Source organism: Polyodon spathula, chromosome 8 (assembly GCF_017654505.1).
Source record: "Polyodon spathula isolate WHYD16114869_AA chromosome 8, ASM1765450v1, whole genome shotgun sequence".
Classification (NCBI taxonomy): Eukaryota; Metazoa; Chordata; class Actinopteri; order Acipenseriformes; family Polyodontidae; genus Polyodon; species Polyodon spathula.
In genome coordinates this window covers 7,177,733-7,232,661 of record NC_054541.1, presented here as the reverse complement: position 1 = coordinate 7,232,661, position 54,929 = coordinate 7,177,733, and the positions used below count along the sequence as shown (strand labels likewise).

General features: G+C 38.0%; 2 protein-coding genes and 1 long non-coding RNA gene across 6 annotated transcripts in view; 1 reads left to right on the top strand and 2 right to left on the bottom strand.

The window, feature by feature from the left end:
* Positions 1-3,699: 3,699 nt before the first annotated feature.
* rbbp8l (retinoblastoma binding protein 8-like) lies at positions 3,700-20,083 on the bottom strand. Of its 3 annotated transcripts, none has more exons than XM_041256524.1 (15): positions 19,898-20,083; positions 15,602-15,721; positions 15,203-15,245; positions 14,953-15,048; positions 14,638-14,750; positions 14,185-14,260; positions 13,434-13,609; positions 13,123-13,181; positions 12,695-12,739; positions 12,110-12,228; positions 11,149-11,893; positions 10,673-10,766; positions 10,281-10,339; positions 9,989-10,091; positions 3,700-4,661 (listed from the first exon to the last, which is right to left on the bottom strand). In XM_041256524.1, exons 2-15 carry the CDS (start codon positions 15,666-15,668, stop codon positions 4,651-4,653), a joined length of 1,806 nt encoding a protein of 601 aa, XP_041112458.1. In that variant the 5' UTR covers positions 15,669-15,721; positions 19,898-20,083; the 3' UTR covers positions 3,700-4,650. The 3 variants fall into 3 exon arrangements, with proteins under 3 accessions (XP_041112458.1, XP_041112456.1, XP_041112457.1); XM_041256522.1 differs by having other exon boundaries at positions 9,993-10,091; XM_041256523.1 differs by having other exon boundaries at positions 9,993-10,091; positions 13,129-13,181.
* Positions 20,084-29,507: 9,424 nt separating this feature from the next.
* Positions 29,508-48,371, top strand: LOC121320243. The gene is made up of 3 exons (XR_005950799.1): positions 29,508-30,381; positions 44,488-44,622; positions 47,511-48,371. It is a non-coding gene; the product is annotated as an uncharacterized LOC121320243 (long non-coding RNA).
* Positions 48,372-51,848: 3,477 nt separating this feature from the next.
* LOC121319269 (transcription factor GATA-5-like) overlaps positions 51,849-54,929 on the bottom strand; it is a 7,846-nt gene continuing 4,765 nt past the window's right edge. The window contains exons 3-7 of one of the 2 annotated variants that reach the window (XM_041256521.1): positions 54,855-54,929; positions 53,502-53,627; positions 53,277-53,364; positions 52,880-53,007; positions 51,849-52,619 (exon numbers count right to left, since the gene is read on the bottom strand). The exon at positions 54,855-54,929 is cut by the window's right edge and continues 95 nt beyond it. In XM_041256521.1, coding sequence (XP_041112455.1) covers positions 52,482-52,619; positions 52,880-53,007; positions 53,277-53,364; positions 53,502-53,627; positions 54,855-54,929 — 555 coding nt within the window. In that variant the 3' untranslated portion in view covers positions 51,849-52,481. Of the gene's footprint in view, positions 52,620-52,879; positions 53,008-53,276; positions 53,365-53,501; positions 53,631-54,854 lie in introns of both variants that reach the window. The other variant, XM_041256520.1, reaches the window with a different exon arrangement.

The window sequence follows — 54,929 nt, the reverse complement described above, 5'->3', positions numbered from 1 at the left end:
AAAGCACAATTTGTGAGGCACAAATTTAGCGAGGGGATTGCATGAAGATCGAAGATCTGGCCCTATGACTTAATTAAATGAGATGCTTGCTTCAACCAAGGTAACAGGCTTCCTCGCATGATGGTCTTTCATTTAAAGATAGGGAAAGCCCTACTTTTAAGTCTGACCCACTTCCAAGAGTTTATATGCACTCTAATAACAAAGGCACACAGACAAGCTTTTTTTTGTAACTGTGGCAAAGTGCCCACCCCTGTATGTATTTTGTGTTATATGTTGTATGTTAATGTTGGTGTATAGTCATTGGTACACGGGATATAAACGGGTCTGTGTTTAAAATGTATATTTGTATTAGGCACGAGGATTGCACAGCACTTCACCTGCAAGTAAAAAGTAATATATGAGCACGGGGAATTGCACTTTATTAATTCACGTGCAGTTGTACCGCGACTCCAATTGAATTATTGATTAGCAGTCGAGTCTCGGTACAGCTGCATAAAAGCAATATGTTTTCACCCACTCTGGGTTGTGTGTTTGGTGAGTGGAGAAGAGACAGAGGTAATAATAATAAGAAATAATAGTTAAAATATCTGCTCACCTTGTTTTGTTTAGTGTTAGTCCATTTTGTTTATTTTGGCTACCAGTGCCATGTCATGTGTTTTTGTTTGTTACAACCTTTTTTTATTTTCTGTTCTGTTAATTCATTAAATGCTGAGCGGTACCAATCACTCAGCTCCACCCAACTCCATCTCTCATTGTTTATTTCCTGGTTCGTGTTTCTGGTCTGACGTCCCCCACTCCGGCCATCTTTGTGACAGTAACATTAACATTTGTTCAGTTTTCTTAATTCAAATGTTGTTATCCTGCTCAGACTTTGCTTCAATAGTATTTCTACTGGTTGTATATTCTTTAAAACATACAGTTATTACAATATTGTGCCATTGTCGGTTAGTACTGAACTCTCAATTTTATTGGTATAACAGTTTAACGTTAAATGATTTTATAACATGTATTTCTAATTCAAATACTTCAATATAGCAGTCTCTTTTATAAATTGTAATTTTATTTTTCTCCATTGATATACACAGAAGGCAAGAGATTAATTTTAATTAGGCACCTGCTTGGCAGCAAATCAACACTGAACATTAAAACTTAGATTTGATATACTTTGATACAGACTAACATCCTCATGCATTTATTTAAGGTTATTATATTAGGTTTCTTATTTTTTAAATCTCACAGTTGTCTTATTTATTTAAATACCTTTATTTTTCTTACTATAATAGAACCACAAACTTATTTTAGTTCAATTGTTTCTGGCATATTAACTGTGCTCCACAGAGTTTGCCATTCTGTTCTCGTTGGATCGGAATGTTTGAGGTTCTGAGTCTGATTAAAAAAGATGCTTTTGTCTGATAAGGAAGGTTTGGAACTTTCAGCAGGTCAGCCTGACCTTTTGATACAAGGAGCTCTCTTTTCAGACTATACACATTCACTAATAATATTTTTCTACTGTTATACGAGAACAAACAGGAATATAGAATCCTACAATATTCTCACAGTCTAATACACAGTACATTATCACATATTTTCAGAATAGCCAATGTGTTTTAACAATTTGTTTAATATTTCTAACGACTTTATATTCTTTAAAATACATTACAGTCATTACAATATTTGTTGCAGTTTCACAAATGTTCAATTTGTATCACAAAGATCAGCTTGCTTTAAATAGATTTGACAGTCTTGGGTCAGTTTCTGCTCTCAGTGAGTCTGTCAAAGCCACTACAGTTTCTGCTCACAGGTGTGGGTGACAGTCTTTAAAAGCCTGATACCTGCAAAAAACTTAAATCTTGTCAGCTGGGCTCACATCTCTACATTCTCATTCCCATCATCAGTAGGAAAACTTCCAATAAATCAAGCTGTTTCTATCACAGAGCCATTCATCTCTGCCGCATACACCTTTCACTCAAAAAAGGTGCTTGGGAAGACAGTAGGGTATATATATATATATATATATATATATATATATATATATATATATATATATATATATATATATATATATATACAGTGCCTTGCAAAAGTATTCAGACCCCTGACCAATTCTTTCATATTACCGAATTACAAATGGTACATTGAAATTTCATTCTGTTTGATATTTTATTTTTAAACAATGAAACTCAGAATCAATTATTGTAAGGTGACATTGGTTTTATGTTGGGAAATATTTTTAAGAAAAATAAAAAACTGAAATATCTTGCTTGCATAAGTATTCAACCCCTGTGCTGTGGAAGCCCCCAGTTTGCACCGATGAAAGAAATTACCCTAACGAGGACACAACTACCTTACCATTGGCATCCATCTGTGAACCATTAAAGGTGGTGTCACATTTTCTGGATAAAAACCCCACTGTTGAAGGATCATTGGTAAGGCTTAGTGAATCTGAAGGAATATGAAGACCACAGAACATTCTACAGAGGTTAGAGATAAAGTAATACAAATTCATAGATTAGGGAAAGGGTACAAAATAATATCCAAGTGTTTGGATATCCCAGTGAGCACAGTTGGATCAATAATCAGGAAGTGGAAGCTGCATCACACCACCCAGGCACTGCCAAGAAAAGGCCGTTCCTCAAAACTCAGCGCTCAAACAAGAAGGAGACTTGTGAGAGAAGCCACAGAGAGACCAACAATCACTTTGAAGGAGCTACAGAGTTCAGTGGCTGGAAGTGGAGTAATGGTGCACCAGTCAACCATATCAAGAGCTCTGCATAACATTGGCCTGTATGGGAGGGTGGCAAGAAAGAATCCATTACTCAAAAAGTACCATCTGAAAGCACGTCTGGAGTTTGCCAGAAAGCATGAGAGTGACCCAGCTGCGATGTGGGAAAAGGTTTTGTGGTCAGATGAGACCAAGATAGAGCTTTATGGACAAAACTCAAAGCGCTATGTGTGGCGCAAACTTAACACTGCCCATGCCTCAAGACACACCATCCCTACAGTGAAGTATGGTGGTGGAAGTATCATGCTGTGGGGATGCTTCTCATCAGCAGGGACTGGGCATCGTGTTACAATTGAAGGAAGAATGGATGGAGCAAAATACAGGAAAATACTGCAAGAGAATCTGCTTCAGTCTGCTAAAAAACTGAAGCTTGGGATGAAATTCACCTTTCAGCAGGATAATGATCCCAAGCACAAGGCCAAAGCAACATTGGAGTGGCTCAAGAACCAAAATGTGAATGTCCTACAGTGGCCCAGTCAAAGTCCTGATCTCAATCCCATTGAGAATCTGTGGCACTATTTGAAAATTGCGGTCCACAAGCGTCGTCCAACCAACCTGAACAACCTGGATCAAATCTGCCAAGAAGAATGGGCCAAAATCACTCCGACACTGTGTGCAAAGCTGGTACATACTTACCCCAAAAGACTTAAAGTTGTTATTGTAGTGAAAGGTGGCTCTACCAAATATTAATGTGTGGGGGTTGAATACTTATGCAAGCAAGATATTTCAGTTTTTTCTTTTTCTTAAAAATATTTCCCAACACAAAACCAATGTCACCTTACAATAATTGATTCTGAGTTTCAGTGTTTTAAAATAAAATATCGAACAGAACGAAATTTCAATGTACCATTTGTAATTCAGTAATATGAGAAAATTGATCAGGGGTCTGAATACTTTTGCAAGGCACTATATATATATATATATATATATATATATCTGTTTATTTCATGTCTGTTCTTTTCTGTTCTCTAATGCATTGTATCTTTGACAGTACTTGTTATGCCAATAAAGTATTTGAACTTGAACATACTACGCTGTAGAGAGAGAGAGAGAGAGAGAGAGAGAGAGCTTAATTCCTGTTTAATTATGAATCAGGAGGTATTATGTTAAACAATAGAGGAGACCTGTGCTTTTGAAGAAGTTTTGTAAAACAACATGTGTTTGCATTTGGAAATGCAATATGAAGACTTTCTTTTTTTATTATTTACATATACAAATATCAGGCTCTATTCACAAAAGGATTATTTTAAGGAATTATATTTGAATAGTGTTTATGAACATGTTCTAAGGTTAAACAGTACTTTGGGAAAAGAGAATGGACTTCTAATCCTTTTTAAAGTTTCATGAATGAGACCCATTGTGTCTGCATTGAGTTTAGAGGAAACTCCTTTACATTTTCTAACATGACACACATTAGTTAACACGTCACCAGAGACTCTTCGGACAAAGATTTGATCAAACAACTTCCTGATAAGATTTTCATGCATGTAAAACACATTGATGTACATTTGAACTACATTAACTAATAAACTCATTTATGACACTTTTGAGGCAAGCAAATTCATTGCACCAATCGGTCTGGAGCCTGAATTTATGCTATGGCAGCCATACTGTGAGACTGGCTTTTGGCCCCTCAAGAACACATTCTGTTGTATCCATGGTGATCAAATTCCAATGGTTGCAAGTGCTTTCAGTGGGTGTGGCACTGGGAACAGATGATTCCTTATTCAGAGACAAACACAGGGGCTATCGGAAATGGATGTTCTGGAGTTAAAAATCTAAAAAGACTGTAGCTCTACAGGAAAGAATGAAGGCAGTTTTCATTTCCGATGGCAGACTTTCTTTACTGGCGTAGAGAATGTGTCTCCTCAGTCCAAAGCTGTAAAATATTAAGATATTGGATAATAATAACTGGAATACAACTTAATTCACCAAGGATACAAAATAGATAAATATAGCAATACAGCCCACAGTTATTGCATTTGTTGGTCATACAAAAAGTATGCCAGATTAAAATGTATGCAAGATTAAAAACCTACAAATGGAAAATATTTATAACAGCTTTCTCAAATGGAATTGTCTCAAAAGCATGCCTATTTTTAGTTGTACAGTATAGAATGTTTTTTTATCCTTCCCAAAAATAATGAAATGCATTAGACTAAAGAAATTTAGTCTAAAAGCTGCAATATTTAGCCAGTCCACCAGATGGTAGTGTTACAAAAGAAAAGCTTTGCCAATTCTTTCCAATAATACTCAGCTCAAGTCTGAGTTTAGGGTTAGAATTCACCTTGATTTAATCAACAAGGTAATAGAATAATTTGGATTATTTTGGGGTGGGGGGGTGGGGGGTGGGCTTAACAAATAAAGAATAAGCCTGTACTTGAAGTGTTCTACCTACAAGTGGACAAAAACAAATGAGGAAAGGGTTAAGATCCTAAGGGAAACCACAATATGATTATGATACGTAGCAACTTTTTTGTTTTCTATACATTACATCATTTACTAGTTTCCTCTCATTGCTCGTCGTGTCACCAAACCTGCCTTGATCGAATTCCAGCTTGATTAATACAGTTGGTTCAATTCCAGCTTGATTAATACGTCATTGCTTTATATAAGCGGTCGCAATGGATAGTATGAGACACCTGTCACATTGCACTGCAGAGAGCTGTTACAAGTATAACCAGATTTGCAAGTTTAGTGCTGATAATACTACAAGAGGGCGAAAAGTGGGACTGTACAGGGTTTAGGTTTCAGTTAACGTTCCTGAAATGACTATGCAAACACATTTAATTGAGTTACTTGTATTAGGAACCGGATTGGACAGGATTGGACAGGATTGGTGGCGACTGTCTTTTCCACCAACATGTTTGCAGCGCAGATTAGCACAAATAACTGGGGCTAGCTTTAATGGAACTAAAGTGGGAGATTTCTTTCACCTATCATGGTAACAGCAGATATCACTTTTTAATAAAATTGCATGTTTGCTATTGCTTCTTTCCAGAATGCACACGTGAGGCCTGCCCATAGACAATGGAAGTGTATGCCATGTTACAGAACACCCTGCAAAGTTTACAAGACACACATAACTTTACCTTTGCTGTGTTGTCTCTATCGCAGAGTTATACTTTTTAATATATTGCTACATTACATAGGAATGTATAGTTGTTTTCACATTTTTAATCTCACTTCATGGGACAATAAATCAACTGGGCAATACGTTTATCAACATTTCCTCTGGAACGTTCGCTAGATTTTTCTTCTAAACAGCCCAGTCTATCCTGTTGGTGCTTCCTCCTGCAACACTGCTGGTTTTGAACATACAAAATTATTTAATTAGCTTTAACCGTGCTTTTTTGCTTTAAAGCAGGACCAAGCTAAGAAGAAGAAAGAGAAAGTAGTCTTGTGTCTGTTGATACTTTGCCAGGTAACCTCAAACCTCTTCTGACAGTATCCTGTGATAACCTGGCAACTAGTGAGTCAGCACATGCTTTACCATTGGTTGAATTGCCTGGGGGGATGTTTCCCAGCATGCAGTTTTCTAACTCAGGGTTTCCCAAACCCCTGTGTCTGCTGGTTTTCATTTCAACTGAGTTCTCAATTACTTAATCAAACCCTTAATTGCTAATTTCAAGTTACTTATAAAATGGCATAGTTAACTTTAATTTTCCAGCTTTAAAAGCTGAAAACAATTAAAACCGGCCTCACAACCGCAGACCACATGTAACCACGCCAGCCCAGGACCTCCACATCCGGCTTCTTCACCAGTGGGACTATCTGAGACCTGCCACTCGGACAGCTGATGAAACTGTGGGTTTGCACAACCGAAGAATTTCTGCACAAACTGTCAGAAATCTTCTCAGGGAAGCTCATCTGCATGCTCGTCGTCCTCACCAGGGTCTTGACCTGACTGCAGTTCAGCGTCATAACTGACATCAGGTGGCAAATGCTCACCTTCGATGGCCACTGGCAAGCTGGAGAAGTGTGCTCTTCACGGATGAATCCCAGTGTACCGAGCAGATGGCAGACAGCATGTATGGTGTTGTGTGGGAGAGCGGTTTGCTGATGTCAACGTTGTGAACAGAGTGCCCCATGGTAGCGGTGAGGTTATGGCATGGGCAGGCATAAGCTACGGACAACGAACACAATTGCATTTTATCGATGGCAATTTGAATGCACAGAGATACCGTGACGAGATCCTGAGGCCCATTGTCATGCCCTATTCATCTGCCGCCATCACCTCATGTTTCAGCATGATAATGCACGGCCCCATGTCGCAAGGATCTGTACACAATTCCTGGAAGCTGAAAATGTCTCGGTTCTTCCATGGCCTGCATACTCACCAGACATGTCACCCATTGAGCATCTTTGAGATGCTCTGGATCGACGTGTACGACAGAGTGTTCCAGTTCCCGCCAATATCCAGCAACTTCGCACAGCCATTGAAGAGGAGTGGAACAACATTCCACAGGCCACAATCAACAGCCTGATCAGCTCTATGCGAAGGAAATGTGTCGCGCAACATGAGGCAAATGGTGGTCACACCAGATACTGACTGGTTTTCTGATCCACGCCCCTACCTTTTTTTTAAGGTATCTGTGACCAACAGATGCATATCTGTATTCCCAGTCATGTGAAATCTATAGATTAGGGCCTAATGAATTTATTTCAATTGACTGATTTCCTTATATGAACTGTAAAATCTTTGAAATTGTTGCAAGTTGCATTTAAATTTTTGTTCAGTGTAAATCAATCTATAGTACCATTAGTACTTTTTTCTTGGGGCTATGCCAGTAAGGGTTCTGAAGTTGTCAGGCCTTTTCTCCACTGGCACATCCGACCCCCGTGGGCTCGGTAAGGTACTGGTAGAGGTGGTTCTCCACTGTCTATTTGTGGAACCAAGGGTGAACCAAACCGCGAAACTCTGACCTCACACGACATCTAAATCCGGCTGTGAGCCGAGCCAGGGGCGGGGTTAAGGATTTTTATCATTTCGTTGTATCTGTCAAAGAAAACCAAAACATGGCAGGCAGCGAGTGTGATGAGCGAAAAGTACAGCCTTGAGACGCTGCGGAAGTTCAGGCTGTAGTTTCTCTGTGGGCATATAGACGTGTTCAAGAAGATCCGGATCGTGCGTCAGAAATGAGAAAATTTATGCCCGAATTTCTGACAATTTGAAGCAAGTCGACATAAACGATACACTTAACTCACACACACACACACACACACACACACACAAACAAAAATAAATAAAATACACGCGAAAATAAAACAATTCTAAACTTATTTACAAAAATAGTCAAACAAACTTCTGTACATGTGTACCATACATACAACTATGGATCTCGTTGCGCTGCGCTTTTTTTAAGCACCCAAACAAAAAACAACTAGAAAAAACAACAACTGTCCTTAAACGGGATATCTTTGGCAAATCATATTTTTAAAACCTTCTTTTTTCCTCTTCAACAGAACTAATTGAAGTTTACCAAGTCGATACAATCTGTAAACATGTGTGGATTATAAAGAAATTCGTAAATATATTTACAAAATATAGCGATACAAGATATAGCTGTACCGTTGGTCTATTAATTTGTACGTCCGTGGTGCAGCTCGGTTGTACAGTGAAAAAGAGGCAATATGAAGCAAAGATGGGCTTGGTCAGTACTTGGTCAAATATTGAGAGTTGCAGGAAGTGGTACTTGTAGCTCAGCAGTGGGCGCTCTTCATTGAGTCATCATTGATATGTAGCGTTGTATTTATGAGCTTGGCTACAGGTAATGTGATTACAGTGTTTGACTTGGCTCTAAGATGAACACAATGCTATTGGTGGGGTGTCACTGTCTTTCATATCAGGTTATTCCAATTGTGGAACCCATTCTTCACTTAGATTCTAGAACCCCAAGAACATTTGCTAAAGTATAGACAATTATATGAGGTAATTCCACAATGAGGACTGTGGGTGGAAATCTGAATATCTGGGAAAATGAGTGCTGACTAAAGGAGAGACGGGTGGCTTATAAGTGCTGCCTGTTATGTATCACATAAATAAGGTCACTGTGACCTACAGTCATAGTTTTAGGATGAACTTATCAGTGCCATTGCATGACTGAAACCTGGGAGGTTCTTAAGATAATAGCCTCCATTATCCCAACCAATCAGAGACCAGAAGCAGAAGCAGCCCAATGGTTCATTTGCCATATAGTGCCCTTGACAAAAAAAAAGGCCAATTGCCCTTCAGCAGCTTTTCTTTTAGTGAACAAATGTTATATCTGCATGAGAGAATGTGCGCACAAAGTACTTCAACAGTTGACCTTATCGGGACCGATTTGCAGTATTTTGTAACCTGTAGGAAATCCCTGTTCAGCAATCCAAACACGAATGTCAAACAATGTTTGAATGAAACTCAGCTCCCTATATCAGAAGCTTGCTATTCATAATGGGGGATAGGTTGTCAATCAGTGGTCAATATGATTGCCAGTGCAAGCATTCAGAGTGCTGTTATGTTTGACCAAACAGGTGTTAAAAATGCGTTTCTCCTGCACTAGGCCCTCACTCAGTGGAACAATTTCTGTTCTTCCCTGTTTTTTTTTTTAAATGACTTGTATTATCACAAGTTATCGAGATTCAACTGCATCACCTTAGGCAAACACCTGTGCTCTGTTTACACCACTTAGTGATGGCAAATACCCTTTCTGTTTGACAGGGGTTGTAATTCCTTCATTTGTATCGTGTCTTATGTTTTTAAATACCCATTAATTAAATAAATGGGACAGGTATGTTGGTGCACATATAGGACAAGGCATGTTTACACATGCCTGCATTGGTACAAAGCAAGCTGGGTCTTCCTTTAAGTATTTTTAAGTGAGCGGGTAAGCGATTGGGCATCATAGGGGCCAAAAGTGGATTTCAACATTCATTTAACTGGATACATGCTGTTGAAGAACGGAGCAACCAAACCAACTCATGTTGCAAACGTCATGAAGGTTGTCTGTTGTTACCTGGCCCCTTGATTTACAGGGGAAGACTGGCAATGTTGGTGTCTACAGTGACACTAAAATGTACTTCTGCTTCTACAGTTCATATGCTGGAATCAAAGCTGTGCCCAAGAGCTATAAGCATGCAAAAGTTCATAATATTATTATACAGGGTTTTTTTCTCCCTTGAAAATGAGGAGGAACAATCAGTGGTACTTTGTAACATCTTTCTTACCTACATTGTCCTGCCCCTCGCCTCTTTTCCTTTTCTTTCTTTCCTTCCCATTCTCGTTCCCTTCGGAGCAATTTGGCTCTTCAGACTCATCAGCAGCACCCCTCTGGTTATAGAAAGGAAATAGGGTTACACTTCATAACAGACATTATAAAAAAACATTTTTAAAAGATGTCTGAAGTTTATTTTTCATTTGGGTTTATATGAACCAGGCTTTAATTCAGCATAAATTCATTACTTTTGCCATTTCTTCATGTTGACAAGTAGAGATTGAGAGCAGCATTCTAATACCAACCTTGCTGTCCGATGACTCTGGAGGCTCTGTTTCTGTCTTCAGCACTGTCAAGGCTACGACTGAAAAGGACATTTCTCATGATCAGTAATCACCATCTTAATACCACTACTAATCCGCAGTGTCTTTTTCTTTTAATAATGGTACATTCATGCTTGTGTCAGACACATGCAGAGGTTTCATCTTTAGGATCTTTTTGTCTTGTATTGATTCAGATACGAGAAGGAACTCTAAGAAGGACAGTGACATTAGCCTTGAAATGGAGAGGATATAAGCACCAGTACCTGCATGGGCTGCAGAGAAAATGTGCATACTGTACCTGGGTAAATGAACTGTAACACTTAACCCATACTGTACCAGGGTAAATGAACTGTAACACTTAACCCATACTGTACCTGGGTAAAGTGCTTTTCCTAAACCCTGATTCATTTCTTCATTTTCCTTTCTTGACTGTTTTGAAATTCCGATGTCCTTTTCTTCATTTTGATCCTGAAAATACAATTTCAGGTTTAAGCCAGATTAAGCAAATCAAATTAAAAATAAAGTAACCCACGCTCACCAAAGAAGTAAATTAACTTGCGTAATATCCCCCTCTTTCACCTAGGTAAGTCCTCCACTTCTGTCTTATTAAAACCACAGATGTTATAAACAACAATGACAAGCATAAGCATTAAAAGCATTCTAGCCCTATAATTACTTTTTAACAAGATCCACAACTTTCCATTGGTAGTTTGTAAGAAAAGTAACACTCCAATAATCATTTATGAATAATAAATCTTTATTAAGATGTTATCAAATGGCATTACTTGATCCTTAATCCATGACCCCAATTTCTACTCAACAGGCCTTCACACCAAGAGGAGACACTTACTGAGCTGTCCTCGTTGTCTCCATCGTCTGCGTGATGGAAATGGTGACTGGCGACTAAGTGAGAAGACACTGGTGATTGGTCTGGGTCCACACTGGACGATGTGTCACTATGAGACCGCTTGACTGCTCTAAGATGGGACGAGTTGTTGGACTCAGCTCCCTGTAGTTCCCCTGACTCTAATGTGGATCTTGGGCTTTCTGCTCCAGCCTCGGCCTTCATGCTGGGAAGGCCCTGATCTTTGGATCTCCCGTAATCGGATAGATCTAAAGGTGCTTCGGCCGTTTCTGTCTTCTGATCACTTCCATTGAGATTTAAAGGCTTGCTTCTGTCTTCCAGTGTCAAAATGCCATCAGTTCTATTATTTTCACCCTTGTTGATTTTGCTTAGACCACTGGGAGCCGGCTGGTAAAACTTATTTTCATGCCAGTATTCTGGACTTGCGTTGTTGAATATTCCTTTCTTTGGGTCCACGTTGTTATGTAAGTGTTGTGGTACAGTCCACTCCTCAGTACGGCCCTTCATGTAGTAAACGCTTTCATAACAATCCACTGCAGGCTTGTGATCTACAAGCTTTTCTTCATGTCGTCTACTCCAGTCCAGCTTGAGTCGGAGTGCTTGTTCGCTGTGAGCACGGTATGCCAGTTGTGAGTTGAGGATGTGGGGTTTCTCTTCTTTTGGGATCCTGATTCTAACTGCTGGAGGGGAAACCACTTCATGTCTCTCAGGCGCCTCTGAACCCTTAACTCTGGGAAACAGAGAGAACGCCTCATTAAGCCACTTACAATTTCCATGGTCAAAAACTCAACAAAGCAGGCCTAATCTGAAGTAACAAGAGTCCCAAGCGATAAAACAGAAAGTAAATTACAGAACAGGTTGTCCTCATTTTTAGAAGAAAAGACAATTTGCAACACGAATCATCTTGCTGTTGGAATGTGAATAATAAAGGGCAGTAAAGACATACCCTGCCTTGCTTTCATTCCCATTCTCTTCCCCTGGGCTTGCTCTGGCACTTTCTGTTCTCATGCAAGATGCCATCATTGCAATGGTATGGTGGAGCTGATTCGAAACCAGCTGTGTGTTCTGAAGACAAAGAGCAGATGAGAGCAGCTGCATTACAGACTGTCTGCAGACATTCACAGGTAGAACATACTTAAAAGGACCATATTCACAAAGCATTCAGCCCACTGCAAACTTCAAATGCTTCTGAACTAGCAAATAACAACAAGGGTGCACATAGCAGCTCTTTAATGAACCTCCTGTCTGGGTGTAAAAAAAGATGCCATCAATTTAGCACAAGGGCAAATGCTTGTGATATGGCCCATAATGTAACGGGTTAAGAATTTGAAGTGCTGGACCATTGAGGTCAAGACATTTTATTATAAAGCTACAGGTTATGAGGCTTGTAGTGGACCCCCTTGACCCTCTTGTAAACGAAGGCCTTGGTCTCAATGGATAAATATCCTGGTTCAGTAAATAAATAGATGACAAGTGATACAAGTGCTGAAATCATTACCACCATATTTATGTATATATGTGTTTATTTTACCTTACTCTTAGTTTCTTGATCTGTTTTCTGATGCACGCTATCAACCTGAATGAAAAAAAAGTGTTTGAATCAAACAGAAATCTGAAAGATGTATCAGCTTGAGTGATTAAAAAAACAATAACCCAAAGGTTATGTTTTGTAAATTTTGTGCCCAGCAGGCATAAAGTGTTGAAATAAATGCAACAGGCCTTTACACATCCTAGCCACAGACTTATAATATTATAATACCGACAAAGCCATGCAATTCAGTAACTGACTACTTTTACTACATGGTCTGTATGTTTCCGCAGTTATCAAAATACACCAATGGCTGTAAGCTATATTGTGTTAATCTTACTTCAGACTGCATGACTATAATAATAATAATAATAATAATAATAATAATAATAATAATAATTTTGTATGCTGAAAACGAATACATTAATTACAGTTACTTGAGTTTCATGTCCGCTCCAACTTGTTGGCTTTCTATATCCAGACATCCCTCCTGAAAATCAAAAGACAGCCCAGTATGGAATCATTGTCCAAAGATTACGTTTACATCTTTACAGAACTGCATGTATCTTAAAAACCAATACCGTGCAGACATGTTCAGACCAGACACTGTATTCTGCAGAAGTCCTGAACTATCCTTTTAATTACGTTCTTGTATTTTTAAAAACCCCATTTCCCTTTTGACGAAGTAGAGTATGTCCCCATATCTATCCTGACCCAGAACCGCAACACATATAACCCATACCCTCTGATAGCTGTTGGTGGCATCTTATCTCAAGACTGTTGGGGAACTGTTGCCTCACAACCCTTTCCTCCAATGTCTCTTTGGTTTTGTGCGCTGTGGCAACTAGCACGAGAGCTGCGTCCGTCTGTGAGCTGCATCCTGGGACTGGTGCTTTGGGATGTCTGCCATTCATTTCACTGTGAGAAAAATAAGTTAAAAAGACAATGTACATGTTTAAAAAAAGTCACTGCAGGTGCTGAAAAAGTACGGCTCATGCTTCTTTTTGTGACAACCTTGTATTCTCTGATAGTCATACTGCTTCTATTTGAAAACTGTTTTAAGAAATGACTTGAATGTCTCTGTGGTGTAGTGATGTGTGGTCAAGGCTGGCCAGCAGCAGAAATAGCAAACCCAGACTCGGATAATGCAGTTTTCATGCTTCCTTGCCCACTTTTATTAACAACAAAACAAAATAAAACAGGAACAAACAAAATAATTTCAAGAAAAGTGTCTTTGCTGAACCATCTTCTTATAGGGTGTGTAGCTGACATCAATCAATCAATCAGTCTGGCCACATTCCACACTTTCTCAAAAACAAACAAACCAATTAAACCATTACTGTGCAAAGACAGCCATCTCGGCCCCAGGCTATTCCTCTGCTGTTACTTTTATTTAGGATCATGCTTTAAAGAAACTGCACAATGGTGTCACAAAAGTCTACCGGAAACGACGATATTAGTATGAATGCACTGGTTGACAGCACAGCACTTACTCCAACATGCTGCTGAGGTTATTGACCTCTTCCAGAAGCTTTTTATTTTCCTTTTTCAACACGTTAATCTCGTTGACTGTAGAAACAGCAAACAAACACGGAGCAGTGAATAAGTTAATATTTCACAGTTTATTACTGTAGATTACAGTTAGCAATAGAAACAGGTGCAGTGTAAACTCACTGAGTTCACAACCAATTCATGCATATCTGCCCAGCTTACAAGCGGTCAGCAAAATGTTAAAAAGTTAAAAAGAGGGTCTGTCTTAAGAGGCCCCTCACCAAATACAATCCTTTAACATGTGTCGAATAGGACTGACACTTATTCATTATGTTTAGCATTATAATAGAGTGACTAGGAAATACAAATTCAAGACATCCCTATTTCATATCTGGTGTACTAGGTTGGCATATGTATGTAGGGGCTAAATATAGTGATACTAAAGTCACGAATACCCAGAATGGTAATATGCTGGAGACTGTGTAGTTGAGAAGTCTCATAGTCCTGCTGCTTTTTCTTAGCCACATCTTGAGTGACAGTACACCTGTCGCACAGACCGGCTCGTAACCTGTCAGAAACACATCAGAGAACTCGGGTCATTTCTTTGTACTGCACTTGGTACTCTTGTGCTCCATCTTCATCAATGTAATACTGAACAAGAAGTGCTGTGTCATCAATGGGATCCACTCTTATGCTTACCGTTAGAGAGGTTTGTGTTGTTTAAAATTGGCATGACTGATACTTGCAGAAGAAAAGGGGAGAAAACTGACCTGTTTTCCAACAGTTTGACATTCTCATGAAGCATCTTCTGGTGTTCTCGTAGCTGCTGGTTTTTCTTGAATAAATCCTCTATTCTCTGTGAGTCACTGTTTAGTAAAATATATTATTATTATTATTATTATTATTATTATTATTATTATTATTATTATATATGTTTTGTCATTGGGTCAACCCCTGTTTCAAGAGCAGGATAAGCCATTAATGGTGTTTTGCAGATGTATAAAGAAGGTGTGCACTCACCAGCATTTTTCCATAGTCAGCTCTATAACCTTTGCTTGCAAACCTAGAGAGCAATGACCAAAATAAAAAAAGAAAACGTACGTTGGAATGTATGTTTCCAAAATAATAATAATGGGGAAGTTTGATATCCTAGTTTTTTTTTTTTTTAGAGGGATACATTTTAAATTCATTCTTTGCTCTGCTACCTCTTGTCCTCTCGTTGGAGGTAGTGTCACAGACCTACCCAGCCTCGCTTCTACACAAGAATTACTCTGGGACAAAGGGGTACCCCCACACTAAATGAAAACTGTGTTTGAACTGTGTTGTATGTACAGACTGTACTGTCTGCCACGTATTGCATGGTGCCTCCCATCTCTCTAGCGGAGCAAAGCAATATCAAATGAAATAAAAACAGCATACTGTGTATCTCCTTCTCGTGGAGCTCCCGGAGTTGGTTGTGCAGCTCCTGAAAGCTGCCCATAGGCATGGCAAAACCAAGGCTGCCTGTCACTGTACCAGAACACCAGAAATCCTGTATCCCTGAATCACAACAGCAAACACATACACAGATCTAATTAGAGACACGTTCAAAGCTATTTCAATCATGAACCCCCTCCTTAACAATGTGCTCACTAGCCAGTTTGCATCCAAGGGTGAATTCAGTTGATTTACATTAAATCTAAATATATGCAACATTTAAAAAACTTATTTTGTGTTTCCAATGTTATAAAAAGCAACATCTCTAACAGTAGAGGCGAGCCTTGACTTGACTTTAAAAATATGTTAAATGAACCTTTGAAGTATGTATTATTGAGGTCCCAGTTTCTATGTAACTGGCGATAAATGATCCATACCATAAATGGTCAATACCAAATGACTAGTAATAAATACAGTAAAAATAATAAAAGAAACAGAATTTAAGGATTGATCGTGCCCATGTTTGTAATGTAAAACCAAGGGCAAGATTTTGTTACTAAGAAAGACATACAGTACAGCACAGTTCGAATGAGATACGGATCCATTACTGTTCGTCGACCATCATTTTCCGTAAACTCTGAAATCATAACCCATGGTACCAATAAGTGTCTGTATATATATATATATATATATATATATATATATATATATATATATATATATATATATATATATATGTGTGTGTGTGTGTGTGTGTGTGTGTGTGTGTGTATATATATATATATATATATATATATATATATATATATATATATATATATATATATATATATATATATATAATACCATTCTTATGAAATGTTATGGAAACATGTATGTCAAAAGTATATTGTAATAGAGAGTTATTATTTAAAATCACAATCTGAAACTGGTAATAACAAGATAATAACATATTTTTAGATTGTATATTTTCCAATTTTAAATGTGACTACTTCACATGAACAGAATAGTAAATGAAGTTGAATTGACTGGACACAAAGCAGCTCTGTTTCTTTTTCTTGTCGACTCCTTCCTTCAAAACCATTCAACTTTGTAAGGTTAAAAGTGAGCACTTGCAAATGCAAAGTGACGGTAGAAAGAAGGCATTGTGTCTTTTAGGTTCGTACACAATACTGTTTGAACTAACACACATCTAACTGTGTAGTTGAATCACTGCTACCTTCATGCAACCACAAACATAGAAGAGAACAATAACACTCTTATCTTAACCAGCATCAGACACACTATATTTTTGTTTGTGCACATAAAGTATTTTGTTACACACTGTCTCTATCATTAGACAGGGTGTTTCTAAAGTCTCATACTCAAGAAGTCGAGTCATTTCATATAATGTACCGAACAACCTTCAAAGCTCTTTGAATAAACCAGAATGCTCACAGCTCACATTTTTGGTTCTTATGGTTAGAAGCCCAAGCCTTCCTTTTCGCTTCAGTCAAAAGGGAGTGGCTTAACCGTCTGCCTCTTGAGTAAAATGTTAGTAAAAATGTCAGCACTCAAGATGAGAGGACGATTCGCTTCCAATCAGCTTTTAAAACACAACATGGAAGTTAATTGCCATTGATTGGTACTCAGTTGTAAAGCTGAGGGAAGGACTGCTTTTCTTGTTTTGAAATCAATACTTTAATGAATGGATTTATTGAATGTCTGCCAATCAATACTTATTAAAGGCAATTATGAGTTTGAGTTTCTGCAAAGTCCTAAATCCCTTGTAACTTGTCATTATCCCTTTAAATACTTATTTAATGCAAAAGGGAGAATCCCGTTTTAATATAACCGGACTTGCATTGAGCAGAACAATGGATTAAACATATTCATACAGTTCCTAATTTGTATTATAAATCACATACAAGACATTAACAGCAATGAGCATGTCAGAAATCCAGACGTCATCGTGGGCATGGAACACAACAGAACAATTTGAAAGCTGAGCTTCGCTTTGTGGGTCTGTTGCCCTGTCAAAATAACTGAGATGACATTTACTGTACAAGAAGAGGAACATGCTGTACAAAACAAATAACATTCACAAATCTTTTTAACACTTGACTAAAATAACCATTTCTGATGATGTACTTAATTTTATATTAATACAGTCTATTTAGAAAAGAAGGAAAAATACTGTTAGTTTGAAAAAAGAAAGTGTTCGGTTAAGGACAACGTGATCTGTGGAGCAATGCAACATGGTTTGTGTTAAATGTAACATAAATCAGAGATTTAACACAATATGTGTGCTTTCCCTATTTCACAATCTGTATATTTTTGCATTGCCAATTTTAATATTTTGCTTGAAGGCAAAGTCTCTTTTTTTACCAGATCGAGCAGATATGGGTGTGGTCCCTGTATACAAGCCTCATTTCTATAGCTTTTTTTCCAAATTAGACTAAGATACCAAACATCTTACAAGTTAGGATACGTTAAATATTTTGATCAAAGACATAACAAGAATGTGCATGTTCTCCAATACATGTATGCACAGTAGTGGTTGTACTTTACGCACCATAGCTTATATAACAGTCTATAAGTAGCTGTGGAGCTGGAATGACAGAACTGCACACCCACAGAGCAGGGATAGCACAGGCAGTGACAATGAGTGAGCATCCCACATGGCACTTTATTTCATTGAAATAATGTTCAATATAGTCCCAGGAAAAGTTTGCCACAGTAATTTTGTAATGATTTCCCTATGGTTATACTATGTATTCACTATAGGTTCCCATCTATAATAGGAGACTCTCTATGAAATGTTAGGGTGGCTCAGTCTTGAGAACAGAAGGCTCTAATTTTTTAGGTTAGTCCATAAGGTATACCGGAAATGTTCCAAGTGATGTTACATCTCAGTTAGAGACATGTAACTACCTATGCACTAAGATCAAACGATGTGCCTGCTTTTAAAAAATCCTACATTTTGATCTAATATGGGCTAACATGCCTTTGTATATCAGGCATCTCAACTTTGGAATTCATTGGCTTCAAAGATAAAAGTGTCCTCTTCACAATACCTTTATAAATCACTCATAAATATTTATTGTAAATCTGACAAGGGTTGCATATCCTGTAAATATTGATGATGACCAGGATCATGTATAGAAATGGTTTGACTTTTTTATGTGTTTGTTTGTATTCATGTTTTTCTGATTATTTCAACTGTTTTGTCCCGTATGAATGATTTATAGAATTTATAATGCTATTTCTTGACAAGACCCCCTTGGAATGTCCTAGTGAATTCCTGCGTTACCTTCCATTGAGACCTTTCTGTACAGTGCATTATAGAATGCAAAAAAAAAATGCCATAGGCACCTAATTTGTCAAGGGGACTGTCACAAGGCTGGCAGAGTGGTGACGTCAGACCCGGAACAATAACACTCAGGACACAGACGTGGAGTTTTAGTGAAGCTGAGCGCTTACTTGCTCTCAGCATTTAATAAATGAACAACCAGAAAATAAAGACGCCGAACAAAATAGAACACGGCACTTGAGCCAAAATAAATAGCCAAACAAAATGAACAGACACTAACAAACAGGGCACGAACACTAGACAAACAAGTACCGTGCTGGTCCTCCAGCACAACATATCAATTGCTTCCTTTTTCTCTCCGTCTCTCTCCCGTTCTTTCGCCCTGAACACACAACCCAGAGTGAGTGAAAACATGCAGCTTTTATGCAGCTGTATCGAGACTTGATTGCTAATCAATCATTCAATTGGAGTCTCGGTACAACTGCACGTGAATTAATAAAGTGCAATTCCCTGTGCTTGCATATTATTACATTTTACTTGCACGTGAAGTGTTGTTTCATCCTTGTGCCTAAATACAAATATATATTTTAAACCCGCTTGTGTTACACAGACCCATTTATATCCCATGTACCAATGACTATACACCAACATTAACACACTACACGTAACATACAACACAAATAATTAGCCCAGAGGCGGGGCACTTTGCCACAGGGACACATTATAATATTTAAGCTCCTTGTGCTTTCCAAATATCGTTTGAAGCTTAATGTACAAATAGTTATATAACCCATCCAACTTCACTCTGCATCCCATTCCTAAAAACACAGCATATCTGTATGTCTTCTGACAGACACTGCAGGTTTGTATCCATGAGAGTTATTACTGAGTGTTTCATAAGAGCTACCATCACAGCTTAATGCAGCACATAGCTTCCTGGCTGCTGGCTAGCCACATTGATCACATATAATTGGAGAGATCGAAGTGGAAGCGAATGCAGTGCTTACCTTATACTTCTTTCTTCCTAGTTTCAAAGTTCACACTCCCGGTTCTGCATTCTTTAAGATGCTATGTGGAAAGAGAAATGCCCAGGAGAATTTCGCTAGAGCCTCGCACAAGAGTCCAACACACAGGGGAATGAGATTCAGGGAATCGCTCAGCTCCTGGGGAGAAACTTGCCCAAGCAGTTTACCTTTGTTAGACACAGATGCAGAGCCTGTTGGAAGTTGCAGAACTGGCTCTGCAGTAACCCTACAAACTGGTAGAACCAGATCGGTAGCATGAAATCTAAAGAAGTCATTTTTAACTTTAGCTGCTGCGCTGCTTCATTTTAACAAAAAGACAAAAAAAAACCCCAACAAATCAGCCATTCACCCATGGAGACTGGGGCTCGAATCCAGTTAGTGAGATCTATTGTTACAATTCTCAACTTGCTTTGACTTTAATGGACAGGATCATATCCACACATAACTAAACCACCATGCAGTTTGACACAATTGCAGGAGGTCTGAATTGGCTGGTTTTAATGAGCTCTGGACTGCTTCCTCAGCCCCCTTGAACTTGAGGTGTGCTCACAGGGGCACTGCTGTGATATGGTAACACTGGCACCATCATGAGAAATTCCAATTACTATTCAATTTGAACTCGTAAGGGTTTCAATATCTATATATATATATCTCAGTTCTTAACAAACAGGAGTTTGAGCAATTGTGATGTAACATACATGCTTTTGGTGTTGTATGTTTTTAGTTTTTAGTAGAAACAGCACCTAATTACAGGGTGGCAACCACGAGTCAACCGTCATTGCATTAGAATTGCTGCTTCTGAGATTTCGTGATTCTTAAACTCGAAAAGCAGGGTTCGAAACTACGTTGTTTGCACAAGTGCATTGTTGAACAATGCAACCGGGGAGGTGTCTTGTGTGTACAAAACTGAAATATTCCTACATGGCTATTAAACGTTACCTGCAGCTAATGTTGTCACATCTAGGGATTTGAAACAATAATAACAATAGTTTATTAACAACAGCATATGGGCGAGATGATGTTAGCCCATTTACATCACTTGGTACTAATTCACAGCCTTCAGGCCCCACTACATTTAGAAGGGCCTGTAAGCCTAGTTCCAAGTGATGTATATGGGCTATCGTCATCTCACCCATATGGTATTTGTATTATTATTTTTAAGCACCAATATGCTTGTGTATAGTGAGAGCTTGAGCTTGTTTCTGGACTGGTTTTAGAAATAAGGATTGCCCCCCCCCCCCCCAAACTTAACTTTCTAGTATGTTGACAATATCTGGTTAGATCATATTATCAGATATACTTGTCCCAATATTATTTTCATTATTCTATAAGCATATAATTCTGTTATACAAACAACTGAATTTTAACAAACATCCTCTGTTTTCAAATGCAACAGCAGCTTGAAATGCAATTCCAATAACAAATAAAATAAACTAAAACGTCTGTTATGAAAGTGTGATGTGTGTGTGCTTGACAACTGTGGAAACTTGTATAATGATAATGAATGACAGTTTTGTACTGAATAGTTTCAGGCACTGACAACTGGAACATCCAGTTCCACTGAATTACTACACTGCCATATGGTTGTCAAGGTCAAGTCAAGGGCACATCAGGGGCTGTAACTGTGGTTTCAGCTGTAGCAACCCCACTTCCTGCCCTAAACCATATTTCTATCCCTACTATGATCTCTATCCCTACCCCCTGCCCATATCTCCATATACCAGTTTGATACCATGCAACTTTGTGATCCAAAATTAGGTTATAGAGTAACAACCTTCTTAAGTATGTCACAAATGTACAGAAAACATACTGTATGGGGCGACACACCTCCAAGTCCTGATAAAGCAGGTTTTGAAAGGTCTTGAAAACATGTGACAAGGTGAAGTGAGAGGTAGGGAAATAAAGATACAATACTTGGCCAGGCTGTGGGCTGGGCTGCTCTGGACTGACCACAGTAAAACAGAAGTATCAATAAGCCAACCTAAAACAAGAAGGTAAACCACAGCTACCATCTGTAGCACATACTGGATTTAAAGCAGTGTATGAAAAACTGTAATGCAGACAGACACACTTATTTAACATTTAACATACTGTAACACTGCCACCACTGATGGTCCTCCTTTGCCCCTTTAAAAATGCACACAGAAATTGGAGGTTCTACAGTGCTGATACGCTATTTTTAATAAACAGGATAAACTAAATGAACCAAAACACCTAGCTCCGTTTTGGAGTGCTGACTACCCACATCAGGAACCTTTTCTAATGAGTCGGACAGCTAAGCTGTTTACCAGCTAAAAACAAAAGTTACTTTTAGTAATAAAAAAGAAAGCACCATCAACCAGGCCTTATACACAGCAGCAGCCCTGAGCAGACTGGCTGCTTCCTTTTAATACCCTGCACCTGGCTCTAATTTACAATGATAGCCAGGTGCAGGGGATAATTAACAATAAAACAATTAACAAATAATAATTATCCCTTTCCTATGAAAGATTCTGTCCGACATCATCAAAAAGGCGTAAAGCACAGGTCTCTTGTCGTTTGTCTCCTGAAAAAGCTGAGAAAACCTTTCAATGGCCGAGAGAGACCGATAGGAGCCGAATGAAGCCGAAAAAAGGGTGTATCTCATAGCCCCGTCCACTACAGAGATAACACGGACATAACAAAGGAGGCAGCTGCTTCTGCATCCAGCGCTCAAAGAATATCACAGACTTTTTAAGATGTTATAGTAATAAAATAATTACTTGGATTGCATTATTGAGGAGTTTGGTGATAAAACGAGTGATCAGGAGAGGATTTATCAGTATGCACGTCTATAAAGAGGTATGTGAAAAATACAGCGAACAAGGGGTGGGGCTTGGCTGGAGATACAGTACTGAGTGTCCTTTTACGATTCAATGCCTTTTAAACCTGTTTTACTCTGAAAAAAAATGTAAACAGTGCGTGCAAAATAAACAGCGTGTGTGAAAATAAATTGGACCTGATGTGCCTGAAAAATGCTGAATAAATGGACCTCTAAGGGTTAAATAAAAAGCCATTAGTTTGGCAGGGGGGCTTTCCACCCTGTTCCTGCCACAAAACAAACATTTTTACACTTGCGAGGCTCCTGTCTTCTCACAATACAGAAATAGACCTAAACCCACCATCTATAGGTGATCATTATTGCAAAATTAAAACTATTCATATTAATGTGCAGATAGTATAGTAATTTAAAAATATTTGATATAAGTTACAATAGTGGCCTTGTTTTGCATTAAGAAGTGTCCCTTTGTCTGCCTGGCAGAGCCTCTCCAGCTGTAATATGCAGCTTTGGATGTTTCCAGTCTCTGAAAGAGGGCTATTTCTCTCCTTTCCAATCTAAGAAGAATGTTAATATCTCTTCTTTAAATGGTGTTCAACAAAATTATACTCCTGTGTGCTTTCCTTTGCAGACATCAGAAATGTATTCCTGTCATTATCCAATAGAGGCAGGAAGTCCTGGGGCACATTTTGTTCTTTTCCCTTTGCGCTCCACTAGAGGAGGCTGTCCCATCAATCATACTGAATTTACTTCTCTATTATTATTATTATTATTATTATTATTATTATTATTATTATGATGATGTATTTGGTTTATCTCAGTCTTCTCTCAGATTGCATGGCTGCACCCTTTTTTGCTCTTCCTTCCCCTGTCCTGTTTGATTGTGATGTGTTATGCTGTGTCTGACAGCGCCAGAGACTTCCCAGATCTTAGCAGACTGGCGGATCAACAGTGGTTGTAGTAAGGTCTGAGGTACGCGTTTCTCCCCACAAAGTTGGCTTCCTGCATTTGTTCACAGCTTCCTAGTGGTATACCATGGGTATATTCAATTCAGGCCTCATGCCTGGACCTATAGGGATTCAACCTAGATCAAGTGGGAAGCATTATTGAGAACTCAGACAATACATTTGCATCATGATTGATTGATTACAATTTACACAAAGAGAGGGATTTATCATCTCAGTTCCAGGGAGTGATGTATTACTTACCTGAAGCTGTACTGAGACACATGCTTAAGTATAATGAAACCTGAGTGTGACGAGGCACAAGAGTTTAGCAGGTAAAAGCTGATTACAAAGGAACCGGAGAGTAAGGTGGCTGCCATTAAAGCAAAGTGCAAAACTCAAGAATAGCAAGAGCCAAAAGATTATACACCATGGGCATATCTGTGTACTGTACCGTACTACACAGTAAGTGTGAATGATACATGCATTGGACCTCCCTAATGAAGGGGGAGTTCATGACCACTTAGACATACTCTCCCTATCTCATTTCATTTTTGTCTTTTAACAGAATGGTCCATCAATAAATGACTATATGATCTTATTGTGCATCATACAAACAACCAATAGAGACAATTATATGCATTGAGATACATATTGTATCACAACCTACACATTCTGATATGCATCGTGAGATTAGAGTAGTGTTACACCCCTAGAGACTGCATTAAACTTTCTGTGGCTGTTACTTTGATTTGAAGCGCTTAGCCACTACAAAAGGGATCTCAGTCTAATAATTGTGTGATCTGCTGAAACAATAGAAGATGCATGCTGTCTTAATATTCCCTCTGTGCCTGTCTGCTAGTTCTGAATATAGAACTTGTAATGGCACAGCCCTAGTTTTTACAAAACTATAGAAACATGGCTTATGTCTGCTTACTTAAAAGCTCTGCATTAACCTAAAAAAGATAAGACTTCAAAGGGCAGCTAGATTTATAATTGACTGCAAAAAGCTTTTAAAATATCGCTGTATAAATGTTTATGTAATGTTATTGATGCAGATAGAAAAGAGAATGCAAGTCTGTTCTTCCACTGATTCCAATATCAGATGAATAGGTGACTTATGTACATAATAAGTGGCTCGTTAGAGCTCAAAAGAGATCATTTTTTTGTTTATTGCACCAAAGGTCTGAAGCTATAAATCATTTTTGTAAAACAAGTTGCCAGTCTACATCTTTGTTGGAACAGTTTAAGCCCTGATTAGCAATTTATAAACTTAATAAGTTATTATTAACCTGATATACTCAAAGCACTGGGTTTGATTTAAAGTCATTGTTTACTGACAGACAGTCAGGAACTGTTAGCTACTGTGTAGGAAACTAGACAATATACAGGACAATATATGTGATGTGATCTGAGCACAGACTATGTTGTTTTTTTATTTAGTAGTGGCCCATTGATTTTACCCCGTTTTTCTCCCAATTTGAAATGGCCAATTGTATTTTAGGCTCAGCTCACCGCTACCATGACTCGGGAGTGGCGAAGATGAACACAAGCCGTCACCGACTGCTTCTTTTCACTCTGTGGGCCCACCATGCAGCCAACCTAGAGCTACAGTGTCCGAGGATGCCACAGCTCTGGGTAGCTTACAGGCAAGCCCGGAGGTGCCTGACCACTCTACAGGGGTTGCTGGTACACGGTGAGCTGAGGACACACTGGCCGACCTAAGCCTCCCCACCCTGGCAGTGTTCGGCCAATTGTGCGCCACCCCCAGGGAACTCCCGTCCATGATTGGCAGCGGAATAGCCTGGCCTCGAACCAGCGACCTCCAGGCTATAGGACGCATCCTGCATTCAATGTGGAGCGCCTTTACCGGATGTGCCGCTTGGGAACCCCCAGACTTTATTCTTTTAATAAAAAAGCATATTATTTTAAAAGTATTAATATCTGTTTCTACTATGCTATTATATTATATCTATCACTATCAACCAGGACCTGAGATGGTTTGCATTTTTGCAAGGCCAAATCTTAGACCGAAGTGACTGACTCTCAGCAAATGGAACTGGCTGACCTTCTTCCATGTAGGTGAGCTGGGGAAGCTGCCCCTGCCAGAACACAATCAGCAGGCACATTCCACAAGATAATAATGTGGGTGATTACATCTGCATTTCAATTTGATGCTCCCAATTCCAAAAACCTCCTCCTCAAGGTCAAGCTGCTTGGACAGCTGCCTAGTGAAAACATGTTCAGTCAGTGAAGTAAAGAACTGCATGAAAAAAAAAAATACTAATCAATTGACCTTGAGGGGTGAGAGGGTGGAGGGAGCAGTTTTATGATACTCTATTCTTGCTCTTTGTGTTCATCCCCACAAATGAATTCATTCACGAAGTTCCCAGAAACTGTCAGTTGAACAATATCTATAATGCCACTTCAGTCATTGTCAGTACTGTAAACCACTTCCCTTTACATGTTGATATTATGATAAGATCACTTCAAGCGGGCATTGCTTTATACATAGTTGTGTTAGGGATACCATTTATTATTATACTGACCTAACCGTGTTTTAATTAGTCCACAGGTAATGTTTACATTCTGTTTGAGGCAGTGACAATGTGTTGCTTGAGGGAGCCATTAGCAGGCCCTCCCCTTATCTCCACAATGACAGGACAGTCCATCAGCTAAGACTCACTAGTGCAAATGAATAGGTAACAGGGAACTGTGGTCTCAAGCAAACAACAGAACTCAGAAGGGGGAAGAACGTCTTTAGGAATTCTGCTGCTAATTCTGTTGTTCCATGCCAGTTAATCAATACTGTTAATTTGCATCCCAGATAATCAACAAGTCTTTTGTTTTATTTAACCTGCAGTAGTAAACCCGCTGGGAAATAGCTTGTATTTAAAACGGAGGCTTGGCCAGGGGGGGCTTTTGGGGGCACTAAGCTGGCCCCAATATACAGATGTTCAAAGCCTACAATATACTTTCAATCCCAGTGGACAGAGCTCTTTCTAAGCTTTTTTACACCTTTGAAAGGCCCAGAACATTGCCTCCCCCTGCTGGTTGTAACTTTCATGACAACCAACCCCATTATTCTGTCCATCCATCCATTATCAATAACCGATTAATCCTTTACAGGGTCGCGGTGAGTCAGAGCCTACACCCTGGACGGGATGCCAGTCCATCGCAGGGCACCACACACACACAAACAAACAGAGGGCAATTTAGAGTGACCAATCAACCTGAACAGCATGTCTTAGGACTGATGGAGGAAACCGAAGTACCCAAAGAAAACCCACACGAACACGGGGAGAACATGCATACTCCGCACAGACAGACCCCCTAGGCCAAATTCGAACCCAGGACCCTGGCACTGTGAGGCAGCAGTGCTAACCACTATGCCACCGTGCTGCCCAACCCCATTATGTTGCAGAATAAAAACCAAAGAAACAATTGAAAATATGTACTGTATATAATATTAATGGTTTGCTGAGAACCCCCTTGAGTGAAATGTATAAGAAGTTAATGCAAGTATAAAAAGTAGTAAATATATGAATTAGGGCAGTCAATTAATCGTAGTTAACTTCTGTGATTAACGTGTTCATTTCTTTGTAGATTTTTTTTAATATGTGCATTTCAATCACATGTGCTTTAGAAACAAATATTTATTAAGAATGCAGGGGCTGACAACTCAGAATAACATTGATTATAAACATAATTTATTGGTATCAAACCTAATCTTGATTAGATAACGTGCGAATTGAATGATTGAAATTGGTGACGCAGTGATTGGTGATTGATCCTCCCCCCAGACTTTGGTTATTAACTTCATTAATCGCAACTCCTCTGTCATGATCCTCTTGGCATACCAATACCACTATATATATATATAGTAGCGATCTTGGTTCCTGCAGGCAATCCATACACAGGCGGAGAGCGGACACGAACCTGGGACCTCTCGCACTGAAGCATAGCACCGATACTGCTGTACAGAAGAGCCCTGCTGCTGCCTTCCCCTGTGCATGCTATATATATATATATATATATATATATATATATATATATATATATATATATATATATATATATATATATATATATATATATATATATATATATATATATATATATATATATATGATATATATATTACATATATTAAATCTAAGAAATTTTCGTAATAATGGTTCAAACGTTTAATTATGGTAATTCTCTGTATAATTGTTAACTAAAAACATTTGTTTGTTCAATAAACAATAATATCGATTTAACAGAAATAAGACCGGTTGTTATTTTTATGCTGGGTTGTTTTTTGAATAATAAATAATAATAATAATAATAATAATAATAATAGCATCAGTAATAAAACAAACTTGTATGAGATGGATGCAGTAATTGGATCAATTAAATGAGATTAAAACCAAGATTAACACAGATTAAAATTTGTATTTGCAACATTAATTGCGATTATTTTTTTTTATTCGCTTGACAGCCTTAGTAGGAATACTTATAATAGAAACTACTTAACATGTTGAAAGACATTAAATAAGATCTATTGTTGTAGTTTGTTTTAGTATTACTAAAGAGATCAATTGGATTGTTCTGATTTTTCAGATTTTAATTATATTCTGATTTTAGCTGAGAAAAAAAAGGCACATGACCACTTGTGGTGGTTAAAATGTTATTTAAAAGTAACACTAACAATAAAAAAGCCATAAAAACAAACTAGAATAAACCTGAGTACTCTTCAGTGCAACAACCACATGCACATTTGAATAATGAACTCTACAGCTAGGCATGCTCCAACAGACCACGAACTCACTGGAGAAAGTAGAGCCTTGCAGACCACCCTCAGCCCAAATAAGCGGTACTGTCAAAACACTGGCAAGCTGTGATTTATGCCACTTGGACAAGAACTCGGCTCTATAATGGCATTGCTACCATCAGTCATGTTGCACAGGGGAAACTGGAAGTGCTTAGCCTGCTCTATACAATAAGATGCTGGCAAGTCCAAGGGGGAGTGGAGATTTCTTTTTTTTTTTTCTATGCTCGACATTTTTCTTGTTGCATTTGTTTACCTAAAACCCAGTGTTTTAACCTTCAGGAGTTTATTTATACTCACATGTGCTTGAACAGCACAGTGACACCCTGAAAACACAACCTACGATTTTACTCCAAGGCCATTAAGACTAAGAGGTTTCCAAATATAAAAATAAGTGTATTCATCAAAACAGCACACTGTGTGCTGGTTGGAGATGTTAAAAAGGTTTTTGTTCTGCAAGCCTGTGTACAGACTGTACTAGGTACACGGCCTTGGTTTGAACAATTGTTTGCATTCTACTGTATTGTAATAATGACACGTTCATGTTCTAGCTCTAGATCAAATAATGGAATGTGAAATGTAAAGGTCATTGATTACTGAAAGCTACATTTTTTTTTTCTTTTTTGTATCACTATTTACCTAGTGATTTTTTTAAACTTGTTTTCTGTTCTGATCTGTATTTTGTGTATTGTTTTCATCCCATCTAGTTTGTTCCTGAACTAATGCTGTTGAGATTTGGAATGTAGTTACCATCACATTAAAACGTAATTTTCCTTTCCATGTTTAAAAAATGTAAGTTCTAACTAGGCTTTGTTTACCAATAAATAAATAAATAAATAAATAAGGCTGTCATACCACCAGTAGCTGAACAAAATAAATAAACTCAATGGCAAAACGTGTCTGTTCACTAAAAAACTCAAATAAAAATTGCAAAATGTCAAATTCTCATTTTCTGCACAAACAGTGGCACGTCATGGAAATATCAAAACCCAAGAACTGATGACCGGTTCAGGGAGCTGACCGTGATCTTTGTACACTTAAATTTTTTGTAAAGCTGGAATGACATCCTCTCTGAAAGAAAGCTTGAAACAACGCGATTCAAGAATGGATCGCACTGCTGACAAAAAGAAACACATTTAAAAAAAAAAAAAAAAAAAAAAAAAAAAAACATCACGACAAATCAAAGCCGAAAAAGGGACTTTTTAATTGGTATTAGAAGAACAGCGGGATAACCTTGTCAACTTCCCTGGCCTCATCCTGGCAACACTTCTCCGGATCCCGTGAGTTACAATCATGCTCATATAAATAACGCTGACATCAGTCGCGCACATGAAAGGCGGACTCGCCAATGAATTGCCGAAACAGTAAAGAGCACTGTATCCATCTTCATTTGCAATAATAGTTCTGGACTTGAGTTGGGCAGAAGCATTAGGGTAACATATATCACAGAAAATTTGTAGACAGGGATCAGGGAGGAAAAAAAAAAAAAACCTTCAAGATCCCCAGCCTTTAAGTGGGGCAGCTGCTAACTCCTCCCCATTCCCCTTCTCTTCTTGAGGAAGATTTAGTGGCCCGGAGCTAAAAGCTCTTTCACCCCGACTGTGACCTACTTTAAGTGAAGCATTTATAAACGATCATACACTTTGTGCTCTGGAGTCTAACTGTCCTGCATGAAGCAGAGGAGTAAACCAACTTCTTAAATCACACCCACAGATTATAGCTACTGATTTATAAGTAGCGTCTGAATCTAGCAACTGCAGTCAAGCACTGTTAGTAACTACCGTGCCGTTCACTTTCTCAGACGCACCGAAAACAACAGCAACAGGCCTCTTTGAAATAGTTTTTTTGGCCAAACTATACCTAATGCATAACAAAACAGACAGCTGGATTCCAATAAAGACACATTTAAAAAGTAAGTGGAATTGAATCTCCATTTGTTTTTTAATTTAAGCCAAAGATTTTTAAATTAACCACAGAATTAACTGAAGAATCAAGTTGCCAATGCTGCTGAACGGAGCACTCTCAGTGACATCTCTAAAAACTCAAGTGGGTCATTAGACTGCACTCACTTTGGTCAATAAATACTTGTTAGTATATTTTTAATGGATATTTTTTCTTTATTTAAAGCAAATGATCCAACTCACACTTTCACTCGTTGCTATCATGGTGTTTGAATCAAAAACGTGACTCAATGAAGACCAAATGGCCCAGGCTGTGATTAACTTAATTTCCAATAGAAAGTCTTGGCTGTTGGAGCTGCAGCTTCATCCCGGTGATTGTTCTACGGTTCCATGTACTACTATAGAACCACCAGCAGGTGGGGATAGAAACATTAAAAGTGTTTCATTGTGAGTGTGTGCCGGGAGGGAGAAGTCAAACTATGCTAACGCCTCTACAGCCACCTGTTGAGCACTAAACACATTACACCTAAAGACACATTACTATGATTGCATTCTGAATACTCAGCACATTACACCTGCATTCTGTAATACTGATCATCCTTTCACAGTTTTTTTTTTTTTTTTTTTTTTTTAATTAGTAAAAAAATTAGTAATTAGTATTAGTATTATTATAACGTCACTGTCTCTTTAACTTTGGGGTCGTCAGTAATTCCTATGGCAGTTACTGGAAACTTTATATCCTCTTCAGTTTGTTCAAACAAAGATGTCCGGCAGTTACCTCAAAACATTGCCAAAAAAAAGTGAATGCGAGCCTGTTTTCTTTCGTTTTTCTCTCTTTTTCGTTTGATTTACCAGACTAGACCGCACAAGGAGGGTTACGCAGAGGTTTAACTTAGAATCCAGAAGTAGGGGCTCAATTTATTAGCGGAGTAAAAGGAAGTCGTTTAGTTTTGCTTTTAAATTAAAAGAACATTGATGTAAACACTGAGGAGAGACGAAAGAGATGGCTTCCATCCCAGAAGAGCCCTCTGGTTATCATGTCATGCAGCCTCCGATGATCAGAGGGAATTAATAAGCCTCTTAGCAATGCCCGTTAGTGAGTGCATCTATTCTGGAGCAGGCTTAGATAGGAATGGATCATTTAGGAAGGGCGCACTGCACTGTAATGTAATGTTTACAGCTCAGAGTACTGTGATATTAAGCAGATTGTAAGAATGTAATGATGCAGCTGTATTTTAATGCATTACCAGTGCAGGCTGTGTTTTCTTACCCTCTACAAACAGATAAGAAAAATAAAACAGAAAATAGTGTACAGAAACTATATAATTGAAGAAAGTGAATTAAGTTCAAAGCAGCGTTCAGCAAAACCTTATGCAAAGGAACCTCTTCTTGCTCTTCCCAGGTCCTCAACATGTATTTTAAACCCGATTAGCATTTAAGGCACTGACCATAACCTTCAACAGTGTGTAGGAATTACACCGATTAAGCTGCGATAAATCAAGCTTTTTATTTTTAACCCTTTTCTTTTTTCTTCCTGACTAGTCCTGCGGCTGCAGGGTATCAGTTTGGTTGTTAACACCCAGGCGTGTCCCTCAAGGGTGCTTTCATTAGTGAAAGACCTAAACGATCACTGCAGCTCGGGGCCTGATTCCTTTCTCTCTCCGTTCTGGATGTGCGGCACAGGCAGCTCACTGCCCTTGTCCGCAGCCCACATTCACCTCTCTGCTCCGGTGTAATGCCTTAACTTCTCATCTCCATGATTATGACTACAACCAATCCTAGACCACCCACATGCATGTCCCTTGTGGCAAACCGAAATTACCCCTAATAAGAAGCCAAATTAGCACAGACCCCTCCCAGATATGACTATTTCCAAGCTGACTATTTTCCCACTCCGGCTGATCATATCTTATAGTGCATTCGGAAGAACTAGTGTCAGAATACAAGGACGAGCACTACCTAACAAGGCATCATCAGGGGACTGTACCCCCCCCCCCCCCCCCCCCCCCAGTCTTCACATTTTTTGGGCACAATATATTGTATTGGAATTGTCATGGGTTACATTTGAGAAATTGCGTCAAGGGTGCAATGAGCTTGGTGCATATTAATTACAAAAGCAACATTTGTCACAATTGTAATTTTTGGCTCAAGAGAGTGGCCATGGTGGCTGTTGAGGAATGGTCTAATGGCATTTACCTGCTGCACAGTGCTTGGCTATAAACATGCCACCATTCTAGTTCTTTTCTTTTGTCTTTTACGATTTTCAGTTCTGGATCATTTAGCACTGTTGATGATCAAGAATAACTGACTTGAATTGCTGACTGGCCTTCTGAAAATACTTCGTATTAACTAGACTGATAGATTCCTAAATGGCAATAAGACAGGAACAGCGAATGGAATTTACTGACCCCCCCCCCCCCCCCCCCCCCCCCCAAAAAAAAAAAAAAAAAACTCCCAGGGGACATACTCTGAAAATAGAGGCACAAAAATAAAATAAATAAACCCACTCAATTTCTCACCAGTAATGGAAAAGGAATATGCCTTTTTGGTATTATGACAAGGCAGATACTTTACAAATCAAGTTACTGTATAATCTGGTTGCCAATTAGAGCTAATTAAAGAGAATCCTGCCCCATCTCCCCTTTTTAATTAGTCTATGACTTAGGCCACAGGTTCAAAGAGCAGTCTCTTTTGTAGGTCATGCCAAACTGTCCATCAATCAAATTAATTCGACTAAACACCTTATAAATCAGTGTTGTAACTACAATAACGGAATCTGTGTGGTCCTTTTTTGTGTTAAATTTAATGTTAAGTTGCCAAACATGCACTCTTAAATAAACCGTGATAAAAAGCCATAAACATTTTCTTTTCTCGGCATTTTGAATGTTTGACATCAATTCCAGCTATTTCCAAACTAATAAACAATTGTCACTGAAACGAGGGAGACTAAGCAGAAGCCAGTTGGCTTTTAAGACTCATGAAAGACCGAGTAAATACCTTTTAGGTATCTTTTGTTCTTTAAAACATGAAGACTTTCAGACAGAGGAGCCACTGTGCTTCAGGGCTGGTGCACCACTGTGCAAGAAGCTGGTGATTGAAAATCCTATGAACCACTTCAAGACACCCTTAAGAAACTCCAGAGAAGTGTGTTGTACTAGCCAGTACAGTACCACTAAATGAAAAGCCACAAATACCAGTTGGCAATTGTCTTTAAACAATACAATGAGGCTGCTTTCGTGTGTGGTTGTAAGTCATCCCCACAATAAATTTGTTATAATCACTATTCTAATACTGTTAAGCATCTATAAAGTGTTTGTATTTGAGATCTTGTTTCCCACATGGAATTATATATTGCTGCAGACCAAAACAATGTTTGAACAAACATTGCTTTTTTTCTTTTGCAAGAGAGCCAGATGATAAGCTTTCAAATGACGTAAATACGAGGAAAAGAATCAGCTGAATTCCAGTGTTTTAATCACACCAGAAGACCTAGTGACCTGTGTAGTATATTTTGGATGCAGCTGGGTATCAGTGTCTATGTGTTGAGAGAAGTCCTGGATGTTAAACTAAAGGTCTATAGCTACAGTATTGTTTCCACAGGAGACTAGAGCAGTAATTATCTGAAACCTGATATGGTAAATAGTTATTAGTGTGGCCATGTACTGTGGACACAAATGCTGAATCAAAGACATAATACACGTTTAAAAGATGACTTGTCAGTCTGAAGTGAACCAACTGTGAAGAACATTGTACATCACACCCCCAGCTTGTTTCCTCCCCATCTTGATGTCTTTTTTCCGAAACACCCTTGTATCTTCTGCAGGGTGGCAACGATGTGCACCCAGATCCCTTTTTCTTTCTCCCCCTCTCTGTCTGCTGTCTGTAGCAGGAAAAAGCTGGTGGGCTGCAGAGGAGACAGCCTGACTGCGACAGGGCGAGCCAGTCACTGAAGAGGGGGAGGCAGGGGGAGGGGGGAGATAAGTGCGCTCTGAGCTCTGACATAAATTACCTCAGACCTTGACAGCAGGACACTGACCAGGGCCGCTGATAAGGGAAGGAGAAAACCTTGCATGTCTCCCTCCCTCTCTCTCATTCTCTCTCCCTCCTTCTCTCTCTCTTTCTCTCTCTCTGGCTAAGCTATTTCACAAAAAACACCACACTTACAAACAAAAATAGCCCCATTCGTTGTTCAAGACTTGTCACCTTGAAACAAGAAGGGATGTATTGTTCAAACTGGTAAACTCTTAAAGAGGCCAGCTGTTCACCTCAGTCTTTTTTTATTACCTCCTCTTGCAGTAGAGTCTATCCATTCCCATTTTATTGAACACAACAGTCAGTATTCAACTCTGGAATTGCATGGGCCTACTGTAAACAAATATCTTAGAATTATAGTATTAGTGTCTGCTCTAACTTCTAGAATACAACCACAGCATTCAAGTGCCACTCATTCCGAGGGTGATGCGCCAGGCAGGTAAATTGTTGCTAAAGGGTCTTTGTGTGTACCAAGGTTGTGGAAACACCTTACCGTCTAAATGAGTGTATTTCTGTATGCAGAGCAAGCGGATCTACCATTGATCATTAAAAAGGGGCTTTTGTATATTTATCCAAAATAATGTGAGACTCTTTATAAGGAACTGTGTATTTTTCCCATCTGTATCTGACAGAAAGAAGGTGGCTTTCCACATGAACAAACATATTGAACCTTTGCTGAGTTCCAGACAGGTGTGCACACTGCTCTCTGTAGGAGGGGTTTGTGAACTCATCTGAAAATGATTATGTAGTCATCTGGCCCTGCACGTAGAACGAACTGCTTGTTAAAAAAAAAAAAAAATCTTGGCTATTCATAATCTTTTTTTCATTTCATTTTGGATTTTAGAAAACTGTTCTGTTCCATATTTAAATGAGGCATGTCAGTTAACGCTTTGTTCTTTTTAGAAAAGGGGTTTGCTTCATTTTAAATTGCTTGTCAATAAGTATATTGATGCCCTTTCCTTCCTGCACTGGAGGTTCCCATGTAAAGTGTACATTGTCCATGCTGAGTAATGAGGGAAGCTTTCCTCACATTTTCTGCTGAATGAATTCTCAAAGTTCTGTATGGGATTTCAGATTCCACTAGAGGAAGTAAGCTTCAAAACTCATTTTCTACGGGTTTTTTTTTTATTTTCACGGTTCAATTCTGTTTTTATCAGTGGATCTCATTGCAGTTGAATATTGTGTCGTCTTTATTGGGCTTCTTTGACCATGCATGAGGTCAGGAGTGGCTCTTCAGATCTAGTTGCCTGTCATATACATATGTAATGTAGACTAGACCAGCCAGAGTGTCTTTATATTAGTAAGTGCCTGCACTTCATAAAACAAATGTCTTGTACTGTACACACATACAGTTAGATACTGTTTTATACAAAGACTTAAGGGGTAATTGAATCCTGAAAATGAGGGCAGGCTTACTTTTTGGATAAATACCAGAAAAAAAAGTCATGCTTTTGAGACAGGAGGAGAAGATTTACTGAGGTTTATAAAACCCAATTTTAGATTAATCTACAGTACTGGTATGCAACCTGCCCCTGGTTATGTTTCAAAAGTGGAAATAAACAACTCAGAATGTGTGCATCCAGTTTTTCCATACCAGTCCTGCTGAAGTATAGCAGCCTCACGTTGCACTGGTGTGAAAACTTAGTAAATGTGTCCCGAGTAAAGGGATTTCCAACTTATTCTGCCATCAGGATGGCACTGAATTGAAGTGAGATGCATTAGTTAGTTACAGTTTGGTGCATGTTGCTGGAACGGAGGGAGGGCTACAGAATGCAATTTTGTCCGGAGATAGTTCAGTGTGGATTTTGATATCCCTGATAGTTGTCTCGTTAGGGTCGGGGGATCCTATGGTTCACACCCGGCTGTGAAGTACCAGCTTGTAAATATGCAGGCTTGTAAATCACTTTTAAATGAGAGGTACAAAAAATCCAATAGATTCCAATTTGTGTGTTTTTTTGTTTTTTTTTGCATTGCATTTTAAAACCAGGGTAATAGATCAATGCATTTTCAAATACATTCCCTTTCAGAATATCCCTTTTTTTTTTAACTAAATGGTTCAGATGGCATGTTTAAGCATATTAGTTTACAGCTGGTGATATTTATAATCTTGTGCTCAATAATCCCTTAGCATTGGTTTAAATGATTTCTAACTGAGTACTCAAGGTATTTGTAAATAGAAAACCTGTATGCTGTATGTTGTTAGCATGTCATTGTATTGGACTGTAATTGTTATAGCTGTTATATGTTTAGATTCAGGGAAAATTTCATTAGTAACATTTTTCACCATTAACATGGTTTTGAGTGATAGAGTAAACACTGAATTTCCATGCTTAAATGTAATTTAGGGGAAAAACACATGTACAATCTCCTCTTACACATTTAAATGTGTTATATATATATATATATATATATATATATATATATATATATATATATATATATATATATATATATATATATATTTTTTTTTTAAATATGTAATTTACCAGGGTTCATCTCTGAATAATGAAGGTCTGGATTCCATACTCTACAAGAGAAGACTATCTCTGAGATAAATTAATTAAACCCAATAAGCCTTTAAAGATGTGACATGATGTTTGACCCTTTTCAAATTAAATGCCTCTTAGTCTGAGCAAACACTTGGAATTGCTTATCATTATCACCCATGGAGATCATTTAAACAAGACAGCCAAGCAGCATGAGGGAGGACCCAGCCGATCCCATGTGGGCAGATCAGCAGAACCAAACTAGGGGAAATCTATACAGATGTTACAAGCAGTCAGATTTTATTCCCTGGGCAATGAATTCATCTCTTTAAAGCGAATCTGGAAAACAGGCGGTGGATTAGGATTTTGACGCATTCTGTCCCAAAAAATAGCATAAACAAGGCAGTTTTACAAGTTTGCAATGTTAATGCAACAAGCAGAAGCTTAGTGGAAACAAGGCGTGAGACTGCGTCCAGGCCCCCAAGCGATCTATTTGCACTGTTGATTAATAGCGTTTATCTTCCATTACCTCGTTCCACCAACAGGGGTCTCTATTATCAGCAACAGAAGCGTGTGACGCTATGCTACGGAGCCTGTTAAATTTACACCTTTTTATCGGGAAATAAAAACTAACCGTTAATCATAGAAAATTAAGGAGCCTGTATGAGTTTCTCATTTTCAAATCTGAAATGTGTGTTTGTTTTGGGTGTTAGATGATCGCTTTTCAGTAGTTTTTTCAGAATTTTTTTCTTTTCGATACTGTTTATTTTTTATATTTTAGACCAGCTCAAGTATAACAAAATGGATACACAATTTTAGGACTACATAATCATCACAACTTGCTCCAAGGAAAAAGACATCCAATCTTTAGACAGCAGCAAGAGCACTATATATATATATATATATATATATATATATATATATATATATATATATATATATATATATACACACACACATACATTTCAGCTATTGGTTTTATTTTATAACAGTGTAATTTATTTCCAAAATATTTGGGTTTTGAACTTTTAAAAACCTAACAGTATCCACCGTGAAAAAACACAGCACCTATTTATACAACATGTTATATTGGTTCTGCTAGAGAATGAATTGCAGTTTGTAAACTGTTTGACAGTGTAACCTTTCTGTCACTGGATATTAAGTTTACTTGACTGCCTAAGTTAAATGTCTAATTTTCTACTTATTAATTACTGTACTGTATACACATACAGACCCACCCCTCCCCCCCAGGGTTACTTTAGTTCTCTCTTAAGGAATTATAGCATTGTGTAATTTTTCTTAGAGAAACTTACAAAGAGTTTTGGCTGCAGGCTTCCGTAGATTTGGATCATTTAAAGATGCTCAGTGTTAACTACATGGCTGAGTTTTTAACATGGCCAGTAATTACCAAAGTACTGTGACAATTGTTTCAGCTATATATTGCTGTCACTCTTTTAAAAGTTAATTAACGGTACACTGTTGTCCATTTAAGTGATCCGTGACCCCAAAGGTTTAAGAGAGCTACGTCTAGTTTTCAGATAACAGTCATGGGGCAGGAGAGTAGTTCTTAACCTGAACATGTTTGGATGTTTTTAACCTTTGCTTCTTCTAAATAACTGTTTCATTTGTGAAAGCACTTTATATGAGAATGACTGTTTATTGAACTAGCTGGACAAGGGAGATCTTTGGGAGATCTTTTGCAGGGTAGTGATTAAACTGAACAATTTTGGTGAATGTAAAGCTGTTCAAGTAACAAAGCTACATGTAATCGGTGTCCAGTATATAATAACAATGCAATGAATTCACAGATGCTGAGCAATAATGTGCACAAGATCCGCTTCTAGATAGATAGAGAAATAGATTTATTGTGTATAAAATATACACACTGTAACTTACACAGATTTGTTTAAGCTGTATTTCTCCACAGAAAAGTGTGTACAGGGAATATTGCTCTACACTACCCAGACAAAGACACATTCATTTATACGGTACACTTATCACTGATTCTGCTCAATGGAATGGACTGTACAAATGGAAACAGTTTGTGAAATCATGAAAGCAAATAAAGACTTGTTTTCTGGCTAGACACACAGTCTTTCTTTTGCAGATAGTGGCTACAGCTAATAGGACCATTAAGCAGACACCCCCCCCCCCCACACACACACACACACACACAATCCTTTTTTGCTGCCAATCAAAGAGCTGCCACCCTGCTTCTCAACTCAACCCTGGCGTCTGCCAGTTCTCCTCCGAAAAAAAGTGCCCTCCCAATTTATCACAGCTTGAGAGCTGTCCTGCCCAAGCCAGTGGAGCCTGCTGGCTGTCAACAGGGGGACCTTATCTTCTGAAAACATTTACTTAACCCTTTGTCTAACAGAGACTAGAACAATGAGAACCATGCCTGTGAAATAACAAGCCCTCAAAGGACTCTGTTCAACTCACTGCAACCTGACAAGCCCCTGTTTAACAGTCAACCTGCAGGACGTTAGGATCATTTTACAATTGTGGTGCATAGACTGCAAGGTGTGTGGCTGCCTGATACAGAGAAAATCCTAATCAGCATGATTTTGCTTGTGATCCCTGGCACAGGGTATATCTATCTATCTATCTATCTATCTATCTATCTATCTATCTATCTATCTATCTATCCATCTATCCATCCATCGATCATCGATCCATATATCTATATACACACTACTGGTCAAAAGTTTTAGAACACCTCAATTTTTCCAGTTTTTATTGAAATTTACGCAGTTTAATGTCTCAATGTACTCTGAAATTAAAACATAGAACAAACAAACAATTGGAGATAAAAAAAGACATCATGGAATCGTTTTGTTTAACAAAATTTGATCTAAATTTTTGACTCATCAAAGTAGCCACCAGCCAAATCAAATATTGTTTGGAAAGTTCTTCCCAACACTGTTGCAGAAGTTCCCACAAATGTGTTGCACTTGTAGGTTGCTTTGCTTTCACCCTTCTGTCCAGTTTATCCCAAACCAGCTCAATGGGGTTCAAGTCTGGAGACTGTGCTGGCCATTCCATGATTTGAAGCCTACTGTCTTGTTCTTTTCTTCTAAGGTAGTTCTGGCATAGCCTGGAGGTATGTTTTGGGTCATTATCTTGCTGTAGGATGAACCCCTGACCAACTAGACGTATACCAGAGGGTATTGCATGGTGCTGCAAAATGCTGTGGAAGTCGTTTTGGTTCAGGATGCCAATCACTCTGTCCAAGTCGCCGACTCTGGATCCAGCAAAAGAGACCCAAACCATGACGCTTTCTCCTCCTTGTTTGACAGTTGGTGTCACACACCGAGGAACCATCCTTTCGCCTACTCGACGGTGTTCAAAAACCCGCGTGATGAACCAAAGATTTCAAATTTTGATTAATCGGTCCATAAGACCTTCCAGTCTTCAGTAGTCCACTGGCATTGCTTCATAGCCCAGGCAAGCCTCTTTTTCTTATTTTGCCATCTTAGCAATGGCTTTCTTACTGCCACTCGACCTGTCAAACCTGCAGCTCCAAGTCTTCTCTTCACAGTTGAAACTGAGACTTGCTTACTTCGACCAGTGTTAAGCTGTGCTTGAAGCTGTTGTCCTGTGAGCCGCCTATCATGCAAGCTGTTGACTCTCAGAAACTTGTCTTCTGATTCTGTTGTGGCTTTGGTTCTGCCAGACCTCTTCCTGTCAGAGTTTCCTCCAGTTTCCAAGTGCCTTTTGATGGTGTAGGAAACTGTACTCACTGACACCTTGGCTTTCTTTGCAATTTCTCTAAACGAAAGACCTACACTTTTAAGGGTTATAATGGTCTGTCTGTCTTCCTTTGTTAATTGCCTTTTTCTCGCCATTATGATAGCAATATACTACTTCCTGCAGTACAAAACTGTCAAAATAATGCTTAAGAGGGTGTAGTAACACAGTCTGTTCCAACACTGCTTTTATATAGTCAGAGGGTTTGTAAATAATCAACAAAAGTTGGGACACCTGTAGGAATTCTTAGCATCAACTTTCAAGGCTTAATTTACTTCCATTGCTGCAGAAGAGCTGTAAGTTGTTAACCCATTACTTGTTCCCTGAAAAAGGCCTTTTTGTATAACTCTGAAATGTACATTATTTTTCATTTTTTGATAACCTAAACTTTTTTTTTAACCTCTGGCAGTTTACCGCTTACCTTTATACCATTTCAGGTTATTCACTGGACTTGAACTGCTTAAATTTCAATAAAAACTGGAAAGATGGGGGTGTTCTAAAACTTTTGACCGTTGTGTGTGTGTGTGTGTGTGTGTGTGTTTCTATGCCAGAAGTATCACTGTGTAAGAACTGAAATGAGCTGAAACCATTTTTTAGTAAAGGAATAACAAATGTATTCATGATATGTAACTATTAACAATCAACCTCATCTCCCCTACATGTCATTGTTTGGTACTAGTTTTAAAAAAACCAAAAAAACATTTAAGTTTCACAAAAAAACTGCAAATAGCATTTGGTGTAAATATATTGATAATCCTGGCCCTGTCTTTGTGATTTTCAAAAGCAATGGATCAAGAACTTAGCAGAGAACTTGGATTTACAAAAACATATTCTCATTTTCAATTGAAGAAATGCACTTTCTGTGTTTTAAAAACAACCTTTTGTATTGTATTACTATTATCATAACATCATAACTAGAATTTAACCAGTTCTGTATTATAATATATATATATATATATATATATATACACACACATACACATACACACACACACTGTACTTCAACAAAAGTATGTGAAACTTGTTTTTGCCTCTTTAGGAGTGAGCTAGGTGGTGGGTTATGTCTTGTTTAAACGGCTGTGTGTATGACCTCTCACTGAACAGTGAGGATCCCCCACAGAAAAATGAAACCAATCACAATTAAAAGTTGCGGGACATACAGAAACCAGGCCTGTCTATAAATCTGTAAACCAACTCCCAACGTAACATCACCCGTACAGAGATCGAGCGTTTTACCTACTTTTTTTATTAATAGGGCTAATTCATCTAAAGAACTGGCTTGAGCGAGGTTATACAAAGGGCATCGGTTGGGGGAAAACAAGCGTAGCTCAGCCCCTTTAATTCAGAGCAAGAGTTTAACTCCTAAAATTACAGAGCATAAAGTATCAACTGGTACTAGGTAGATAAATCAGACTGATGTGATGATGTTTCTGAACAGTGCTGAGTAAACGATACTGTATATTGCAACAGGGCCAGTAGTGATAAGCTGTGTGATTCGCTGCAATAAAACACCCTTTAAAGGACTGCTAGGCAGTACATTATCTTACCCCTTAATAGCCTGATTAACATTATTTCTGCCCCCACTTTTATTGTGCTGAGAATCTCCTGGATGAATATTTCAAACTCTACTGCATCCTGGTGTAGGTCACATGGTCTGATTGGGTACCAGGAAGCTGTGGCAACTTTTCACTGAAATATCTGTTGACAAAACACAAGCAAAGGACCAAAAGATCTTTAACACAATAAACTGGGGGATCTGTGATAATGTAGCTAATGCTAATAAGAGGTAAGAAAATGTATCTGTGCACGCCTTTAATGTGGGATAAAAAGGGAAAAAAACTACTGTGTTACTGTAGCGTAATGTAATGCAAACAAGATAATGTATAAGATTAGTTAACATCTAGACCTAATTCACTAGCTTCTCCTGCAATTCAGCCCTGGCTGTGCATCAGGCCACAACTGAATGTGCAAACGCATTTTGACATACTGTAGTAAAACACAGTGGATTGATTTTGCTTAACTAGAAGTACATCATTGAAGACTCATGTGAAGTATTTGCACAATAAATCGAGAAATAAAAGGCTTGACAAGACTTGTTGTAGGTTAATAGAGAATGTTTACATCTGATTGATTGCAGTAGTTGTAGATTGCATTTTTAGAATGCAGGCTCTGCTCGTGAAAGGTGTTGGAAATAACAAATAAGTGAATGGGTTAACAGGGCTGCAGCTACGCAAAGACACTGCTTGGAACACCGTGTAATAGTTTCCAAAGGCGTGGCCATGGAAAAGTTGTACATGCTTCGGCAATGCCATCAGTGTACCTGGTAAGGATCAGTCACCACTGCACCCCCTGCCCCCTCCATCAGCGCTACATTAATGTTCACTTTTACAAGATAAACCCGCGCTGTCACCCACAACCTCGCCATCACACTGCAAAATAAACGATGCAAATGAATTACAGCAAGCATTCCCCTTTGGAAACAGAGTGTGGAAAGAAGTCATTGGTAATCATTGTTAAGTTATGATATATGAATAAAATGGGTGATTGTGGTCTTTGTATTCTTCAGCACAGGCTAAGAGTGCAGGTAGGTGGGCTATGCAAGGAATGCAGTTAATAATACGATCAGTAATAAAGCAAGTGCTGGTGAAATGAGGGATTCCAATATAGATATGTTAGAAGCCCTTTTCTGTCCAGCTCAGTAATGATACGATGAAGCCTGTTTGATCTGCAGGGGACAGAATAATGGCTTTACTGCAACTATAGCTGCTGTTTGCCTCTTAATCTCCAGTCTCCAGCTGAATCAATTAAAACATAGATTATTTTCCTTTCTTTGTGGAATTCAGTCAGAACCACTAATGCAATAATAGATCTGACATCAGAATGGAAGCTTGAAATGTCTTTCACCTTCTGGTTTATGGTGGCGTACACTGCTGATTTAAACTGACAGACATAATTTCCTGGACAACAAGCAAAGCTGGTCGTAATGTCGATAAGCTAATTAAGTGGATGTGCTGAAATACGGTGTCTGTGAGTCCTTCACTGGTAGACATTCTACTTATTGCATTATAGCAATCTGGTTTCTATGACAACCGGTGACATTTTCATTATATCCCTCAATTTGAGTTTGATTTAACAGAGACTGTGAACCTGTTTGAAAATGCCATCGGCAGCACTAAATGGCAATTTAACTCCCCAGTCTGGAAAACTGAAAAAATAAACATTTGATAAGTGTGCCCTAGAGATCAAGCACTTCCAGAGTCATTCATTGTTGAGTTTGCAACGAGCATCCGATAGGCTTTTCCTGCCTGCAACTGTTTACACGATTAGCTTTACTCTTTAATTCGTTTTTAACTATATACTGTATTATAAAACAATATAGTGTAGCATGCCATATGAGACAAGCTGATTTTCAATCTGTGAGCAGCTAGGCTGACCTCTCCTGGGCTGGGTATCAGCCTGTATTATATTATTTTACACTGTATTACTATAGCTACTGTGTCTGAACTGTGCAGCCTGCCTGGAAGACTTTTTCACTTGACACTTTTTTTTAGGTGGACATTATTAACTTAATGATTTTGTTGCTTATGCAATAAGACGAAGTATCACGCAATCAGACTTTTCTTTAATAATCCGTTTTCAATTAAACCTATAGGCTTCAGGGTTGGGACCTGTAAATACATTTAAAAAAAAAAAAAAAAAAAAAAAGCATTTCCTTGCTAGTCTGGTTGTTTAGGGTTTCCCAGGATAGTTTTTACATTTGACTGCTTTCATCTTGGTATGCTAATGGAAGACTACCCTGATGAAGTCATTGTGAAATGATGATGTTATTTTATGCTTTGGTTCCTACAGACTGCATGCATGTACAGTAGAGGCGATGAAAACGAGGAGAAGTGTGCATGCTGAGCAGTTGGATGAGACAGCCCGGACTTGACCTCAGGGGACTCGGCTCCAGTCTTCCTGAGTCCATGAGCAGCAGGAGCCTGTGTAAGCAACTGTGACGGACGGGTCAGGGGGAGGGAGGGAGGGAGGAGAGAGGCCTCAGAGCTGACACTGCACACACAAACACCATGACAGCTACATAAGAAAAAAACACTTTCCATTCCTTGAGATTTTTAGAAAATGTACGTTATTATAGAATTTTTACAATTCCATTGGTTATTGTACAGATTATTAATTCTCTAGAAAAGAGCGAGAGATCCTGAAACAAACACTGAACACAGGTAAAACAGTTAGAAATGTTTGTTATATCAGACAGTTTATTACAGCAACCTTGCTCCTTGGCTTTTCCAGCAGTATTAATAACCTACTCTCTCAACCCAGAAATTCCTTGAACCTTGATCGCTGTTGCTTGAATAATGCCTGATTTATGACATTAGCTGCAATAATTACCCCAGATCACTTGTACTGTATACCCCTTGATTTTGAGCTCTTTTTAAGAAAAATAAAATTTGGCAACATCAATTTTAATATTAAAGAACAAAAAGTAGCCAATTAAGTTAACTATTTAAAGGACTCTGTAAATGTATTGTACACTAATTACACGCAAAGGGGTTTTACAGCGGGCCATTTCATAAATATTGTGTAAGACAGCGCCTATAATTCCTAGTTAATTTGTCTGTTGAGTAATACCTAAAGGAAATAGTTACATGTTCTGAAATAAGGAATTTCTTCTGGTGCCCAACAGTGTGTTTAAAAATATAAACAGCTTCCTCATTTTATCATGTTTGTTTCCTTGGCACTCTTTTTCCACAAAAAGGAAAAAATAAAAGAAAGAATAGCTTGACCTGACACATGCACTAATAATAACTGTGCAATGCATCATTTTCAGCAGGAAACCTTACACAAAGGTCAAGGAAAATGGTAAAACATTTTCAAGGAGCATTGACCCAGTATAGGGTGTATTGAAGACAGTGTTTACAGAATAAATAGAATGCAAATTATGTATGAATGGCAGTGGAATGGCACTGCAATTTCAGGATGAAATGCGTAATGAATTTTGCCCAAATAAAAAAAGACTAAAGACACACATTTTTCCACAAGAATTAGAAATGCTTTACAATAAGACTTTAATGTCATCCTCAAACCTCATCACAATAGCTGTGAATAATATATATATCTATATATATATATATATCTATAATATATATATATATATATCTATATATATATATATATATATATATATATATATATATATATATATATATATATTTATAAGAATATATATATCGTCTTATATTACCATTTATTACATATATTATCCAAGAATAAATGAGTAAAAAGTAAAATTAATACACCTGTACTTGCCAAATTAGTTATGTTCAACATAAGGCCAACTAATCTCCTATTATTGACATGAAACTTGGTTTATTGTATGCCATTTTGTATGGAATCCTTTGCACAGAGCCCTAGTAACTTGACCTTTGAGAAGTCTTTATATATATATTATATATATATATATATATATATATATATATATATAATATATAACAGCCCCCATGTAGACAGGCTCAACCCGTAACTGGTCAACCCTGCACAGGAGAGGCAGGCCGTTCAGCTCAGGATTGAGGGACAGCTAAGAGAACAAACTTGCAGTCAGGCCTGGCTAAAGCCAGTGTCATTTTTACACTGATAATACATCACTTATTTCATTTGATGAGGTAAAAAAAGGTTTTACATTTTCCTTTTACTCTTAAATTACTCAACTTTATTTTCTTTATTGCATTTCCCTTAAACAGCGATATATACAACAAACCCTATATATTAAGCTGAGCAACTTCACCTAACTTTCCATTCATAATAATAATAAAAACACTGTCAATGGATTGCACATAAAAGGGCTTTTGTTTTCGATAAGGTGCACAGGGTGCTTTTACAAACAGTGCCTGAGCCAGCACGTAGCCTGCTCTATTGTCAAGTCCTAAATGGACTTTATCAAGATACCGTATGCTTTCTATCTTGTTCTGAAGTGTCTGACCAGGCAATCACTCCTACTTATTGTGCCAAATCACACTTTCTTACTTATCAAGAGAAGAATTTGAGAGCAAATGTTTATTCAACACCATTCACACATTAAAGTTATAATGTGATCAAAGGACTAAATTATTTGAGTTCTCTGAATAGCATCCTAACAACCTTTATATGCCACAGCTAGAGAAGGTAATATAAAGTAACGTGTTGGATCGTTACCAATGATTGTATTATTGTATTATCTTTATAAATTACAAGAAACAACAAATACCAAGAAAGCAATCATTTAGGTATCGTCAAGTCATTTTTTAATATTTTAAGCTTAAAACTAACCTCAGGCAAAACCATTTAAGCAGATATTAAAACTATTGACTATTAGAACTGTTTGATTTTTGTTGGGATATTTCTCTTTTAATATCTCTGTTGCCACCTTCAAGCCAAGTGTGTATTTTGATGTGTGGAACCTTAGCAAAGCATGTGACCACGATACTGAACTCTGGAGCGAAGGGTCTTTCCTGGTAGTGCCACAAAGGCCAATCCAAAACTAGGATTCGAACCTGCAAGCTCTTGGTGGTTTGACTCCCCTTGTAATCATGTGGCAGAGACTTTCCTGAAGAAATCATTGGGGAAAATCACTAAATAATATTTTATATTCTTTAGACCTGGAGTAAAACTACTGCAGGTACAGTGTGTGTTAATAAATATTTTTTGATATTCATGAAACTGTTCTAGATTGAAATAACATTATCTTAATAACTCATGCGTTGAATATTTGTGAAAAGGGTCAAATATTATATATTCTTCTGCTGTGTAAGTGCATGTGACAGATACAGATACATAACTAAATTAAAGGACAACAACTTATCTTGTTTTCCCCTGGTCGCTTCCTGTTTTCCATACAGAGATATCGAGGCCTAACCTGCCATTGCTCAGCGTTAAGGAAGACCAGGCTGATCTGTCAAAATGTGATGGAATGAGCGTCTCCTCGTAGCATGACAGCGCCCCAGAGTACAGTGGAGAGTCTAATTCCATGCAGATTGAAGACCTTGTTTGTTGTGTTAAGCACCAGGGTCACTGGGTATGAACCGGCATGATGTGCTGCAGCTCTCGACAAGGATGATCTTACCAAAGGCAGGCTGACTGTAAAGCTCCGTTAGCTCTTTCATTGAATCTGATAATTATCTGTATTATCTTGGTGGCAACTCAGTAGATGTTAAATAGGTTACATTGCATGCAACTATTTAACTGCTGATATCTTTAAAGTGGGTGCACATTCATGCTGAATTAATGCCATTCATGCAGAAATGTTCCTACAGAAATATATTTTAGTTACTCCCACTTATTATAAAATCTTGGCAGCTAACATAACAGCAAAGTGAAAACCTTTAAAGGACCTGAGAGGAAAATTACACTATGTATGGCTTCGTACAGTATAGGTTTGGAGAAAATTGTGTTGTGTTTTGTGTTTTAAATCTACTTATGCTTCTATCAAACTTGTGCAGAGAAAGAGAGAGAAAGAGAGAGAGAGAGAGAAAGAGAGAGAAAGAGAGAGAAAGAGATTCAGATACAGGGGAAACTAATTCCAATTCCAGTATTGAAGCAACACCACTCAGAATGACTGTGAACATCATACAACAGGAACAGTAAAGAGGAATAAAACAGCCATCTAAAGCTGCTGCCTTTTTAACTTATTCTGATTCATGTAACAAAAAACAACATAGCAATACATTTCAGAATAAACACACCACTAAACTGTTTCTGATATCAGGGACTGCTATACTGCAAGTTATAAAGATATATAGCTATCGTTGTCGGTTATTCTTACTTACGTCGGGACTCAACTGTCTACAAAACACAAGCAAAGGACCTCCCACCGAATGACCGACTGGTTAGATCTGGAGGCCGACTTATAATATATATATATATATATATATAATAATATATAATATATATATATATATATATATATATATATATATATAATCACATATTTAGATCTAGACTATGTGCTTATAGGTTAGTGGTACCTAGCACTCCCTGGCATCGCACCAAAGTCTTGCTATTGACAGCACCTTTGGGAGTACGTGGCTGACATTGCAAAATAAAATATATCTTATTTTAAGTTCAAAACTGTATCCTGTTTTCTACAAAGATACAAAATGAATGTGATGGATAAATTACTAGCACAAAGAGCATGACCTAGGGAAATAGTTCTATTTCAATAACCCCGGTGCAGGACAGTTTGGAGCCCACAGTTTTATTTACTTTTTTTAATTGAAGGGTATTAAATCCATCAACAGCAGATCCTGTAGGAAGCTGGGAATTTAAAGAAGGAGACCTGGCTTCAGACGGCTTTGGAAGGCTCCCATCATTTGTTTTTTTTTAAAAGGAAGCCAGACATTAATCATTGAAAGCACAGCACAGGCAGCTGAACAAAAGCCATTTGCTGTAACTGTCATACGGGGATTAACAGTCAACTGTCACAAACTGATGCAATTCATAATTTGAGAAACAGACAAATTACAGTGCCATATTACTTACCTAGGACTTTTAAAAGACATTTGCAATGTTGACATCACAAGACATTTTTTTTGCAGAAACGCAACATTTTAAACTGCTATGACAAGATATTATTTAGTATTCCCACTTCCCATTTAAAAATTTCTAATTTTTGTAATGCTTTTAAATATTGTAGCGTGCATGGGGGAAGGCAGCAGCAGGGCTGGTAGGTGACGTAATCACATACAAAGACATAAGCCCGATATACGTTCCTTGCAAAGGTACTATGCTTTAGTGCGAGAGGTCCCGGGTTCACGCCCGCCCTCCGTCTGTGTATGGATTGCCTCGACCAGTGCGATGCGCCTGCCTGCGTTAACCTAAATCACTACATTATAATGTGTTTGCACTGTGTAAATATAAGTTACAATGCTAAATCAAAGAAGACATTTGCAGTTGAAAATTATGAAAATAACTACCTTAATAGAGCACTACCATTAACCACATAATGCTCAATTGGTCTAGCATGTATGATGCAGTGCTTTGCTTTGCTATCATATGTTCACAGCCTAAAAAGCCAACATTCCCTTGTGCAATACATGATGTGTTGCTATGATTTGGGGTTTCAGGAATAGGGTCTAGTTCCAGATTGAGCCTGGAGACTGTAGAGTTCATATTAAATGTACAAATCCTGGCAGTAGATACAAGAGGTGCTGCAAATTGAGTATTTGACAGAATATGAGTAGAGATTAAAGCAGCATTCCACCAAATCAAGGCCTGGTTTAATCAGTGCACAGGTCCTCATTAAATGAGCAAGGCTGCCTGTACTTATTTAACAGAGAGGTCTACCAGCTGCTAGTCAGATCTGTTTGAATGTACGGTTATGAAAGCACAGGACTGACAGATTTTATACAAAAGGTGAATCTTATGTATTTTTACGATGCTTACACTGTATTGATCTTGTTAAACACAGGCAATTCTATGTAAATGTGCACGCAAATAAAACCACGCCAGACCGACTTAGAAAAAGTGTTTAGCATTTGAAGTGGTGTCTTTGAAAGCAATGCTTTTGTTGGAACAATAGTATTTATCTACTTCAGTGGAGTGGGGGAGATTGATCTCTGCATACAGTCACTAACTTTTTGGGCTAACTAATCTGTGTATTGGCAGGCAATTCACTTTGATGAAACACACTTGAGTAATAATTATGTGTATCGACAGCAGAATAAGGAAAGGAATTTTTAGGTAAAATGATTAAGTTGACTATCTTCATATCAAACTGCAGAACACCACATGTTTTTTTTTATGTACACAGAAAATTGAAATGGTTAAAAATATTTATTTTACGAAGTTTTCGTCTTAAGCTCTTCTTTAGCCATGTAGAAAGAAAAGTAAAACAGTGAAGTGAACTTGTTCTTTTTCGTGAAATCTTTACACCTTATTCTGTGTATAATAATAATAATAATAATATGGTTTCCAGGGAAGCAGTTCAGAAATATGTGCACCATGTTTTTTTTTAACTGAGATATTTTTTGGTGTAAATGCGGGATGCGTGGGTTGGTTATTTTATGGTCTTTTTATTGTACACAAGATGATGATCCAAGCTCCAGCAGTTCAGTACGAAGATTAGGAGCCTGTGCTGACAGGGATGAATTATTTACCAATGGTATAAAGTGCACCCTCTAGCTCCACAATATTAGCTTGCTACTGTTATAAAATTGTCTTGGTGCACGACCTTTGCCCAGATATTACTTCAGGTAGAATCAGCTTTCCTAGACAGGGAGGCAGGCACAGGTGGGTGAACTTGTGTGGGAAACACTGCTTACATTGATCTTTCTGTAAAGAAGATGTAAACATGTAGCATATGTAATCAGTAGATTAGGTAGATAGGTACTATTTAAGTTATTATGGTAACTCACCCCAGTTCTTAGTAAGCGAATGCTTTTCCTATATGTGCTCCATTCTAGTCAGTTGTTTAGGTCAGCAATTGGTGGATGTGCATGATGAGACTGTTGTTGCACTGCTGGCAGTCCTTTCAAAGCGGTGCTTCGGTACAGCATTCTCTTGTCAGACCTGCTTTAGAAATGCAATCTAGAAGTACCTGTCCAAGGCCATTGGTCTTGACATGAGTTTTAATTGAAAAACGCATGGTGATACCTCAGTGAATAAGCACGCCTCATCCTGTTTTTATGTTATATTCCGATTTTAGAATATGTTTGATGTTATTAATAGTCAAACAATCCCTTGGACATGAGGGGTATACACTTTCTCTTTACTTACGGAACAACTATATACCAGTGGACTTCTATTAAAAATGAACCGTATTGTGGGCCAGAAAATTGTTATAATGAACAATGAAGATTAGCCAGCTCTAGAGTAGCTATGGAGTCGTGGAGATGAATAGCTGGGTTCACAAGTTTTAAACCTTACTACAGGTCATCTGAAAATACAAGAACCGCCCTGGATTGGTTATTGGATCAATGGCAGTAGATGGCAGTTGTGAGCGGCACCCCTCCCTAGTTTTTTTAGATCAATAATATTGAGGTGAGCTGTAATTCATTTAACAATGTTTGAGTTTGGTTCCTTATTTCACTGTAGCTTTTTGTATGCAAGATCTTATGGGCAACTGTGAAATTCTGAAAAGGTGTGGTCTACTTGGATAGTAAACAAGAGATTAAATAAATAGAAATAAGGATTTCAAGTGGTCCAAATTAGCACAACAATTAAGAAAAAAAAATCTACAAGCTTAAGAAATCTTTTTATTATGCACATTTACCCCTTTTTCAACAACTTTTACTGTGAAAAGCTTGTGTTGATGTTTTGTTTTCATTTTTTAAACACTCCCTGTGATTTCTGAAACAGAACTGGAAGAGCGCCCAAAACTGAACTCTAAATATAATAAAACATAAAACAACTTAAAATACAGCAGATAATTAAATGTTTACATATTCATACATTTAAAAATTAGTATTGCCTTTTCAGTACTTTTTGTTTTTTTAAAGTGAAAGTCATTGCACTTAAAGATTGTCATACAGAAATGGAAATCACTGGAAGCCAAATAGTTATTAATCTATTATTTTAATTAAAAGTGTTCTTTTGGTTTAGAAAAATGCTTCTCTTATACTTTAGCTGAGTTTTCAGATTTCTATAGAAACCAAGTACCACATAGAGGTCATAGTAATGTTTTAAGTATTTCCAAAAAATAAAATGTGTTCTTAGTCACGCGTGATCTGACGCAATCAATTAGAAAAGTTAAAAACTATATTTAAATCAACAGCTATATCATCATCTCAAGTCCATAGGTAGTTCTTCAATGCTGTCCATCAATAAAACATGTTGAAAAGTTGGTCCAAAATCATACATTGGAAGGTCAGAGTTTATGCCAGTGCCAAAGCGCACCATGAATCCTGTCTTACAGGAACAGATAGTCCGGTCTGTTGGGCGATGGAGGATGGTGTGAAGTGGTAATCCTCATACTTCAGCTCTGAGTGTCCGTGGTCTGTGTGAGCCGGTGCCTGGGGGAAGCAATAGATAAACCTGATAAGCTTACTGTAACACAAGAGAAAGCACAGAGTGGGTGCTTCACACACATTTTAAACACAGGCCATTGTATTAACAGATTACACAACTCAGCCTCTAATTTAACTCAGTGATTCCAAGACCATGTTACTATAATTGAGAGAAGCAAGTTAAGTTGCTAGTTTTGCAAATCAGCTTTCTAATGTTACCTGAGAACTACTTCCTTAATGTCAAAGGCAATGTCATGTGAGCGTACCTGAGTACCAGATGCCACCGTTTGGCCTGAGAAGGGGGAGGCAGACATGTTAGGTTCACTTTTTATAGTGGAGGCGCTCTCAGAGGTAGTTATTGAAGAGGGTGAGTTTGTACTGGAAGCTGAGGAACCTGCAGAAAAAGAAAATAAGCTTTTTTTCTTTATTCAAATAAAAAAAAGAAGCAAAAGTGAGTGCAGATTCAAAAGTCAACAGTATTTATAAACTGAATTAATAACACCCAGCTCTATTGGACATTGTTGATTAAGCTTTGTGATGAAATAAATAGGCTACCTTTGAAAGATTATTTTTTGCTTATGAGACCCACACCGTTTTGCTTTAACTATTATTTTTTGGGTAATCCTATAGTATACAGGATTTAGTGAAAGTAACAAAGCGGACCTGCGGAGTTTTTACATTTGTTCAGATTCTTCGGTTTTCTTTTTCTTGTTTGAATGCTCTCTTTCTTCATAGCCAGGGGTCTTGCAACCTGAAAAAGAAACAGGGCAAAATAAAACCACTGCACCCAAATTAAAACATCTGTTTTTTTTTTATAATAATCATAAGAGTTTCAGTGTTGTTAATAATACAGTGCATAGTATATGGGGGTGAAAATGCACAACATACCCCATGTAGTTTCATGTAAAGCCCGCAAGCGTTGCACACTGGCTCCCCTTCGGCGTTCCGTCTCCACAGCGTTGTGGTCGTGGTGTGGCAATTCGTGCAGCACAGCCCCGCGCGCCGGGAGGAGGACTGCTGGAACGAAAGCAACAGAACACACAGGTTAGGACAAGGGTTCAACAAAACAACAGTGCGCTGACGTCACGGCTTTCAAAACCGGCGCTATAAAACGGGGTTATTGGTCAACACAACGGCGAATGCATAATAGGCACACTAGTAATGGAATTATTACATGTGGGCAAGTAACCGTTTCAATTAACCAATATCAACCAGTGATGTCACTTGTTCATTTTTTAAATGTTTTTTGTTGTTTGTTATATAAGCAATATTTTTTTTTCCTATTGGCTATTGCCATTTATACACGTATTACAAAGAAATTCGGTCAGTATTGTTAGTAATTGGTAATTATTTGGAAAAAAAGTAACTGTTTGGAATAATGATACAGTTGTATTGTTATTATATTTTATCGAGTATGGACTATTTCGTTCTCCGCCGTATTAGTGCTCGCACAATGGAGATGTCCTTTGCTGGCTCTGCGGGCACATAAAATTAAAACACTAAATTAAACAAACGCCTGTAATATTTTAGTTTTGATAACTATTGTTTAATAAATAAATCTTAGTACCGTTTGCCATAGTAATTCCCTTGAAATTCCAATTACTTAATTTGAATTAATTTCAGGGAAAAAAGAGATACTGTCAGGTAGTTACGGATGCATTTTAAACCGAACGCGTGACATTGTTCGAATTTTTTTTTTTTCCTTTTTTTCAGGAGTATACGGTTATTGTATATTCTCACTATAACAACCTTTCAAGGACAATGTATTTTTTTAGGACAAAAGCTAAAATAATGTATTGCTAATTGTCAAGTAGGTTATTACTCAGCAAGGCCATCTAAGTATTCTTTTGATACAAATCTGAGCCACAAAGGAAGTCGTTGACCCTGGTTTGTGTATTGGACTTCCTGTCGTCACCTTTTCTTCTTCATAGACCCCCCCCCCTTTTTTTTTATTGAAAATTAGTTAACCCTAATATTGTAAATGAAATCTGTTACTGTATAAATAAACCAAACCTCGCTCAATTTATTAAGGGTGTGTTTAAATTAATTCACTGACATTTTTATATATGTATTTTCAGTCTGAAAATTCATATTTGACTACACTTGCATCTTATTTCCATTTTGCCTTTGTTTAATCATCTATACTGTCACATATGTATTATTATTATTATTATTATTATTATTATTATTATTATTATTATTATTATGCGAAAAAATAATAAGAAATGCCCACTGTCTTACCAGTCTTTTCTGTGGTTTGATAAGAGGCCTGTTGATGCCGTTCATCTTGTGATAAAGTCCACAGGCATTACAGAG

Excerpts from the sequence above, each read along its gene's own strand:
- rbbp8l (XM_041256522.1), bottom strand. The coding sequence starts at position 15,668 with ATGCCTATGGGCAGCTTTCAGGAGCTGCACAACCAACTCCGGGAGCTC. Across the intron at positions 12,229-12,694 it reads ATCAAGAAACTAAGAGTAAG|AACACACAGCTGGTTTCGAA; the intron begins GTAAAATAAACA and ends CTTTGTCTTCAG. Across the intron at positions 10,092-10,280 it reads CAGAGTCATCGGACAGCAAG|AGGGGTGCTGCTGATGAGTC; the intron begins GTTGGTATTAGA and ends TTCTATAACCAG.